General features: G+C 39.5%; 1 long non-coding RNA gene across 1 annotated transcript; it reads left to right on the top strand.

Annotated features, from left to right (window-relative positions):
• The first annotated feature begins 33,818 nt into the window (after positions 1–33,818).
• Positions 33,819–42,877, top strand: LOC310896892. The gene is made up of 3 exons (XR_014581903.1): positions 33,819–33,957; positions 40,924–41,050; positions 42,643–42,877. It is a non-coding gene; the product is annotated as an uncharacterized lncRNA (long non-coding RNA).
• Positions 42,878–72,089: the final 29,212 nt, after the last annotated feature.

Genomic DNA, 72,089 nt, shown 5'->3' with positions numbered 1-72,089 from the left:
AAGAGGAGACTTCAGCATCAATCTTTTTTTAAAGACTGCTTATGCCTAGATTTATTTATTTATTTTTTTTCCCCTCTGGTGGCTCAGGCACCTTCCATGACTTCAGCATGTAGTATCCATCTTTAGCCAACAAGGGCAACAGGATCTGATTGAGCAAGCATGTTATCATAATTCAGAAAGACAAGGTTTTCCTTTGTTTCCCTATCTGGTTAGGTGTGTGCTGCTACTGACTTTATTTAGAAGTGTTGACTGCTGTGAGAGCTTTAGAAATAAATAAACCTCTTGCCACAAAATAGTCTCAAAATACTTAGAGATGTGTGTATTCTCCACTATCATCATATGGCTTCAGCTATATATAAAGTTTGGCTCTTTGTATTTTCATCAGGAAAGTGAAAATGTCAGATTTGCTTACATGCATTTCTCCTTGAGATGTATTTTTACATCATGTTCTCAAATCTTTCTTTCTTTGACTGTTTTCTGAAGCTGAGGTCCACCAGCTGGTAAAAGGACACAGACAGCCAAACTCAGTCTATTATGGGACTTGAAGCGTACTGCTAACCAGCTAAGGGTCTGAAGCTGAAGACCAAGTCTGACCAAGTGCAGTTTCCATGGCAGTAGCAGTGCCATAACATAGAAACTACCTCTCTAGTGCGCACCTAAAATAAATTTCAAAATACTTTTTCCTGAAGATTGGTGAAAACTATGGCTACGTGTAAGATAGCAGATGGTATGTAAATAATACCTGCTGTATTTCTGCAAGTTAAGGCGGTTCCCTGTACTATTGCTTTTATAAGATCTAAGGGTCACCTTAGCTACTCAAAGTTTGCTGTGCCATCCAGAGTTCTTGAATAATGCAAATGATTCCTAATAACCTGAGTATTTTAGCTTCAGTGTTCTTTTCTGGCCAAATAATGAGGTCATGGAAGCTTTGTCCTTAGTGGACAGATTTGTTATGCCTCATTTATGCTTTGAGGTAGATCAACCTAAAATGGAGCATGAATGCTCTGACTGTCCTTCTTTCATTTGTTTGTAATTGATCTTTAGTTCTTTTGAGAGGTTTGTGTATATCCTTCCAAATTGTTTGAAGAGGGGTTGAAACACTTGCTGTTTATCTAATACGTCAGATCATGTCATTGCTGTTAACTGGGTATATTTACATTTGTATGTATTCATATAAATAAATAGCACTTTTAAAAATCTTCTCCTCTATTTTTTTGATCAACCACCTAAGAGCAATATATCTTGAGGGTTGTTTTCTTTTCTTTTAATATTTTCTTTTTAAATTGATATTTAACGGATCACAACATATTTTTTTTTCAGACTTTGACACAACCCAAGCTATTGTCATAAAAATACATTTCTGCATTTTCTGATTGAATGGTGATAAATCCAATATACGTTTTGTTTCATTCAATTCATTTCAAATCGTTGTGTCTACATTAGTACATATTTGTTCTTATCCTAGAAAAAATAAAGTGTAGCTCATGAATTCAAGTCTTGATCTTCAAGAGGAAGGAATTTGCCTTCTGATGACTGAAAAAGTTACAGTGGCTCATGTTCTCAGTTTTACTTTATGATACTTGACAAAATCCAAATTAACCAAAGCAAAATTAATTTTTAATTCTTTAGTGAGCCTTTTAACCTTATCAAAGTGTAAAAAATGAAAGAATAAAAAAGGTACCATTTGCAGACTGACAAATATATAATATTACTTGGACTACTCTATCTATTTTTATTGTTTGTGAATCTCTTATTTTCTCTCTTCATCCTGACCAGTTGGAAGAACCTGTTTTTGTATCATTCAAAGCTGTTTGTTTCCTCAGCTGCCAACATTAAAGTTCAAAAACTCATCATGGTCCTTAGTCTTGAAATGAACTAACATAACCTGACTATAAAGTGGTGGTGTTCTCACTATCAGCTGGACTGTAATATGCTGTGGCAACTTTCTTTACAGACAAACATGGAAAAGAGACATGGCTTTGTAAATAGAATGGAAAGGTTTTGATTCCTTTGTCAGATGAACTGTATGCAGTGAAAGCCCTGTGGGTAAGAAAGAGTCTGGGGTGCCAAAACCAGGAAAAGAGGAGTTGGCTCTACAGTGTGTCACAGGTTCCAGGTACACAAGGTTCATAATGCCTACCTCAAAGGTCCTACCTAAAAGCTGTAAAATGGGAGAGGTCATCTGCAGGGAAAGGAAATTTACCTATGAAAAAAAATGAAACAAAACTAAAAACAACAACAGCAACAAAAACACACACACAAAAAAAAAAACACCACCACCACCAACAACAAAAGCTCAACTCTGGTTCATTAATTGCATGTGCAGGGGACACACTGAAGAGAATAAATATATCCTGTCATACCTGAAATAGAAAGATGGAGGAGGTGGTGTTGGAACAGAATAGACAAAATGATACATAGGGCACGACATGAAAGCAAAAGACAAATAAAGTGAAAGACCAGAATAAGAAAGAACGGTGACACATAGTCACAGCACAATCTTAACAAGCCAAAGTCAGGACACAGGATCATGGATGTTTTCAAGCTGTCTGCAATTTCCTTCAATAAATTGGCTTTAAAGGCTTGATAGCATTTCCCGCAGGAAGGTGTGCAGCCCTGTTAAGATGTTTTGTATTGGCTAGTCACAGGTTCCAAGTCCCACTCCACTATAATGTGCTTTTCAGTTCAGAGTAAAGGATTTCTTCTACTAGAAATTATCATTAATAACAAGAAGCCTGTCAGTTGACCTTTCTCAGCAAAAATATCACTGGTAAAATCTTTCTAAAAATCTGACATATGTCTCAAATACATCACTTGAATCCTTCATTTGGGGCCAAAATCTCATCTTCAGCTACACGTGCATAATACTCATTAACATCAGCAGGAGCTTAGCTTTAAATTCAAGGTCAAAATTTGTCCTCTATTCCTGAGAAGACTCTGAAGTTTTTTGCAAAAGTTCAGGGTTTTATACATCAAAGAACTGTGGAAATGTTGGTTAAAAATGACCTCTGGAAATGTCTAGTCCAACATTCGACCCAGTGTAGGAATATTGCCACCACTGGATCAGATTGTACATTGGCTTTGTCTAAGTAAGTCTTGAAAACCTCCAAGGACTGAGACAACACAAACTCTCTAGAAAAACTCTTCCAGTGTTGTACTGCCCTTCCAGTGAAGAAAAGTATTATATTGTTATTATTATTGGCAATGACTATGGGGAAACAAGATGTAAAATATCTGGTCTTAAACAGTTGATGTATTTGGCTTCTGACTTCACAAAACAAATTAGCATTGACTTAACCTTAAGCAGATTCTTCTGCATATTGAAATGGATGAAAATTACGTAATAGAATTCTAAGTATGTATTTTAATATCCAAGGTAGTTGGCTGAAACTTTGTAGAGTTAAGAAGGAGCTTAAAATTTAAGTATGTATTTGCTTAGTATGGCAGAGTAATTTTGCTTTGTTAGTAATATGATGAAGAGTTCATTTTGGAAAACCTAAGTTTTAACTGAGCTGAGCTGTTGGTACAATGAATGCTGATGAAAATATAAAATAAAGTCCTTAAAGTGTGCTCTATAAAGTGATCGAAAGGCTTGATTTGTAGTTTTAGTGTAGATCTCAAAGGTGGAACTCTCTTTGAGATACAAGATTTGAATTTAGATGTCAACAGGCAAGTGTTTATATTAGGAATGAGAATTGCCTGATGCTCTGTGCCATTTCTGGTGCCATAGATTATCCAAGACATCTTCACATATTACACAGCTCTAGGGAAGATCTAAACCCTCCTGGAGAGCTTGCTGGTGGCCAAATGGTGGCAGATACCTGTGCTGATATCTGAAACAGAGCATCACTATCTACTTAGCATACTGGAAGGAACCTATAGAGTGATTCAGCCCCATCTAAAGTAAAGATCAGGTGTACACATATAGATGCCTATAAGTACAACAGCTGCCTTAACTCCAACTGTATTCAATAGAACATTTAGGGATCAAATTCAGTTGTAGGCACACATTTGCTGAGAGCATTTGAGATGCCCAAGGGACACTTGAGCTGTCTACATGGGGCTGGAAGACATGGTAAAGTATTTATAGGATACTCATATCCTTGTGAACTGGCAGATGGAGAGCAGGTGGAATATCCAAGAGCACCTAATATAAGGAGAAACCTGCTGGTTTTGGCACGGTGTGAGAAATGAGAAGAAAGATGTGGGTGTTAGACGTGCTGAAATCCTGTCAGCAGCCAGCTCTTGTTGCTGTCTCTATATCATAGAAACAGTTGACAGCACATACTGACACTTTGCAGCATAAAAATTCTCACGGTGTCAATGTTGCCCAACAGTTTGAAGTGTTAACACCCTAAATGATGCACCTCGAAGAGACAGAGAGAGAGAGAGAAAAAAAAAAAAAAAAAGATGCTGTGAAGGAAGGGGAAGACACAATTTATAAAGGAAGGAGAATTTTTGCTCACAGTCTTCAACGGTTAGGGGAGTGGAAAGTACCTAGAGCAGAATGAACTTTGTGCTGTGAAGGTGATGGCTCTGGTGGTCGGCAGGATGGATGGTGTGTGAGGACCTCGAGGAAAAGACATATAGTGAATGGTGTGAGGATAAAGTTTGGAGGGGAGGGGTCTGCACAGGGTATGCCTCTAATAATAAGCAGCACCACAGCCTGTTCACTGCCCCCAAAGCCAGCTGGCACTTTTTGGCCACAGCCTTGCTTCTAAACACTCTCTGCCTCCAGATGAGGATAGAGGTTTCCAGGATTCTTATTGGGAAGGTTTCTGGACATGGATAATGCCTGTGTCTAGGGATGGCTAGAGTACTGCTAGTTGACCAGTAAAAACACCAAGAGGGACTGTTTTAAGAACAGCTGTGTGCCAGGGCTGGGACCTGTGTCCTGGTCCAATCTGATTTAGTAACTGATGTTCACAGTATCCATTCCCCAACAGCCTTTCCCAATAGCCCTGTCTTGGGTGTCAACTGATTCTATCTACACAAATAAAAGCTGCTTTGTGCTGGTTGCCCATGGGGCTACAGAACAATCCTTGTCCCACTGTATTTGCTAGTGTAAGAGTCTGCCTAAAATGCACAGGCGTAGAAGAAAGAGAAATGAGATATATTGATAAAGAGAAAATTTGATGATAGGAAATCTCTTGGTCCCTGGGAAAATGATGGAAAACAGCATGAGGGACAACAATTCCAGAATTTCTGGGAGTATGGGAAGGCAGATAGTCCTTGATACTGCAGGAAGTGCCTCCCAAACAAGGGAATGAGAAAACACAGGATCCTTCATCTAAAGCATCTGGATGTGATTCTCAGATACCTTCTTACTCCCTTGTGCATGAACAACAGAATATATTCTTGGAGGAAGCACTGTCCAGATTTTAGGTCTTCATAGGATTCTTTCAAGGGCACTAAATTTTATTCTAAAGAATATTTTAACATATATATACATAAATAAATAAAAAATGCTATATATATATACACATATATATATATTTAATTATTCAAAACAAACTTCCAGAATCAGAAAAGCCTGATTCCATGAAACTGTCTCAGATCTTTGGACCTAAAAAGATCTGTCTTTTTTAAGATCATTTAGTATCCACAATTGGAGACAATTTATCAGTGAGTTGACCCTGAAAGTTTGCTCTGTGACAGCACTGGAGAAATGACTTGGCAGGAAGACAAACAAGTTGTCATCAGAGCATCACCAGATTTCCAGAGCAACATTGTCTGAGCTGAACAGTCCCTAGAAAATGATTTGATTGTGATCAAGTGGCAAATGAAGAATGATTTTGAGTATTTCTGAGTAGCTCTGCTCCTGAATAGTAAATCCACTTATGTACTATCCAGGTTTATCGTTTTGCTCCTGCCATTTCTTGGACAGAGACAGCAAAGTACCCCCTTCACACCACTTTATTTTACTTCTTGCCTTCCCAAATTCTTTTGCCTCTGACTGTTTTCTGAATGAATTTTTAACCTCTTAATGTATCCACAAATCTAGTCACCTGAATTCTTCAGTTACCCAGGAAGAACTCATAGTGAAATCTAAATTCCTTTAAGAAAATTTAAGGGTATATGGTTTATCAGCATAAAGAAGTCATCTGTGTCATATGGAATAGGGTTCTTGGTCCTGTAATTGATTTATTTATTTTTTTTGTTACCCTCAGAAGTAAGAACAACAGCATGAGGAAATCTTCCACGAGTAGGGCTGTTACTAGCACACGACCTCATCAACTAAAAAACGTATCCCAAACAGTTCAGTAGTGTACTGGTTATTGAATTAGAGTAATTTGTTAGTCCTCTTGGAGTTATGGTTAGTGGTACCAACTGCATTCAAAGATGCCATAGGCTAGGTATAATGATGAACACAGAACAAACTGATGGTAAAGCTCCAGGCTAGGGAAGTGTAGAGCCTAAGATAGCACGTAGGTATGACAAACTGTCTGCAGTAAACCCAGTTGAGTCAGATCAGGGATTTACAGTCTCCCATTTGACTGAGATTTACCTTTTTTTTTTTCCTTCCTTTTTTTTTTTTTTCTGAAGACAAATAGACAAATTCCCTATAAACAACAACCTAAGAGATGATAGAGACACTTATGAAGGTGTGTCATGTGTAAAAGCAAGGCCAAATTTTCTTTTCCTGTCTTTAGTTACCTGAGTACATAAAATACATTTTGGAAAACCATGGACTATGGGTGGTATGGCTTTTTCTGAAGCTGGCTTTGCAGTGTCTTGCTTTATTTCAGATTTGAAGAAAGTTTTAAGCAACTGCAAGCGTCTCCTATCAGTTAATCAAATAGAAAATCCAATCTCTCACTCCCGTTCTTACTTCTCCTGTTCTCACTAATAAATATTGTCTAGAATAGTTGTTAAAAAAAAATAAAAATCAGTGCCTTTTATCTTTTATTAGTTCAGAATTAATGTGTGTGACCATATAGTCTGCCATAATTTCCTCTGGAGTTGCACTTCAGTTCTTTTACACTTGTTATCCTCTTATGTGCTGCTTTTTCTGATAGATTGCAAACCAGTAGTATAAAATTGTAGTTTCCAAGTCTCAACCAAAGGGCTGCTTACTGGTTGCCATGCAATAACTGCGTTTCAGGGAGGCACAGCAAGAAGCATTACCAAAAGGAGAATGTGGATTGGTGCTACAAAGCACGTAATGCTCGGAGGGTAAATAGGCTAATGAACAACCTGAATCTCAGTTGCTTAGACTTGACTTAATAAACTAAAGAAGTTCAGTTCAGTTTGAGAAGATCAAAATGTTTTATTCTGAAAAAGCAGATACAAATGAAGCGATTCAGTATCTTGCATTTCCCAGAACTTTCAGTTGGATGGAAATGACGGTATTGTGTCTGAATCAGAACAATCAAAATGCGATGTGGGAAGGGATTTGGGCACAATCAAATTTCGAAGTGTTTTGACTAATGTATACTCATGCAGCTCACTTTTCTCCGCTGTAATGTTCTCTTATGAAAACCAATAATAGTTGTTCTTTGGTAGTCTTCCCCAGGTCTTTATGTATCCGCAAATGTTTGCTACGTTTCTGCAGCAAAACTAAGGCACTGCAAGCATTTCATGTGTACATGAGAGCTCATTGCTGAGGTAAGCATCCTGTAGTTGCAGGAACAACAACTTTTATTGCCCAAGCAATAAATTCACAGCCCATCATTTATGATGAATGAGGGGTTGACATTGCTTTTCCTGTGTGCTCAGTACTCCCTGGATCAAACACAGCTCAAGCCCCCACACTCCCATTTTGCTTCACTGACTTCAGAGGGCCATGAAGCAAACCTTGGGAAAATGTTCAGATTTCACTAGTAACATATTTTTATTAGCTTTTCTTTTTTTTTTTCTTTTTTTTTCTTTTTTTTAATGCATAAAACCTTGAAGAATAGCTAATTAGATCAGATCACTAATTCCTCTGAGCTAAGAAAATGTATTACTTTATCCTGTATTTTCTAATTTGAGCTCCTTGTGGCCTACATAAATGTTTTGCTTTTTTTTTTTTCTCTTTTTTTGTAGTCAAGAAGGTCAGAAATAACTGCAGCCAATAAACAAAGAAGCAAACAATAACACTCTTAATAGTTAGAAAGATTTATGCTTGTGCCTGAATGCTTAGTGCTTCCGGGAAAATTAGTTTTCCTGAAAACATTAATTATTCCTTTTCCTAGGTCCAATATAGGTTGAGTAAGTGCTCTGCTAAACCACCTTGAAGGTTACAGTGGTTGATGCAGCTCCCTGCTAAGTTTCTGGGTCTCTCAGACTTTCAGCAAATTGCAAAGCCCTCAAGTCTACCTCAGGTGAGGCCGTTGCAGCTCCTGAGATCTTCACAGGATGCTGCTCGTCTCCTGTGCTCCCCATTCCTCCAGAAAAGGGTGGATTTCTCTCACCTGAAGTTGGGTCACTACCATGTAGCTGCCTAAAGCTGAGCAGCAGTCCTTGGGCACTCCGCACAGAGGTGAAGGAGGAGTGGGTGCCTTTGGCATGACGTTCATCTGACCTACCTCAGCAGGAGTGAATTCACCAACGAGTGCGTTTCCCAGATCTCCCCTGCTTGCAAAGAGGGTCAGTGGTGACTACCTACATTCAGCCAGGGGAATTTTGCCACTGTATAAGACCAGAAGCGTGGTCAGCACAGTCACAGGCTGTACAGGGTCAAGACGTATTGCCAGCTCATTAATTCTGCTGAGGACAGAAGTGCAGCTTTCGACCATTGTAACTCCATGATATACCGCTCTGATCTGGCGAGTCTGCACACTGCTGCACCACATGTGAACCGACTGGTCCTGGTTTAAACACCTCCTCACTGTCCTCTAGTTTGCCCAGTGTCTGTTTTGGCAGGATGAATATGCCGTTGGCAACAATCTTGCTCTGTGCAAGCAGTCTCCTGTCTCGCAAGTACTGTCAGCTTTCATGATTTTATGACATAATTCCTAGTATTTACTTTTTTCCTTTTATTTTTGCTAAATGTCTCAGTTCTCTAAGACCATGCTGCATAAATGACTGAACTTAACAGTTTGAAAGAAATTAAAGCATTCTGACGTGGAGAAATGTTTAAGAAGTCAGTTTTGCAGAGCAGCAAAGTAAAAACAAAACAATCAAACAAAATATTTCAAATAATAAATAGTAATTATTATTTTTAGGGGGAGCTAGATCATGATACTGTTTTTCCCTCAGCAGTCATGGATTTGACTGTGATTTGTTGTTCTTTCGATCTTTTTTTCCTCTAGCAATTACAGGAAAAAGGAAAAAAAATGCCACTTGCTTCCTTCTACAGCTGACCCCAAATCCTGGTGTAGCATTCCTTTCCAAGGTTAAATTCAACAGTTCTTCTCTCTGTGATTTTCCTTGCATGGAGTCAAGGGCGTGATTTCCCAGAGATGGACCTGGCTGGGCTGCGCTGTCCTGCACTGCTCTTCTTCATGGTGTTTGCTTTATTCAGCCCCTATTCCCTGCCATACTCTGGTGGTCCCAAGAGATGTTTCTGGCAGGTGCAGAGGGTTTGATGCCCTGAACTGTATGGGGAAAGAATGAAAAAAAGACCATCTTTGGTCATTTAAGTAATGGCAAGCATCCACCCCTCCTGGCTAATCCCCACATGAAAGTGTGGGAGCTAGAAACCATGGGGGGTGCTGCTTTTCCCACCATTAGGTACTGAACGTCAGATCAGATACCAGGGCATAGGGTAATTATTTCCTGCAAATCGTAATATCTTACATGAATCTTTACTCAGAACCACTGATTCTACTTTTAATCCCTTCCATCAAGGCAAGCAAGGGAGATGACTACTTAGCAGCTGTTCTGTTCAATCTCCATGCAGATTTTGATTGTAACTAACCAAGTTTGCCCTGTCAAAATGCATTTGAGCACAGAAATTGCTGCTGCCAGTCTTTTTGTGGCAGCATCTAAACCTCATCCTTCCTATCGGGGAGCTCTGCCATGGCAGATTCTCACCAAAGGGACCTCCAGTTGGCAGAAGAACTTTGATGTTTTCTTTCTCTCTCTCTCTCTCTCTCTTTTTCTCTCTTTCTCTCTCTTCTCTTTCTTTCCTTTTTTTTCTTTTTTTTCTTTTTTTTTTTAACCTTCAGTGATATTATTCTTTTTTCTTGCTTCCTTGATTTCCTTTCTTCCTTCCACTTAGATAAACCTGTGATGTGCATTGAAGAAGTTAATATATCCCATAAAACACGAATCTGCCTGTTTTAAACAAGCAGCATGACAATTAGCAATTTCACCCAGGTATCATGTCTCTTCCCGCTGTCATGTCCCAGTTTTAAAGAACTCTAAAACTGCTGGAAAATACCAAGGCTTCATTCCATGTGATGCCCTTTGAAATGTTAATTTGAAGGGGACAAAAAACTTAATTAGAAACAGTGCCATGCCCTCTGGGTATGATCCCCTTATTTAAGTTTGCTCTGATGACATTGTTCTGCATCTTTTGTGACTGGATCTGATACTGCAAGGTTTGGGATAGGGTGGAGTTTCTGATGAACAGGGCAGAACTGAAATTATCTCCTTCCTCCATTTGCAATTTAAATAGATCTCAACAGAGTTAATTGCTTGTGGTACAAATACTTTGCTTCTAAGTCATAACTGGATTCATCATGGCTGATTCTTTTCTATGTTGCACACTTGCTCCAGTGAGTCTCTCTCCAGAAAATTTATTTGCAAAACTCCCAGTTTGTACCAATCCGAATGAGAAAAATAGGTCTTCTATTTAATATTCTTTTAACTCCCGTCTTTGGAAACTTTGAAAACTTTCTTTATACATTTTAGTGTTCCCTCACCTGTTGCATGGAATCCCTATGAGGGGTTAAAGGCTTCTCACTGGAGCCCTTTTAAGTGATGGTTTAGCAAAGAGAGAAAAATATTGGGTAAGCAAATGTCCCATTAGTGACTAGTCTAGGTCAGCAGCTTCAACAGTTTAATCTCATTGTTAAAAGAAATAGTAGTCATGTTGTAGTATGAATAATTGATAGGTGCTTTAGTGCACATCAGAGAATATTAACTGGAAGAATATCAATAGAAGGAGAACTGGGTTGTCAGAATTACGAGCCAACTGGAACCAAAACTAACTCAAGCAAAGACTAAAGATCTATAGCTTTTTACAACAATAACAGTCCCAACTTTTTTTTTTTTAATTTTTATTTTATTTTTTCTTTTTTTCAGATGGGCACTAAATTTTCTTACATGTCTGCATGAAGAAAGGAAATCAAGGAAGCAAGAAAAAAGAGTAATACCACTGAAGGTTAAAGGCCCTTCTTGCCAGCCTGCGTGGCTTGCTCTAGGCTGCTGTCAGGCAGAGAGGTTCCTCTTCCATTTTAATTGATGCTGGCTGGAGACGCAACCAGCCTTATCCCAGGGGCTCCTCAACCATGAAGTTACTTCACCTTCCTAACTGACAGCTCAGCAGCTTGTGATCATGCTCACTAACCTGATTTGAACAAAACAAGCCAGGTTAGCTGAAATAGTTTGGGATTTATTCATAAAAACAGTGCACATGCTGACTGCTGAACAGGAACTGATAATTGTCAGGAAAATGACAGGGTTGAATACCTGAGGATGTGCTGGAGTTGGTGACTGCAGCCAGGGCAGTGGTAAGGAGCAATGAGCAAGATGTTTGCTTCTCAAAATGCCACTTGGATCACATTTTGAACTGCAGTTGGGAGGGAACATTTGGGAACATGGGAAAAGAGGTACCCCTTTACAGATTCTCTGCTGTCCACTCCCTCCTCTACTTCTCTCAGCTCCCCTGTGGACCTCAACATATGCCTACAACTATTAATGCCAGTCTTTTGAAGGAGCCCTCCTCCAGCTCTGCCTCACTGACTTACACCTGCTCATCAAATATCCACTGTATCTGTTCTCCCTTGTCTAAAAGACCTAATTGTTTCTTTCCTCTCAATGATAGTTTATCTCCAAAACTCTGTTAAGTAAATGTTTGCCCTTTTGAGATGCAGTTCTTAGGGATGCCACATAGCATAAAGCTTTGTAGTAGGTTTGCAGTTGGAAAAAGTAAACAGATGGTAAAAAAATATATTCGTAAATGTATTAAAATTATAAAAATATTTTATTTATAAATATATATATATTATTTTAAAAATTTATTAAATTTATTAAATTTATGTTTCAGCAGAATTCCAACTGCATTTCTGTGGAGCAAGTGCAATCTTTTTCACCCTGTAGAAGCTGGCAAGAAGAGAACATAAAATAGAGATGTTTTCTGTGTATGCAGTTATGTTTGCACTCCACTTCCAATTGAGTTTTGTGAGAGCTTCTGCAACAGATAGAAGAAGAAAGAGAAGCCTGTATCAAACAGAGTTTTCTACCATTCATCATCCAAATGGGAAATGGACAAACCATTTATGACCTTTTCCAAATTGCAGGAATGCAATGAGGAACATATCTATGCTAGATACTATTTGTGTGCATAAATGAGTTGACATAACTTGTTCTCCCACAACCATTTCACAGCAGGGTCAGTCACTCAAGATATATTTGGTTGGGCCAAGGGACCAACTTAATTGCTGATTTAAGTGCTTCATGTACTCAAAAGTTATCTACAATTATCACAGTGTTTTAGTCAAAGTTTCATTGATCCCTCCACATGCTTGGTGCATGCTCAGGCCATCTAAAGATACCAGAGCAAGCCCATTTTTTTCTCTCTCAGCATTCCCTGAGGGTATCTCAGATCCATGTCTGCAAAGCTTGCATCTCTGCAGCTGGGCATGAGGTGAGTTGTGACCTTGATTGTGGGCTGTTATCCAGACATAAAATGGGCTGCAGACACATTGTGTGGGTTTCTCTTCACCAGATGTAGACATCTACATTTTTGTCTGAGATGATCACCACGGGCTTCCTTTGTACTGAGACATTTTTAGAGCAATATCCATACCACTCTAAAGTAAAACAAGCCAGATTAACTGTCTTCTAAAAGTGCTTTTTCTATTTCTTTGTTTTGACTAGAAGAAGGGATCGTGTTGACTGACTCCAATTAGCATGTCCACTCTATAGACCTTCAGCCTTATGCATCCTACCCATAGTACTTTTTTGGGAAACAAGTGACAGCCTACTCTACTACGCTGTCTTACTTCTCAGAGAAAATAACATTACAGGGAATACAAATAAATACCAGGAGGAGAGGGGAACATATGTTCTACAAAGCTATTAAAATGAAAGTTTAGAAGTATCTAGGAGACTCATGGATTGGACGTCCTGAACTCAGTATAAAAGCAGTTACATCTTCACTGCAAAAGCTTATTTTGCCTAGCACAGCAAGAGTAGTATTTGCCTCAGTCCTACATGGGATGCTGGACTATGAATTCTGGATCCTGGCTTTCATTTCTGAGAGGTAATGAGGAAAAGAAGATGCAAAGAGATTTTATAAAAAGAGGCTAGAAGCCTGTGTGGCCTAATTCATATTTTAATACAGGGCATGCACGGTATTGTAGGACTCCTGATTAATTACATGTTTGTATCTAACTAGTAACAAAAGCTTCATGCTGGGGTGAAAAATAGGATCAACAATCTCATCAGTAAAGCTGTGGACAAATTTAGCACATGCAGTTAAAGTCAGATCTGCAATCCATTGAGTGCAGTGGAAAAAAAAATATCCAAATCTCAAAGAGTTGAGTAGGACCTAGTTTTGTCACCCTCTGCTTAATTATGTTACTATCTGCTTAATTATATGCTGGTAGTATCGTAATGCTTAGAAATCTCTTCAGCATCCAGATGAGACTGCACATATTGGATTGGGCTTTTTTATGTCTTCCTCCGATGTAATTCTGAATCAGGACATAAAAACTGCAGCCACAGATTCTCCTGGAGGATTTGACAGAACACTGCAAAAGAGCATTTGATTTTGTCTTTATTGCAGCACACATGAGTGCCTCCATCTCGTTAATGTAGGAAATGTGTTATCTGAGGGAGAGGAACCTGGAAGCTTGGAACATCAGCGATATGTTTTAGAGCCTCTGTTTTTTCATTGTATCTATTAGATGGCATGGCAAATTAAATGTCTCATCACGATGAAATAGCAGCTTTTTCAAATGTGTCCATTTGGCAAGAAAACCGTGTATTTTTGTCAGTGCACTAGCCTCAGTCCCACAAGGGGACCGACCATCTTCCAAGCTGTAATAAAGGAAATGACAAGCTGGGTTAGTTGTTGCTGGGCTCTTCTTTTTGTGCTGAAAGCGTTTATTTGTTTGCTTTCGCAGGGGATTCTTCCCCGCAAATTTTTTTGTCTAGAGCTCTTCTTCACTCGCAGATGTTAGCTGTGGAAAGGAGCTAAGGATTGTCTTCATTGCTTCCTGCCCCTTTTCCAAAACGGGTCCTGTCTTTAGTCTGTGCTTTCCTCTCCTCATGGCCTTCCTTCTCTTTGCAGACTCCCTCACAGTTGAACATATTGCAGTTGCTGATCAATGATTTTATAACACTAATTGCTAATGGCCATGCCAATACTTCATTACTTTATGAACTCGTAGGTCTGATAAGTTGCAAAACCCCAGAATGAACCTATAATTCCACCATGCATATACTCCTTTGATCTTTCTCTTTCCTCTGATGTCATAAATTTAATTCCCTTACATTACGTTTCTTCCTAACCCAGAAGATCTTTACAAGGACAATCCAATGAGGAAGTAGGATGTGGAACTGCAGGAGGGATGTGCCATCGTCTGGGGTCTGAATATGTTGCACATGTGCCGTGATCAGCCCCTACTCTGCTGAGCAGGACGTAAAGTCATTAGTAAAGGTTGAGTGGGCCCAAAACTGTATAAGGAGTACACTGGGAATGGACTGAGTGGATGTGAAGGAAGATGGAGGAAGCATGAGCCTTAGTGCAGCCAAACCCACTGATATAGTGTGATGGGAACATGAATTTTCAAGGCCGATATGCAGCCCTTGCATAGCTGCTGAGACAGGCTGTGCACCACAGCCTGTTTAGGGATGACTTTATCTCTGCCAGTGTCATGGTAAGTTCTTTTCTCAGCCAAGGATATCTTTTTCATGAGGTCCGCAAGCTGAGAAACTGAAATCAAAGTCATTACTTTGTCCTTTACTCTCTCTTCTCCACAGAGCTTTTAATAGCACCTGTGTTACATCTTGACTGGACAACTTCAGCAGGCTGTGCCTACCCCCCTGTAACCCCTAAGAAACCCCATCTAGATCAGGATGATGCAGCAGCAGTGAGCATAACTCCAGGTTTAACAGACCTTAAACTTGCTGCTCTGTCCCACAGTGACTAGTATATCAAATTCGAACATCTTGCTCTTTATCATTGAGATAATTAGGACATGCCTGCCCTCTGGATATAAAGAAACTTGAACCAGCTCTGCAGCTAACTCTGGAGATAGAAATGCCGTACATTGACTTAATGCTTACATCTTCAACAGCTTTGGCACCTCTGCACCTTTTTCCAAGGCATGGTGTAAATCAGCTCTTAATGAGAAAGAACGAAAAGTTTTTAAAAGGTTTTAAAGTATTCTTACAATTTTTTCTTCTGCCCTGCTTCCCTGGTATAGGGACCTTGGCACCCCTGGTATGTCTCAGGGATCAGTATAACTTTGGATTTAGTAAAGATCCAAAACACGTTAGCTCTGGCTAGCTTCATGCTAGATGCAGGTGTTTTTTTTTGTTTTTTGTTTTTTGTTTTTTTTTTTTGATGTGGCATTAACAAAAGCAAAACATATCCATTCTTTCTCTAAGAATGGCAACTCAAGCTCATATTTCCTCCTGCCTTGGGAGAGGAAAGTAATGCACTCAGGCTCTGACTGGTCAAGCCTTTCACTGTAACGTAGAAATCTCGAATTGGAAGGACAGGATTGTCCAGCTTGAAGAAGGATGTCACACAGCAATGCACCCTGAAAAGGAAGAAGAAGTCAAGGTGAGCTTTGAGCTTTGGTAAAGGAAGAAGTAAAATCTTCTAACACACCCTTTTTCATCCTGTATACTTTTCCCTCCCTAAAATGCATCAGAAGATTATCTGGTAGAAAAACAAACCCAGGAATAAATGACATCCTTATCCATAGCACCCCTGTGCAATGTCAAGTTCATCTACACATTGCATTTTTTGAAAGGTATTTTTTCTGTTTTCCTGGATAGATCCAATCCTGGCTTTCCTTACAAATTTCAAAAGAACCTAACAATTTTATATTCAAATGAGCACAATTTTTTATATTTTTATTTTCAATTCCAGTATATCTAGTGATGTAGAAGGCAAGAGAGAAAATCCAGTGAGAAGAATGAGTGATGGAAGTAGGTCAAAAGTATCATTAGGTGAAGAGTTACCTGCATTGTGAGGTACTTGGATAGACAAGGGTATAGCTAGAAAGGGTATACATGCCTACTTAATACCTACTTTTTGCATTATGAAGAGCTGAACTCTCTTTTCCAGCTTATTTAGAATCAGTATGCATAAAATTTAGAGTAGAGGTTGAAATGATCCTATTCTTTGCAAGAAATACAAGGGCTATGGCCTTTCTAACCCCCAAAGTTATTAGACTCAGTGTCACTTCTATGAGCTTGTCAAAGCAACTTTTGTTGTTAGCTTTTTCTTAGATAACATCCAGTTTCATTTGATATGTATCAAATTTATAGCTATAAATTTAGCTAGATTCTTTCCTCCAAAACATTTGCTAAGACTTTAATTTAGGTTAATTTGTTTCAACAGAAATTATAACTATCAGCCTGTATGGAACGTGATGCTTCAATTTGCCTACAGGCAAGGAAAGAATGCCCATCACTTGGAAACACTTATTGTAGATGTCAGAAAACACTTGAAAATATGTTTTAGAATATTATATTTCATTAAGAACAGGACAGCCTCTGACTATTTAAACCAGACCATCTCTGTTTCCTATTACTCCATTGGATTTTATACCATCTAAATTAAATTGGTCCTATAATATATACATAAAATGTTTTTGGTTTTGTTTTTGTTTTTTAATTACATAAATATTTAGAGACAAAAAGTCTGTGGTTGAATCAAGTTAAATATTCAAGTTGCTTTTACTAAATGAAATGATAGTCCTTGCTTTTTTGTCCTTTAAAGGAGGAGTAAAGTCATTGGAGCATCAATGCATGTGAAGTTTTTACCAGTTTATGATGTACTTCATTGTGATGGCAACTTTTTTAATTTTGAAAGAATTATAATATTTTATTATACTATTGACCATCAGTTTTTAAGACTTGGCCATATAAATCCTGGTGAAGTTTTTATATAAATCTATTTAGAAAATTTAATGACATATAAATGAAATATAAAACTTCAGTAGTGAAAGAAATATTCAGTACATTTAATATTACTAAATACAAGGATACAACCATTAATCCATTCTCTTGAGCTGTCTTCTGTAGCAGTTTTTTGAAAGAGGTGGAATAAAGTTATTTCTTTAAAAAGATGATATTGACAGCCAGAATGAATCACAGTTATAGTCATGTGTGATACTTCTAGCAACCCTCCTTTTCCTCCCAATGCTATAATCTTTCAATTTACCTTGACTTACAGGCAGTTTGACATGGAGTCATCTGCTTTTCAGAGTTAAATAGCTCATACCAATTTAAAAACATTCCCAACCTACATTTTGAAAATGACAATACTAAAACTTAGTTTTATATATATATATACATTTTTTCCTAGATACATCTTTACTGGGCATTGACTTTACTGAAACATTGGTCCAACAGTAGTTTGAATATTCTATTTGTTCTGATTTAATTAATTGCCAGACAACTATTTTCACTAGTAAGGAAGCAAGATAACTTATATTCTGAAATTGACTGAAAGGTGGAAAATGTGTCCAAAATTTATTTAGTTAAAAAGTGGGGTGTTTTTTAGAATGAGATGAAAAACAATATTCTAAGAAAAAGAACTATTTTTAAAAAATGAGGAACACTAGGGCAAGCAATAGCCTTTGTCATGTCAAGAGCCAAGCACACACCCTTCATCTGCAGGATTTCAATTCCATGCTGAAGACCAGAAAATAAATCTGCAGGAGCCATTAAAAAAAAAAAAACTATTCCCCATAAGCCAGATTCTGTTCCTTTTCTTCTGCAGAGTACTGCATCATTCCCTGTCCAACACTACTGAATTTTTTTTCCACACAGTTTTATTTTTCATAAGAACGTGGCTCTGCAGAGCCACTTAATGAGCATGCCTAGAAGATGTTAAAAAACAAGAAATGTAACTTTTTTAACTTGTTCAGAACAGACTTATTTGTTATTTTCAAAATGCACCTTTGCAATCTGGAATCACAAGTCCCACTGGGTGTTAATGGAACATGTTTTTCCAGTTAATGGGGCCTGATCCCCCCATATGAATCTCTACAGCAGATTTTGAGAAGTTGGAGTATATTTCAAGAATTTGTGTGAAGCATTGAGGTCTCTGGTATGTAGGAGACAGCAGAAAAGAGGGTATGGGGGAGGTCATTGAAGGGGCTGAAGCAAACATGTTAATCTTGCTTTTTCTGTGTGTTTCCTACATTATCGTCCTCTAGGATTCTATTTATTTATTTATTTATTCATTCATTTATTCATTTATTTATTTATTATTTTACTTCTCTCCATCTCCAGTACAGCATCCCATGTAACAATCTCTCCTCACCCCATTGTGAGCAGGGTCTTTTACTGTATAGCATAACTGATTTTTTCTCTTGTTCTCCCTTTCTCAGCAGTCCCTGGGAGGCAGACTTTCTTCAACTTTCTCTAGCTCCTGGCATACGTATGAAATAGGAAATGAGGAAGGGGTGAGAAGGTACCAGGCTGGCCTAGGTCTGGAATTTCTCCAAAAAGAGGGAAAGGAAAAAGGGCTTAATCCCCTGGCTACTGGTGGTGAGGGTAGGTGAGGAGCAGGAAAAGCTGTGAACTAGAAAAAATTCCCCCTAGCTTCATCAGAGGGTCCATGAGCACCATGACATAGTCTGACATCTCTACCTCTGTGAATCTGCCCCCAGAAGTCCTGGAGATATAATCTGCTTTTCTAACCAGAAGCCCCTGGGACCATTTATGAAGTTCAAAGACCTGACTAAGCCCTTGATATTTTTTAGTAATCATCATTTATTTGGTATTTTCCCCCAAATCCTTGGGTTTGATCTATGAAAGTGTTGCTTTTTTTTTTTTTTAAAAAAAAAAAAAAGAGGCTTTTTGATTTCTGATGGCTAAACCTTGTAGCTCAGGAATCACTAATCAAGACTTATTGTGGTAAAATATTCATATTCCAACTAAATGGGCATTTTTTTTCTGGGACATTCTTTTCCAGCACAGATCATTGTGAGTTCTAATTAATAAGTAAAGAGCACGTACTTCCTAGTTATCCTGGACCTTCTGGTAAAAGGAATGTAGCAGAAGGTATTTTCTAATCTAAAACTTATGTTGCCACATTGACTATGTTTAAGCTTTGAAATATTGATTGAAGGGAGTTTGGAGTTAAAGAGCAAGAAGTATATAATAGTATGTTAAAGGAAAGACAGGTTTAACAAGCACTTTTCGAGTAAGACTTTCTACTGTGAAAGCATTATGAGGTATTTAAATAATGAGACTGGAGTAAGAATTACAAGTTTATTTTCACACTTTCTTCCCATATCCCAAGGCAATGCAGATGTCACATTTTCACTGTTTCCCTGCTCCCTAAAATTACATCAACATTAAAAGGCAAATGTCTACTTAATATTTATACAAAGGAAGACATTGACTGGTAACATCTTATCTGAAGTGCTTTCTTGTTAGAGAAATCACATTAGGCACATAATGCCTTGCATGCCTATCTAGGCCAGAAGTCTAATCAAATTAACACCACTTCAGTGCTAATGAGGACTGGTAGTCATTCACCTTAATTAGTCATTCTGAATAAATATATATTTAACACCATAACATTTAGGTAGCTCAGATCTATGATCCCTTCCAACTTCTCCCGACCTTAGCAATGAAGTTACAGAAGCAGAAGGAATGTCAGCAGAAGCCTTGATGCTCCCCTTCCCCTCCTAACAAAAAACAGGTCATGTCCTCGGTGAATGCATTCCCAATATAAAATGCAGATGATCACGGTAAAATGTTACTATATTTGAAACTTTTAATATGATTTGAAAAATGGGGTCTGAATGATCCCAGTGGGGCTTTTCTTATGACTACTGGGAGCTGCTAATTGTAATGTACAACAGCAGCCAGAGAGACGGCCTGGGAGTGTGCGCAGGGACTAGACTGACCTATTCATCTCCTATTCATTTTGCATTTGCCTTCAGAATGGGGAAGTTTGCTGCATGTTAGCCTGCTGTCAATGCACACTTTCTATAAAAAATAAATATTGTGTGCACATGTGGCCGTTTATTCTACTTTAAGAGTGGTCAAGGCGGCTTGTTAAAAATAAACACGGAAAAAAGCCTCTGGACCATTGTCTTGTGAAGAATGTTTGAAAGTTCATGATATTTTAGTCTTAATGATAGTTTGCTTTTGTTTGATGATATTAATTATGTTTGGATTTTTTCCTAACTTTCGAACTGATAATAGAGACTCTCAGGTCTTTTAACTCTAGAGACTAAAAGATCTAGAGATCTTTAGCTCTAAAGGAGCCAGCTCAGGCTCCTTTAACATAAAGAATTCAGTCCATACAATTTAGATGAAATGAGGTGTTCGGTACTCTCTTGGATTCAAATGCAAATAAATCTCTTTAGCTTTATTAAGATCTGGACGGGTGTTACATGGAGAAAATAGGCGAGGAACAATCTGGGAAAGGTTTGTTTCACTTCCATGTTTTTTCCTTAATCAGCTCATAATTTTTGAGATAGGAACAGGGAGACAGATTGGGAATCTGCTTTACATATGTGTTCCAGAGGGAAATCCTTTCAAATTACTGTCATTTAAAGAATATGACAGTAACTTGACAGACAATGACAGATCCCAGACAGGGATCTCCTGGAAAGAGTCCAGCGGAGGGCCAAAAGATGATATGGGGCCTGGAGCATCTTCCCCATGAAGAAAGGCTGAGAGACCTGGGTCTGTTCAGCCTGGAGAAAAGAAGACTGAGAGGGGATCTCGTCAATGTGTATAAATACCTGAAGTGTGGGAGACAGAGGGATTTGGCCAACCTCTTTTCAGTTTTGTGGGGATAGGACAAGGGGTAATGGCCACAAGATAGAGCACAGGAAGTTCTACACCAACTTGCGAAAGAACTTCACAGTGAGGGTGACGGAGCACTGGAACAGGCTGCCCAGGGAGGTTGTGGAGTCTCCTTCTCTGGAGATATTCAAGGCCCGTCTGGACGCCTACCTGGGCAACCTGCTCTAAGGAACCTGTTTTGGCAGGGGGGCTGGACCCGATGATCTTTCAAGGTCTCTTCCAACCCCTTCAATTCTGTGATTCTGTGATTCTGTGAAAATATGTGGATTTATTTTAATTTTTTTTTTTTTTTAAGATAGGGATTTTGTGTTATTATCAGTTAAAGTCATAAACAGTATCCCATTTCCCTCTTTTTACTGGGATTAGTCATTATTTTAGATGAAAGGTCTTTCACTGTTTGTAACCCAAAGGCTGATTCTATAAATCTTTTAATCACTGTTTTCTGTATGTCGTCCTGTGGACATGTAGTGGTTAACTTTAAGATCAAATAGATAAGATTTGCTAAAGTAAAATAAAAATATGATTATTTAATGATTTATATTAGGAAAAAGAAATAATTCTCCTTTATAAATTTTCTTTAGCTGTAAAGCAAATTATGGTTTTCCTTACCACAACAAATCTTCCCATAGCAGTCTTTGACAGCAACTGCAAGATATATGGATTCAGATTGCAAGTCAAGCATGAATTTAGATACTAAAAGTGTACTCATAAGGAAAAATAAAGAGCCAAGAAGTCGGTTGGTAGAGAGTTGGCACTGTCATTTCTGTGCAGAATTTCAGAATTTTTGACAACAACAATATCTTTATTTTCTCCAGAGATGTCAAGCAGCAGTCCAAATGAAGGAAGCTCTCCTGTCAGGCTGGCTGTGAAATTAGTGAGAAATAAATCATTGCTTTGTGGCATTTTCACTGGTCAATGTTCAGGCAATCCTTGCTCTGATACTGACTCATTCACTGCCTCTGACATCTCAGAATTATTCTAATCCTTGAGACATCTCCATGTTTAAAGTTTGCAGATACCCAATTTTCAGAGTTACTGATAATAGTAGAGCTACTAGAGCTACTGCCTGGAAAATAAGTCACTTTACATGTTACTGTTTCCTGCCTCCAAAAATTGTGGTCTTCAGCCATCATTTTCATATTTGCCCCATGGCTTTTGCTTCCCACACATTTCAGAATTGCCACACTGAAACATGGATGACACTGTTTCACAAGCGTGATAAAAGTGTGTGTCATTGTGGGAGTCTATGACAAACCACCTGGCCAGGACGACAACGCCGATGATTTATTCTTTGCAGAACTAAGAGATGCCTCAAGATCAACTCCCCTTGTCCTAATGGGGGATTTCTACTTGCTAGATGTCAACTGGGATCACCACATGGCTGACACGAGCAAGTCCAGGAGGTTCATAAAGCACCTAGATGATAACTTCTTGGTGCAGGTGCTAAGAGAGCCAACTAGGAAAGGTGCCTCCTAGATCTGTTGCTGGAGAACAGAGAGGGTCTTGTGGGAGACGTGGCAATTGGCAGCCGTCTTGGTCATAGTGACCATGAAGTGGTTGAGTTTAGAATTTATGGTGAAAGAAGGAAAACTGCCACCAAAACTTCAGCCCTGGATATGGGGAAAGCAGACTTCAGGCTGCTCAGGGAACTAGTCAGCAAGGTCCCCTGGAAAACTGCTTTTGAAGGCATTGGCGTCCATCAGTGCTGGTCAGTCTTTAAGCACTGCCTCCTAAAAGCACAAGATCAGGCGATTACAAAATATCGGAAGTCATGCAAGCGGGGCAGAAGGCCGGCCTGGCTGACCAAGGAACTTCTACTGGAGCTTAGGCAAAAAAAGAAAGTGTACGGCTGCTGGAAGGAGGGTCAGGTGACGAGGAAGGAATACAGGGATGCTGTTCATGTTTGTAGGGAGAAAATTTGTGTGGCCAAAGCCCAACTAGAGTTGAAGCTGGCCGTGTCTGTGGGAGACAATAAAAAAGGTTTTTTTAGATATGTGAACAGAAAAAGGAGAACCAAAGAAAACATAGGTCCGCTACTGGCTGGGGAAGGTCTCCTCACAGACAATGACATAGGCAAAGCAGAGACATTTAATGCCTTCTTTGCCTCTGTCTTCAACGCTGATGATGGGCTTCGGGACCCAGGGTGCCCTGAGCTGGAGGACCATGACGGTGGGAATGACAAACTCCCAACCGACCCTGAATGTGTGCGGGATTTGCTGCTCCACCTGGATCCATACAAGTCCATGGGTCCGGATGGAATTCATCCCATGGGAGATAAAGAGCTGGCTGATGTCATCACGGGACCTCTCTCAATTATTTTTCAATGATCTTGGGAATCTGGAGAGGTCCCATTGGAATGGAAGCTGGCAAATGTTCTGACAATTTTCAAGAAGGGTAAGAAAGAAGACCCTAGCAATTACAGGCCTGTCAGTCTCACGTCAGTGCCTGGTAAAATTATGGAGAGGATGATCCTTGAAATTATTAAAGTGCACCTGGGGGACAATGCAGTCATTGGTCCCAGCCAACATAGGTTCATGAGGGGTAGGTCCTGCCTAACAAATTTGATTTCTTTTTATGATGAGATCACCCATCTAGTCGATCAAGGGAAACCAGCTGATGTGATCTTTTTGGACTTCAGCAAAGATTTTGACACAGTTTCCCGTAGAATCCTACTGGACAAAATATCCAGCATACAGCTAAACAAAAACATCATACGATGGGTGAGCAATTGGCTGATGGGCAGGGCTCAAAGGGTTGTGGTAAATGGGGCCACATCTGGCTGGCAGATGGTCACTAGTGGGGTCCCTCAAGGCTCCATTTTAAGGCCAGTCCTCTTCAATGTTTTCATAAATGATTTGGATGTAGGACTAGAAGGTGTTTTGAGCAAATTTGCCGACGACACCAAACTTGGAGGAGTTGTGGACTCGGATGAGGGTGGAAAGGCCTTGCAGAGAGATCTGGATAGATTGGAGAGCTGGGCGATCACCAACCACATGAAGTTTAACAAAGGCAAGTGCCAGGTCCTGCACCTGGGACGGGGCAACCCTGGCTATACGTACAGACTGGGCGACGAGACGCTGGAGAGCAGCCCCGCAGAGAGGGATCTGGGGGTTGTGGTTGACAGCAAGTTGAATATGAGCCAGCAGTGTGCCCTGGCAGCCAGGAGGGCCAACCGTATCCTGGGATGCATCAAGCACGGCATTGCTAGTCGGTCGAGGGAGGTGATTGTCCCGCTCTACTCTGCGCTGGTGCGGCCTCACCTCGAGTACTGTGTGCAGTTCTGGGCACCACAGTACAAAAAGGGCATTAAACTGTTGGAGAGTGTCCAGAAGAGGGTGACGAAGATGGTGAAGGGCCTAGAGGGGAAGACATATGAGGAGCAGCTGAGGTCACTTGGCCTGTTCAGCCTGGAGAAGAGGAGGCTGAGGAGGGACCTCATCGCAGTCTACAACTTCCTCGTGAGGGGGAGTGGAGAGGCAGGTGACCTATTCTCCATTATCTCCAGTGACAGGACCCGTGGGAACGGTGTCAAGCTGAGGCAGGGGAAGTTTAGGCTGGACATCAGGAAGAGGTTCTTCACCGAGAGGGTGGTTGCACACTGGAACAGGCTCCCCAGTGAAGTAGTCACTGCACCAAGCCTGTCTGAATTTAAGAAGCGATTGGACTGTGCACTTAGTCACATGGTCTAAACTTTTGGGCAGACCTGTGTGGTGCCAGGAGTTGGACTTGATGATCCTTATGGGTCCCTTCCAACTCAGGATATTCTATGATTCTATGAAAAATGTACTGAAAAAGTCTTCTATCACCCTGTTTTTCCTCTTGGCCTTCTTGCTGCGTTGTCTTCCATCGTGTGTGAGTACAGAAAGGTAGAAAATTCCAGGTAAAACATATATCCTCTTCCCCATGTGTCTTTCTGTTTCTTTAGTAAAGCAGTGTTTGGTTTCTTTACTTTTACAATTATGCAGTTCTGAAGAGGAAGCTTCATACATTTTTTTAGTCCTTATAAGGAGCACAGAGCTGAAAATCAGGCAGTGTCTGGTGGAAATGAATTATTATACATTTCTAGTTCAAAGATAGACAAAATTTACAAAGAGATGAAATACCATTTTTTAGAATTCATATTGGCAACTGGAAAAGTACACAAGGCTTTTCGATTCACTGGCCTTTGGTGCTGAAGCAGAATCAGAGAGCTTCAAGCTCAGCAGAGTTTGGAAACTGCTCCAAATTTAACTTAATTATGTTATCTGATTAGACAATTTCAAAGGAAAAGATGGTTTGTATCTGAGCAGAGAGGGATTCTTAATCAGAATAGAAGTAATAACATTTGTAGCCCCTGTGGTTTATAGAGATAGAAAGACAGGTAGTTATAGCACAAAAGCTAGTGGCAAGCTGGAATGAGATATGGGGAAAATTACTATGTTTCTGATCTCTGTGTCTCTATTGATACTATTATTTTTTACATCCAATACAGTATGATGTCTTTCTAGGCACGTTTCTGAAGATCATTTGTAAGTCTGTCGTAAACAGGACTGAGAGATTATATACAGAGTTACTGTATATATAAGAAAAGAAAGAATATAGAGGTAAAGGGTTTTTTTTTTTTTTTTTTTTTTTTTTAGTATACTACAGAAGGAAGGAATGGCATCCAAAGGGACCTGGACAGGCTGGAGAAGTGGGTCCATGTGAACCATGTGAACCTAATGTGGTTCAACAAGTCCAAGTGCAAGGTGTTGCACCTGGGTCGGGGCAATTCTGGACATGAGTACAGACTGGGAGAAAAACTCATTGAGAGGAACCCCACAGAGAAGGATTTGGGGGTTCTGGTGGATGAAAAGCTTGTCAGGTGCCAGCAGCGTGTGTTCTTGCAGCCCAGAAGGCCAACTGCATCCTGGGATGCATCAACAGAGGGGTGGCCAGCAGGAGGTGATTGTCCCCCTCTGCTCTGCCCTTATGAGGCCCCAGGTGAGTTCTGGTAACTTCATATAAATGTGGATAGCACAAAAATACAGACAATCTGCATTTTATAAGTTTTCCTGTGATTAGTGAAACTAATGAAGCCTAATTTCCTGAGACTTTGTGCCTTGTGGTTAGATTTTCTGCTGCTTAATAAGATGCAAGTGTGTTCTGAATCTTTTCTGTCCTTTTGATTTGCAAGAATCATCTTGCAAGGCCTTTGCAACTAAACTGCATAAAAAATTAAGATTGTACTGGAGTCTTCCCTATGAAGTGGCACTGACAGTCTTGCTAATAGTGCTGCCTATTTTCATGAAAATTCCAGAAGAATGATATACCTGAAACTTTTACTCCTCTGCCAAATTTGGATGAAACTGATCCTGAAGATCAATTAAGTTTAAAAAGATGGGAGAAGCAGACACATACATTGACAGCATGACTGTATTAACCTCCTCCCTCTAAGAAAGCAAGCTAACAATCAAGCCAAAAACTTTTACCTCAGCTGCAGACAAGATGCCTCAAGCTACGGGGAAGAGCAGGACATTAGTTACCAGTGCTGGCAACCGAAGGAAGACTTGCTCCAATTCCCACTGACACACTGTGATAGATCGTAAAACAGTACTGTCAATAACAAAAATGCTTGAGTGGATTTGCTGTAGGACTTGCTGAGTTTGCTTCCTAATTCAGTGTCCCTTGAGTAGATGAGTAGAAATGGTTCGGCCAAAGCAATGATGCCCTCCAGGTTTGTCGGGCGGCTAGGTGGTTGAACACCTACAGAAACATTTGGTCCTAGATGTGATAAAAGAAACCAAACTTTCTGAAAGTTAAAGCCTACATAATTCAGGAAGTTACAGGGTTATCCCAGCTGTAAGGTACTGGCCTTGAGATGAAGATACAAAGAAAAAGGACTGTCAGATACTCCCTAGAAAAAGAGCTGAGCAACGAACTTAACCATGAGAGCCCTGAGATGATAGTTAAGGGGTATTATCAGGTCAGGATTAAGCAGTGTTTGGTAGGTCACAACAGGTAAGCATCATTGTGAAACTTCTAGTTATGTTCTTGAGTCCATCCACATTTTGCAAATGTGGAAAATGAAGTAGAACCAAACACCAGCTATTACTTATGTTACTGTATCATGCAGGCATCCCATTTGGGGTCTTTTGCTGAGCTGTACTTTACATGCTTGGAACAACCCCCTGCCTTTTCTTACCCTGAGAGTTTGCAGCTGAAGCAGAAGGCAGCAAACACACAGGGCACAGATAATTGCAGAAAGTAGAAATAAAACAGTACTGGTCTGTAGATAGAAACGAAATAAACAGGAGACATGAGTGGCCAGATATGTGAAGTCTTATGGGTCTTATGATGAAAGAAAGTAAGGAGATCAATGCAGCTATGTGAATATTTACAGACAATACCTCCTGAGAGGAGTAAGTTGTAAGAAATCCCAAAGGTGCTTTATTTACAAATGGATAACACCGTTTTGTTTTGCTGTCCATCAGAGAACAGTCAGGTGGAAAGTGTTAGTTATGGAAATATTAGGCTCTTTGTTCATATTTGAAAAGAATATTATTACAGGCTCCAGGGAGCCTAAGTGACAGATACTCAGATTTATGTGTTTGTATGAATACAAAAATACTGAAATGGCAAAGTGGTTTTGAAATCTTACAGAAGAACAAGCGTGAAGAGCAAAGGAACACCAACAGATGCAGGAAGGGCACCAAGAAATGCATTTCCTTATGTCTAAATTCTTCTTAGGCCTCGGCATACTGCCTAAGATGTTTTTACAGGATTATCAGTAGTCTCTGTGTACATTAAATGTTTCAGTGCTCCTTTAAAGCTAGTTTTATCAAGGAGTGGCAATGATATATGGAATGAAGGATAATGAAGTAATTATTTATAATCTCACTTCTGCATCAAATTACCCTGTTTTATTATCCCTTCAGTGCAGAGATCACTTGTCTTTGTTTGCATGCACAGCACTGGTAGGACTGGTGGGAGACCTATGTTGCAGTGATGTGCTACTCTTGGACACTCATGTTCCAGCCAGGAGGAGAAAGCTTATAATATATACCCTTAAACTTCTCTCCCCTCAAATTGTTTGGGTATTGACATCTCAAAGTAGAGAAACAATTCACATTTGATAGATGGAGGTCACCTCTCTTAAAATGTTTTACAGACAAACTGCTCAAATTTTCCAGAAAAGTTGGGTAATCCATGGATTTATGAAGTATTTTAGAGGTTTCCCCTCAGGTTCTGACCCCTTAGTATAACAAGTGGGCTGTACCAAATGGTACAGAAAGGAGAAGTTAGTGCAGAAAACCCACAAGTGTACTTCAACCTTTGTTTGAATTTGGCCAAGAACCTTTGCAATTGTTTGCAATTGTTTCCCTTCTACCACTTTTGTGAAAAGGGAAAGTAGTATATACTTCAAAGACTTGCACTTGCATGGGTGTTATCAGAAATTTTTGTGCAGCCATCTCTAAAATTCAGGCAAGGGTTGTGAATGCTTCCACTGAGAAGTTAAAGCTATGTCGTTTTGGAATAAGGAACCAGCAGCACATTATATAGACTGAATGTTTAAAACAATAGATGAGTCAAATAATTTTCAAGTAATCCCTGGAGTGAAAAATATTGTCACAAGGCACTCCCTGAGTAATGATTAAGGTATGAAAATCAGTCTGCATAACTTATGAAGAAGAAAGGGACTTAGTTCATTAAGTAGTTTACTGGAAAAGACTTGTGCACCCCTTTGTCCTTCTATTTTTAAATCAATAAATGTGCAGTCCTGCTCTCCTGGAAGGAGCTGGAAGTTTTGAACTCAGGATATGTAATGAAGTGAGAAGATCACCGAAGAAAGTATTTTTGCTCTCTCCAACCCTCTTTCCAATACAAATCCCTGTTGCACTCATTTCTTATTTCCAGCTGCAGGCTCTCATCTGGTGTCAGGTCCTGAATGCATCCCTGCCTCTCTGGGGGTTTGGCTCCTGAGGCTCAGGGCTACAAGAGCAGAGCTGGTGGATGTGGGGAGATCTCCTCCAAAGAGATCTGGTCTGGCTAGGGGGGTCTCCTGTCCTGATGTCCATGTTACTATGTTCAGCTCCTAGTGGAGAAGGCAAGAGGGAAGGGATTTGCTCTTTTTAGTAGCAGCTGGAAAATAACCACAGCCTTTTACACAAGGAAGAATGCCAAAGTCATTCCGCTCAACTGATCTACCTGTATTAGTGAGTATAGGTAATGTCTGTAGGCACATCAGTTTTAAATCCCCCTGTGTTAGATGCTAGCCCAGCGCTGTCTCTGCTTCAGACTACCTTAAGCCTTCCTGAAACTGGTTAGCTGTAAAATAATTGCGTTTCATTGTACAGAGCAAAGTTGTGATTAAACAACCTTTGGGACTGTAGCATCTTAGAAGAAGGCTCACCAGTCACTCTGCGGCCTGAGATAATAGTCTCATTTTGAATTTGCATGTAAAGCCTGCAAAATCACCTATGCACATGTATGTAAATAGAGCTGGATGCAGAGAATATGTGGTGGATTTGGATATGTGACTGGTTTGACAGGTGCCTAGTCAGCTGTGACAACGTAGCTAGAAGAGCAGTTATTACAGCAGGCAATTCTAATATTCACCTTAAAAAAAATAAAATAAAATTGATAAATTCTTCAGTAGCTGCTATCAAGGGACTGAGTACAAATGAGGGAGAAACAATTGAATTTAAGTGGAAATAACAATGGACTTAGTTGGGACTTGAGTTCAGTAGCTGAAATAAGTTATCTTCAGATTCCAAAAAACATAAAAGCTGTCTGAAAGACAAGATATCACAAAAAAATACAGCTTGATCTTTTTTTTTCTTTCTTTTTTTTTTTTTTAAATTTATTTATTTATTTACTTCCTCCTGAGTCACATAGCCTGTGTTTCCTCCCTGGATCCAGGATCCCCAGCTGCAATTTCTCTACTGGAGGCCAGGTTCATGATGTGCTCTGAGCAGCCTGACACCCAGACCAGTTGCAGCTTAGCATTGCAGCCTAACCTTCACCTCCTGACTGATGTGAGATCCAGTACATGATCTGTTGGGATACTGTCCTTTTCTCAACCACTTGGGAAAGAGTCTTCCCAGGAGGCCTGGAGATGCCTCCCATGACAGTTGGAGCATTTATGTATAAGACTGATCCTGCTGTTACAGTTCTAATGCTTTTAATATGTATATATGCAGCACTAGCTTTTGCAAGCAAGGCCAGCATCATGATGCCCATAGTTCACTAAAAAGAGATGGAAATGATACCTAACCACAGGAATCTAAGCAGCTGATTAAGGTACATGAGACATACAGGCCTAACAATTAAACAAGTAGGTTACACCTTTTCCAGTAATTTAAGCAGTGCTAGGGCATGGGCACACACAGACTCTACAGCTCAATTATCCATCACATTCAGTTGTCAAAGCAGCCCCTGCCAGTGTTTTGGCTGAAGAAACCAGAATTTTTTCAGACAATTCATGAGACTTGGAACAGGCCAGGGTCTATTTCAGATAGCCCAGCATGGTGGTATTTTGGACACTAAGAAGGTTTAGCTGTATGGATGTAGCCAGAACATGTGGTTCTTTGTACAGATAATCAAGTCCTGTTTCACCTTTTAAATGATTACTTATAGCCTTACATAAGTCACACATGGCAGGTATGACACACAACCCACAAAGGATCTGGAAATACAACTGGGGTCACCATAAAGCCTTGCTTCAGTGGACACTCTAGGTGTAAGATTTTGGATAAATTGAATCACCCTTCAAGCTGCGCTAACTAGATTATATCAGTTTATACTGACTAGGTACCAATTGACTGATGGGACCTGAATTGCACATTTCACATATGGACTTCTCCATGTAGACACACAATATTATGTATCTTCATCTGAAGATGAATCCCATCCTCAGTGGATGAAAAAATACTGCCACTTGGGCATGTAATTACACTGCACTGTGGGAGCATTCAGAATGATTTACAGGACAATCAAATTCTTCCCCCCTTCTTGCGTGCAGTTTTTTACTAGCATGTAGCCCTCACTTCTGAATGCAAGTGGATCAGGACATGGAGCTGAGGAAAGGTGTGTTTGCCTTTTGGTGGTGGAAGGTTTTGGCTATCTCTTCTCATGGGGATTATTTTTTACTGATGATAGGCACAGGATTGGTACCAACTGGTTCTGGGAACCAAGGCCCCTTAAGAGTTTTTGGAAGCAATGATTTTCTGGTTCAATTTTGCTAACCTTACTAGCAGAAGGCAGTATTTAGGGTCAAACTTCATTGCAAAATCCCAACATAAATTTGTATGGGATATTTTCATAAAGATGTGAACAGATTGGATTACTATATAAGCACATTTATTTTAATGACTATGAATATTCATCGACCTGAGTGTTAAGTATCACCTGAGGAAATCCAAGGTCATTATTTATTTAGTGGTGCAATCAGTCTTCACATTCTTGGAGGGGAGTGAGTCAATGTACCCTATGTCAGCTCACACATTCATTGTTAAAATCACGACTAATCCCAACCAATGACATAAATTGCTAGTAAAATTTTCATTTTTGAATTCATACTTGAAAGGAGAAATTACATTAGTGGCCTCTGGGGTTGTAAGGATGGAAAAACTGAGAGGAGAAAAAGAACTCTTATTCACTGAACTAGAGTCAGGATTTGTTTATCTCCAACTACTGGTTTTGCTGAACTCTGAGAATAGAACCTCTCTGGGTCAAAAAACAGTGAGGCTTAAATTAAAATGTAAATTAAGTGTATACAAATGTTAATTCTATGTGTATAAATTTATGTACTGAGTTTTGTGAGTGTTCTCTTGCACTGTACAAGAATTGGAAGTTGCAGGGAAACAGTCGAAGGAACTAGGCTGAAATGGGAAAGGCCTGAGGTCTACGCCTGGTCTGGCACTGTTCATTTATGTACCTGTTCATAAATGCCTCCATATTCCTATTTCTCTTTTCTATTTCTACCTGTCATATATATATGGTAGGTTAATTGGAGATTCATCTCACCTATCTTGATGCCTATAATGTTGACATTTATATCTGAGCTAAACCCTCAGGCTTCCTCTCTAATCAATGGAGAGAGATGGGCTCTTTTAGTCTGCATTTCATTTGAGCTATTTTAGACATCTGCTAAAGCTGATGAGATAAATTCTCTCATAAATATGCCTGTTTCTCCCTGTTGACTATGAAGGAATCCTGGGGTGACTGTTGTGGGTGGAAGTGGCTATGTTTAACAGAATAAAATGAATCCTGAATGCCTTTGGATCCATGGATCTCATCTCCCTGAATTTGTATCTGAATCCTCAGAGCAGACACTGCACAGGATGTATCAAAGAAAAAAAGACTGTCCCTAGCAAAGGACAAAAACAGAGTACTATGAGGGACAGATTAGTTTTGTTTGCAGCATATACAAGGGACAGCAAAAGAGAGGGCACATTCATTTTGTGTAGGACTGCTTTAAACAGTCATGCGGAAACCAATGGCAGCAGAACTGATTGCAGAAACATTGAATCAGACCGTAAAACTGGACCTATCTGAATAACCAACCAAGGTCTAGTCACAGGAGTCATTCCTAGTGGCTTTGCTGAAATCTTCCCAATATAGGATCTGTTGCAGATCATCAGGGTTTGTTCTTGTGTGAGATTATTCATGTTCAAACAGATGTGTGGAGGTGGCATCCTCTATAAAGCTTTACTGTAAAGTTGTTTCTTTCTTTTTGGTGTTTTTTGTTTGTTTGTTTTTGTTTATTTTTAAGTCAGTTATTGACGCACAAAATTAATAAAGTCAAGCAAGACATGTAAGAAGTGTAATGGAGGAGGGACGACCCTCAGTGAGGCACTGGATGTGGTGCACATTGCTCCTTGCCTAGAAGCACAGGGAGGAGACTGCTGTAAGCACGAGCCTCTGAAGTCTCCTTGAAATCACATCCACTTGACATTGGTTTTGAACACAGATTTTCCTGTGTTGTGCCATCAGCTGTAGTCCTGATGTTCTCATTTCTTTGGCAATGCTTTTAAAGATGCTGTGCAAGAGGAAATAAATAAAACTAAGTGCGAGTGGCATAAATTTACATCAGATGTATTTTTCATGTATCAAGGCAGTGGTGAGTTCCTACAAAGCTATGCATTGCAGCACACAAAATGAAAGGAAGGAACTAGACCACAGGGTGCTGTAGGCTATATGGTTCAGCCTGGGTTTTGCTCTCCTTCCCTATGTCCTTTGCCTTCTCTCAAGTGAAATTGAGAAGGTAGACTGAGAGCACAGCTAGCTGGAGGATTCGATTCGAGATACATAAAGAGATTTACGTGGCTGTATGTGGTGATAATCTACATTCCCAGGCTGCATCTTCCACCTGTGCTCCACAGTCATTAAGCAGATTGGAGAGGCAGTCATAATAGCTAAAAAATTGGGTAAGGGACGTGCTCTGTCTTCACGATATTATTCATTTTGTTTGCCTGTGTAAATTGAAGCTACGTGTACTAAGATAGTTTTGCTAATCTAAGAGTAAGCAGCTTAAAGCAGTCTGTACTGGGGTAGAGAGAAAAGCGATTCTGAGCCCTTAGATCTGAGCGAGAAAGCTGGATGCACCTCATCTTTCCTATTAAGATAGCACCAAATGTCCTTCCATTTAAACCCAAATTGTCATTAATGAAAAGGAATAGACTACACAGGAGATACAGCCTGTCCAGACCCCATGCCTCATACCTGCTCTGCTGATACCCACAGGCCAAATTAGCACAACTGTAAGGAGTGAAGATGAAAGTGTGAGAAGAGCAGGGTGGTTGAGTTACTCATCAAGGAAGGAATTGGGAATTGCCATGTTTTTATTTTCTGCATCAAAGAAAATATCCCCAGTGAATTCAGGTATGTTGCGTGAATATTTTTATTTCTAAGGTTTTATTTTCTCTGCACAGAAGAAGCCACCTGACACCACAGGTGTCCTGTGATTCGGACTGGTAAAAGATAATTTTTTCAGATACTCAGGATTTTTATGCATTGGTTTCCCTGCTCTGTTTTTTTTAGTACATCATGATTTTGTTTATGTCTGGTCTAGTGAACAGAAAGGCCTTGGAAAATAGCGGAGAACAGTTAAAGATTAAGTCCCCTTAGAAATGGGGACATGATTCATTTTATTTTATTTTATTTTATTTTATTTTATTTTATTTTATTTTATTTTATTTTATTTTATTTTATTTTATTTTATTTATTTATGAGGAAAAGGGAGATGTTTCTATTGTTTTGGGAAGGAAGTAGGGAAGTCTTTTTAAAAATTATGGGAGAGACAACATCCCATTCTAGGTAATGGAGATGAGTGCAGTTCATTAAAAGATAAGGTCTGAGAGATTCCAGGGTTCTAGTAATAATTTTACCACTAATATCTAAAATAATTAATTAATTTTACTATTAAGATATTTGGTGATAAACAACACTATTGGTGTCTTATTTTTATAATTTTAAAAGGAGTATTATGAAACTTTCTGTATAGAGACAACTTAATTAATTGACATTTGTAGAGCACTTTCAGATCCGTGGAGGAAAAGGGCTGGAGAAGAGCTAAATCTTATGGCTACAAGTAGCTTGGAAAACTCAAGCTGGTTTCCAAATAAATCTAGCGCTAGTGGGGACAAAAAAGGCCCCAGTGAAGAAGTGTGGTCATTATCATATTTTTCTCTCATTCCGTTCTCTGCCCTTTAATGCTATACATAGTAAGATAGACAAAAGATTAAAGTGAAGCTGGAGGGGCTATGGAGTATTGTGTCAGGGAAAGATTCACAAGGTCAAAGGAGTAGATTTAGAACAAGAAGGTAAAAATCAATTAAAGAAAGAAGAAAATGAAATAAATAAGTTGTGAACTGAATTTAATAGCCTTCTGGTATGCCTAATCTCTTCACTTCACCAAACGAATAATAGCAAATATGTATATCGTTACCAATCAAAGTATAGATTCCTAAACACAGGGAAGAACAGCAGGGGGAGAGAAGCTAAAACTGTCTCAGTACTTCTCCAATATCATGTGCCTGTCTATTTTATCACAAGGAGAGACTTCTGAGAAGACAGATTTAAAAGCAAGTTGAACTGTTTTCCCTCATTCTGTGAATTATTGATTCATTCTTCCCCCACAGTCGGGATGTTCCAGGAGTTTTAGGTAAGAACAAGGGGAAGAGGTCGGAGTGACAGTGAAGGTGAAGCGTTCACCATCTCACCAGCCTCTCGGTTGCCTGACTTTATTTAGATGGACCTTTTCTGTCCTTGGCTGAGGTGCAAAAACACAGTTTCCTCTTTACCAAATGAGCTGTGACACCAAGTGCAGCTGGTCAGCATAGCAAGGAATTTGCTAAATGGCTGATCTGGTGCCTAATCAGGATTGCAGGACTGTGCAGGAAAAGCAGGTAAAAGACAGCTTTTGCTGTAGTATAACATGAAGTAGGATCAAATTCTGCAAAACTTTCTCTCCGTTCATAAATTGCCAGAGTGGTCTTAGAGCAGTAAAGAAGCAGCTCTCTGCTCCCTGCAGGACACCTGAAAAGCGATACCCAGCTCTAGCAGCAGCCCCCTTCCTTCAGAGTGCTCATCAAGGTCTGCACTGCCAGCAGACCAGGTTTCTTTCCTGGAGCTGCCAGATCCTCATGAGGCTTCACTGAGATGTGCAGGAGTTCAGAATATTGAATGTAGATACCTTCCATCCTCAAAATATGCTCATCTGGTATAGGAAAGACAGATCTGATGGACTGTTTCCCCTAAAAGCCTTCTCTAAGCACACTGTAGGGAAAAATAGACAGAACTGGACAAGAATAACATTTTAAATTGACAGGAAAGGTGCGAATCATGGTCTCCTGCCTCTGCAGGAACAACTGTTGTTGCTCAGTGCTGCAGAGCAATCCTTTTCCTCCCACTCTCTTGGAAGGCAGGATCTGGAAGAATGAGCATGCTTTGTGTCTCTGCCAGGGAAAAAGAAACCAAATAGATATAGATTCTGCTTATCGGCCTTCTGGGGTTAAAGAGAGCCTCAGGGGATATGGGACATGTCTACTTTGCCTCTCAAAGCTTCAGTGGTCCCACTGGTTTAAGGGTTAAAGATAACAGCAGCACTTCCTTGCCCTATGACAGTATGGGCTGTTGTGATACCTACTTGTAACTCCTGGTCCTCCCTTCCCTATCAGCTGTGAAATCCAGGCCCCTTTCTCAAATGGTCTTTTCACTTTAGTCTACCTTCACCCCAGTCTCTCTGACCATTTCTTTATTCCTGTAGTCGAGCTGCTCTCTCTATTGCCATGCCCCTGCCTGGGTTTTGTTCTCCCTGTAAAACTCCAACCATTTCTACTGGCAGAATATCATGTCATCGACTTGTATATGTTCGTATTGTTCCCTTTCTCATCTTTCTATTTCCTTCTCTAATATTAGGATCAGATGTTCCTTGCAGCAAGAACTATCTGTTCATCTTTGCTTAGTACAGTAGGGCTGTATCCCTGTTCATCCTTCATTTTTTTGTAATAAAAGCCATTCATTCTTCAGTGATGTTCAACAATTGAAGCCTGCAGTACAGAGAATGATCTTGTATATATGGATGTTTTCAGGATCTGATTACAGGCTTGGGATTGAGTTTGTTCTTTAAATTGCCTCAAACAGTTTAAATGCAGCACATTCACATGACAGTCTTCATCCCAAAGAGATTTGTAGAATTTATGCAGAGGCCTGTCTTTTTTATTCTAGTATAGTCTGTATATTCTGAAATATTCCTACTAAAATCGGGAAACTTAAAATGGGACAAAACCAGAGCAAGGACTTTTTGTGCAAAAATACCACAACTTTGTAGTTGGATCTTTACAGTTCTTTGGAAAACTCAACCCAATACTTGGCAACAGTCAAAAAATAAAAAAAATAATAATAAAAAAATCATAGGATGCATTAGAAAAGGAATGAAGAATTGGAACATATCATTATGGCATTGTATAAATCTATGGCTTGCCCACATCCTGAATATCAATGATCTCTTCTTTGAAAGGAGATGTTTAGACCCTGAAACAGTAGAAAAAGGGGTCATGAGGATGCTTAGAAACACCAAAAAATGCTATGCGAGGAAAATGAAAAAGTGTAAAAATGCTTGAGCATCAGAGATGGCTGAAGGGAAAACATGATAGAGTAGCCTGCAATCATGAGTGCTGTGAAGAAGCTGAATTGAAAAAAGATTTTTTTTTATTTGTTTGTTTATTCTATTTCAGAAGAATGTAAAGAAGCTTAACACAGTAATTTTTTAATTCTAATGCCTAATAGGCATACCATAGGTTTTATTATTGAAGAATGATTGAGATGCCAAATATAGATTTAAATGTGTTAAAAACGTTTGGGTACAGGAAAAAGGGCCTCTGAAGACTATTACATGTGGTAATGGGAATGCTTTTTCCAGCTCAGAAAGTCTCTAAAAAAACATCCAGCTGGAAGCTAGGAGTGCAGGATCAACAACACTGCCTCGGTTATTTTACATGGTCACAAGGCATCTACTATTAAGCATTATGAGAAACACAATAATGTTCTAGATGAACTTTGGTCTTACCAAACAGTGCTATTCTTATGTTTCTATGGCCTTATTTTTGCAACTATGAAGAGAAATTTGTATTTAAAGCAGCAAGAAAAGGAGACTGAAAGTTTCCTGACTGAAATAGAGGCAAGCTTTAGAATATTAACTTCAGCTTCAAAATAAGTCTCAAATCTTTCACTTTAATGTTTAAAATATAAAGCTGCAGACAAGTAAATGCATTTTTTTTGGTGGAATGTGGCTAAGGTATATATTATTTCAATATTAATATGTAACTTTTTATGCTAGATGGAAAAAAATCCAGAGTATTTCCAAAATTTTGAGTATCTAATAGATTTGCTTCTTACATATGCATCTATGTATCCATCCACTTATCCATAGATAGATTTATCTTCTGCCTTTCTCCTTCTTCCTCCAGCCCATACCATGCAGACTGAAAGGATTTGAGAGGGCTCAGTCAGATGTGGCACTCAAACCCCTCCACATCAAGAGGCAGAGAGAATCCCCTACAGCTGAGAGGGAGCTGGGAAAAAACTAAATTACTTTGCAGATGAATGCAGCAAGAGAAGACTGGATTGCAGTGGAGTATGTTTTGTTACAAGAAGAAAGCTCTTCCAGAGCAGCTGTTCTGTCCTTATACAACCTTCTGCCCTGTCGATGTCTGGGTGATTTCCACCAGAGCACTGAGACCAACATGTGTCTCTTGAGGTTTGTTCACTCATTTATCCTCCGCCAGGGATAAATCTGTGTGCACGATGCCGTGTTTTGATAGAAAGAAATTAACTTGGGATTTTCTATAGGCACTAGGATTATTTTTTGTTTAGATGACTTCACATGGCATCGAAGATAAAGCTGGACACCTGTGATGTTCAGAGAAGCAATGAACGATCCAGACCACTTACCTTACTCAGTAGAGCTGTCAGACCCATACACTTGCATCAGGTGGATAAAAATTTTTGTTTAAACCATTTCAAAGCCTTCATCTATCCCTCCCTTAATTCTACACAGAAACTGAGAATGTACTTTAGCAGGACTATTTGACAAGGTCATGCAAATATAAATGCAAAACATTGGAATAGGTTAGGTGAACTAGGTGCCATTCTGTCCCTGGCACAAAGATAAGCTGAAGGTGTTCAGTTTAGGTTTTGTAACTAGCTTAAGGCTGCTTGTTTTCAGACATTTTGCATCTTTCAGATGCAATATCCAGGTGATAATGGGAAAATTCCTCACCTCTGTCTTTAATCAGGCAATAGAAAATCTTAGAGCCAAGGGAAAGGGAGATGAGTGGAAGATCTGACATAATGTAGTAAAGGCAGTGGGTGGTGTTTGATTTTCTTTTCTTAGTGTCTATTTTAAAGATAAATCAGTAGCTAATCTGCTAAAATTAATTTCTGAGGGGGACTCTGAATTTCAGGGCTTTCATTAGTGCATTGATTCAGACCTAAACCAGGCTGTGGGTGTTTCTTTCCTATTTTAAGTCACCAAATTCCTCAGGGTGTTCCCTGTTCTGCTTTAAAATACATAAATAAATAAGTCCGATCACTTCTTAGCTGTATACAGCTCAGTGGAATTTACCAACTTCAGAGCCTTGCAGATCTTCAGGAAGTTTTGACTATTTTTTTTTTTCTGTAGATTTTTGCTTTGGGTCCAAAATAATGCTACTTTTTCTGTAGTGCTGTCCAGCTCACCCTTTCCCTTTAAAGAGAAGATGGGATGCTCCTAGCCAGGAAGGCTGTTTGTGCTATCTGTTTTCCATGTAGCATCTGTCTCTGAACTACTTGAGTAGCTGGCCACAGAATGTACGAGATAAGAGATTATGTTTATGCACATTGGGTAGTGAAGAGGAAAAGAGACTGTCCAGCCTGCCTGGCTTTTGCTGATGAAAATAAGTATTGAAGTCACTCCTCTGAGACAGACAATGTGGTGCTATGACAGTGGTCATACCTCTGCTCCCGTTCTTTGAAGAGCTGTCTCATTACCAAAACATGGTTGAAGAAAGATGATTACTGCAGCATATGCCAGTAAGTGTGTAGATGCCTTCTGATTTCTCTCCTGAAAAGAGGATGCCTGTTATTATCAATGTTGTAAACTGCAATGGGCTCGTCGAAGTCTGTTGCTGGAGCACATTTGACAAAATCCTACGCAGTTTATGAATTGGTAGCAGGACCATCTATTGCATCAATAGAGCTGCTGTTCATGCTCATTAAGTCTATATCCTAAGCACCTTCATGAATGGATAGCAGCAGCTATTGTTACCACGCTGTGGTCTATTTACAAGAGTAAATGACTTGATTGGTTTACATCTTTTATTTCTGTCATCAAAAGCAATGGCCCATAGTACAGAATAATGGTCGTTATCCTTTCAGCTTGAAAATATATCCATATTCGAATAATAGGAGTGAAATCTCTTTTTTTTTGCTTTGTTTTGTTTTGTTTTTGTGTTTGGTAAAAATTAAACACAGCTGAAGTTGGAAAGGGGGGACTGGTCTTCCCAATCTACATTTATTTGGGATAGATGCACCACGGGACCTGCACCTGTATTGGGCTTATGTAGTAAGGTTTTGGCAGCAGGGAGACTGCCCATGTGGAAGCAGTTCTTGAAGAGCTGCTGCCTATGGGCAGCCCCTGGAGGCTCAGTTTGGGAAGGACGGCATCCCGTGGGAGGGATCCCATGTGGAGCAGGGGCAGAGAGGGACTGTGAAGGAGCGGTGGAGACAAAGCATCAGGGACTGACTGCAGCCCCATTGCCCGTTCCCCTGTGCCACTCAGGGGGAGGAGGTGGAATAGGGTGGTTGTGGGGAAGGTGGTTTTAATTAGCTTGAGGTAACTGAGTTGCCTGAGATAGTTTTCTAAAATTAACACTGGTGGTTTTAGGTGTTGCTGAGCAGTGCTTACACAGAATAAAGGACCTTTCAGCTCCTCGTGCTGCCCTGTCAACGGGGAGGCTGGGGGTGCACCAGGAGCTGGGAAGGGACACAGCCAGGACAGCTGGCCCAGGCTGGCCAAAGGGATGTCCCATGCCGTATGGTGTCATGCTCAGCAATAAAAGATTTGGGAAAGAAGGAGGAAGTGGGGGTATGTTCTGAATGATGGTGTTTGTCTTCCCAAGAAGCTGTTACACGTGGTGAGCCCTGCTCTCCTGGAAGTTGTTGAGCACCTGCCTGCTGATGGGAAGTAGCCAGTGAATTCCTGGTTTTGCTTTGCTTGCACGTGTGGCTTTTGCTTTACTTAGTGAATGCTTTTATCTTAGCCCATCAGTTCTCACACTGTTACCTTTCTGATTCTCTCCCACCTAGGGAGAGTGAATGAGTGGCTGTGTGGGGCTCAGCTGCCTGTTGGGCTAAACCACAACACTGCTCTAGTCTGCTATCAACTACATTAATCTCCATTATGCTGAATCTGTTTTGCCTGTGACAGTAACTGGTGAGTGATCTCCCTGTTCTTATTTCAGCCCGTGAGCTTTTCTTGTTTTCATCATACTTCCTCCCCCTATCCTGTTGAGGAGGGGAAGTGAGAGAGTGGTGGAGCTGAGCTTTGTGAGACCACCACAGCACTTCTTCCTCAGCCCTTGTACTCTCTAGAGAAGACCAACTTAAGCATTTTGCAAGGTGCTCTGGTACCTGGCAGCTGCAAGGAGCATATATGCAAAGCCAGTTTGGCTCTGAAGAGATGTAATCCCACCCTTCAACTTAGTTTCGATCTAGTTGCCTACCATATTACAAGGCACAGAGAATACTGTTATTGAAACAACATGTGACAACCCGAGCTGTCTTCTAACAAGCCACAGCTGTGGGACAGATCTGCAGTGCACCAAAAACTCCTTTCTTAAAGGGGGGACACTGTTTTCCTCACATATGTGGCATCCTTCCTGGTGCTTTTGATGTCTGCAGTGTGATGATACAACCACCGTCTGCATTCAAGCCTACTTGCTCCTCCTTGATACCCTACGGTGAGAGGGGAGATGCCTTTTCTCTCTCTACCCTTGCCATCCTTATGGATACAAGAGATGGGTAAAAAGCCTGTTCACTGTGTAGTAACTTCTCCTCTTTCTTTTTCTATTTATGTCTTGACCCTGACCCATTTTTAAGATTGGTAGTAGATATCTCCCTTTGAGGGAACCTTTCCAGACTGACATGCTTTGCGAGCAGAGCCCTTCTAATTACATTTCTCGCAGGATAACCATCCTGAAGGAATTGCATAATCCTCCCTTGCACTGTCCTGCTGATGAGCTGCAAATTGACAATATGTAAAAATAGTTGAAGCTTGGCCTCCTTTCTTCATCTGAAACAGTTACAGAGAGCCTTTCTTCCGAGCTTTCCTTACTGATATAGTTATTTGTACGTGGTGTTACTGCACTTACTACCTTTAAACAGTACTTCTTTCTCTTTTTCTCTTTGCATGTCTGTAGTATTATCTCTGGTCTTTACTGTCTTTAGTATATAGAAAATTCTGCTTGGCCTTTGAAGAGGAAATTGTCTCCTAATTACTGCAGTTTTACCTTTTTTTTTTTTTTTTCAACAAACAAAGAACCTGTCCAAGGTCTGGGTCAAGAAATGAGGATTTGGCTTAATCATAGCCTTAACTGTACCTTAAATGTTGTTCAGGATTGTGATGGAGTCAAAGAATAAGGATGTATTTGCCTTCTTAAATCTGAGCCTAAATAAGGGTCTAGGATGTTCAGTGGGCTAAAGAGGAAGAAAAACTTATATTTAAGATGGTAGATTTTGAGGAATTGTAGAAGAAGGGAAAACTTGACTAGTATGTAGCCTTTTCACTGTGGTCTAGACTTAGTGGAATCAGTATTCAGAGTCAATGTCGAAAAATATCCTGAAAACTGATCAGTTTCTAACAGGAAATCTGTTTGGTCATGACTGACAATAATGAAAACATGAATTATATTATAATTTCATGTCCCCTTTTTTTTTTCTTACACAATCTAAATAAGCTTTTGTTTGTTTGTTTGTTTTTCTATTCCTTTTGCATGCTCACACTTTTAATAATTATGAGGACCACAGAAGTGACTGGATAAATAGACATCTGCACCTGAGATCAGAAATTCATTGTGAAAGATTCTGTACATGAACAGAGGAAGAAAATGAAAGTCTTTGTCCTGATACAGATCTTTAAATAAATGGAGAAGGTAAAGAAAGAAGTGGAGAAGAGGTAAATACAACTTTTACTGCTTACAAATCCTGAATTGAAAAAAAGACAATTGACTCAGATAGAGAGGTGAGCCACAGTAGCCTAACAAATCCCCTTACATCAGCTGAGCCACAGTAATTTATTCCTGTGTTCATTGCAGAAGATACTAAGTCTGCAGATTTGCCATTGGTTAGCCATATGCATAAGGACAGTGAACATAGCTCAGCAAAAAAGTCTGCTGATAAGGCCCTAAGAACAATGTTGAGATTATGTCTGGCAAGGAAGAGATCAGAAGAGAATGAACCAAACCCGATCAGCTGAAACTGGTAAACAATGAGAACATCTGCTTTTCTGCCTTGCATTCCCTCCAGAGGGGTTAATTTGACATTGAGATTGTATGAATGAAATACATATGGAAAGACACTTTATTTCCCAATATACCAGGATAGTGTGAGGTGTCGTCAGGCTTGTGTTGTTGTGGAAGGAACTATTAATAGACCAAAACAGGGAGAATGATTTCGTTTTTATTACATCTCCCCAGCCTGAGATATGCCATGGTCACTTGCATTGTGAGATCTGTGCTCTTCTTTTTATCTTTTTGTCCTTTCCCTTACTTCCCTTTATTTCTTATTTTCTTTGCAATTACTGACTGTGTTTTATAGGAACCCGTAACTTAAAAGCCAATAGTGTGCAGTGAACTACACCATCAGATAGGTACAAATTTGATAATTTTAGAGAAGCAGCAGACCTATTCTGTTGGCCAGTGTTGTACTGAAATAATCGCTGACTATGAGAATGTGCTTACAGCATGGAATGAAACATGGTGGGGCTGCCCTCCTCTGCAATAGAGTAGGTTGGAGAGAAAATGTTTTTTTGTTGTTGTTGTTGTTTTTTCTTTTTCTTCATCTGTGTGATTTTTCCCTATTTTGCTTTCGGGGAAGCAGGATGACTCTGACATCAGGTAAACACAAAGGCTCCAGCCTGTCTCAACTAATTTTTTTCCTTTCTTTTCCTTAACAGCCATCTTGGGTCATCTCATGTCAGTCAGAGAAGAAAAGCAGTATTGGTTTAAAAACCATGCTCAAGGTTTTAAGTTTCAGAAACTTGTCTTGTGTTTCCCCTGTCTCTGTTCTTAGTAAAGGATGAGATATTTTTAATATTAACTATTTATTGATGGATTAAGCAGGTTTGTGTGTATAATCAGAACTACAGGCCATGTCTGGTTACTCTATCTTCAATGGCAGTGTCCTACCACAACCTTTCACTTGTCAGATTTGCTTAATCAACATTACATGTAGCAAAGATGATGACTAGTATTCTGAATGGAAGTTTCAAAGGACTCTTCAGACTCTTTCAACTGCAGTTGTGTGCTTCTGTCGAGTATAAGGGAATATAAAAATGCAGGCATATTTGAGCTAACCCTCAGTTTCATGGGTAGTAGTCTGTCTTATATACAGCTGGTTATGTGGGTGAGGGTACTCTGTCCATGCACAAATAACGAACGTCTTTTGCTGTTTGCCATTAATCTTTCTGAAGATTGTATATCTTCTTTGAACTTTCATGAATCGTTTCTCTATCTTTCAGAAAGAAGTATTTCTTTAATCAAACATATGATCCTTCAAGTAGTCCCTTCAGTGTTGAGAACAGAAAATAAGGGATTTATTTCTGTTCTAAAGGAAAATTTTGAGTGCTGTATCTCTATGCTTCTTAAAGTAGTAGCCATAAGAGAGCTACCAGAATACACAGATGCCCACCTTCCCTTTTTTTTTTTTTTTTTGTGATCATCTGAAGAGTAAGGGAGGTTTATTGATGGGAAAGCAATTTGAAGGGAGAGATAAGAACAAGACTGATCTGATATGAGTAGTGCTACAGAAACCTTAGCAGAATAGCAGGAACTTAAAAATCACATTTCACAGTTCTTTATTGCCTTCTGCTCTCTGTTCTATATGTATGGGGGAAGGAAAAATAGAAAAACTGCAAGTACGATGATAAATACTTCTCTGTGGTGCAAACGACTTCATAAAAACTCAACTTTCACTTGTGTTTTATCATCCTTTCACCAGGCACCCTTGATGTGCTATTTATAGCTGTGTAATTCACAGTAGCCTGTCAATTATCTTATAGAGTATTTTCTGGCCGTTGGTTGGAGGAGGATATATCCCAGCTGAATGACAACATTTTTTGTAACCTTATGGCACACTTGCAAATGTGATTTCACTTCAGGCTGTGATGTAAAATGTTAAGATAAGTGGGCACCAACAGCTTTTCTGCCTTCCTGCTTTTGCCAAAAGACGGGTGAGATCAGTGGAGGCAAAAAAATATCAACTCTTCCTTTATCGATATTTGCTTCAATCGCACCCTTGCTATTAATTTTTATTTTTTATTTTTTCTTCTGGGAATGCAAGAATGTGAACCTAGACAGGGTACAACACTGAGGGATTATGAAGTGTTCCATTTTTCAGGGCTTTGCTGGCTCTGTTCTAGTCAGCTTAGGTCACAGATGAAGGTGTGTTTTCTTCTGTACTTCTCAGTGTATATATGGCATTTTTAAGATTTATTTTTTAAAATCCACTGACATAAGGACTAGTTATATTAAAAAAAAAAAAGTGTGTGTATGGGGGTGTCCCATTGCATTAATGCAAAATAGATTTAGGCCTGAGAAGTGGAGGGGATCTTTTGGTTACTTGGTTTAATATTCAGTGGACCACTGACTATTACTAAGCTATGCCTGTATAGAGCTCCAAATCTTAGTTTTCCTTTACTTTTTGCTTCATAGAACCTTCAAGATTCCTTCTTCATCTAGTGAAACACAGAATAAGAAAATCCACTATTTGCTAAGAGCCCAGTCTCCAGCTGAATGCTCACTGCTAGGTATTCACACCAAATTTCTGATTTGTTTTTCATATGGCCTCATATCAGTTAGCTTTCTTTGTTTTTGAAGGCTAGTCCTCATAGTGTTTTGATTCCCCTCAACCTTATCATCTGTATTTCACTATTTCTTATAGCATGTGGAAATCAAAACTGCTCTCTAACACTCCAGTCTTCATTTTACCAATGACATAAGTACATTTAAATTCTCATTCCTAAACTTTCTTATTAATCCATGTTCATCCAGAACATCTACATTCTTCTGAGGCTTCACAGGACCAAGTCTATGTACCGGTTCTGCAGCCCTTGATCATGGAGATAATTTGGAATAGTCTAAAGGAGAAGGGAAGGGAAGAAAAAAAAAAAGTGATCTACATCCTTCTTTTTGCCTGGCCTGCAGTGATGATTTACCAATTTTCCTGTTCTTACTGAACTTAGCAGCAGCATATTTATACTACCTCAATAAATGTGTAGTTCCAATCTCATTTTAACCAAAAAAAAAAAAGAAAAAAAACAACTAATCTCATTCAATGATTTCACATTAACAGCTTTTTGAGATTGGTTTGTTGTCTTAATCTTTTTAAACTTGTATTTATCAATATTGTACAGTTTTAAAAATTTCATCAGATTGTTCTACTGTCTTAAGTCAAATGTCTGGCAGAAATCTAAGCATATTATCTCTCTACTAACTCCTTTATCAGCTGAACTTGTAATGTCCTGAAGGATGTAATCAGGCTTATGTGACATGATATATTTTTCAAGAGACACTGTTGAGAGGCAGTACTTATATTCTTGTTCCTTATTTCTCCCTCAGATAAATGAATGCTCAGTCAGGTTTTTCATTAATATATGCAGGGTTACAGCAGGTTTTTTGTTACCCAGGTTATCCCTCCTGACTTTCTGAATAGTAGGATGCTAACATTTTTCCATCCTTCCAGACCATGCTGTTCCCAGATAGGGCATTTTGGCCAGATGCTATTTTCAATCTAAGCCAACTCTTTCTACTTCCGGTGTAAGCTTTTTGGATTTGCTAAAAATAAATGTTTCTTTCATATGGTTATTGTGTAATATCTTGCTGAGTTACTTATGGACTGGAAAATACTTTATCATGCTCAAGTGATAAGTGTAGATCATGCTGCTTCTTTCAATACAGATCATAGAATAAGTTTTTGAATACATCTTGCTTTTCTGCATCACTGATTATTTTACTGCCTCTCTATTCTTGATAGTGTTTCTTTCCTTCATAGTGTATTTGAGTATTTTTTCAGCCTTGCAAATTTTTTTTCTTCTTTTCTTTTTCTTTTTTTTCCTTTTTTTTTTAATTCTTTTTGATTGTCTTCATTTGGGAAACAAGACAAAGTTGCCTGTTTATGTGTCAAATGGACAGATAGAAAGCTTGTAATACTAGTATTTGTTTCTATTTCCATCTAACTTATTTGCAGTAATAAATCTAACTGTTCTCTTTACTGTGCTCTAAAGCCACAATTGGCCACAAGTTTTTTTCAGAATTGTGTTATCTGTCCCTTTTGGCTACCAGAACCCACCTTTTAAGTGGCTCCTGATTTTTCATTCATGTTTTCTTCCGAGTTGTATATATCCTAAATGATGATTTCATAGAATCATCATAGAAACAGAATGGTTTGGGTTGGAAGAGACCTTAAAGATCACCTAATTCCACTCCCCCTGCCATGAGCAGGGACACCTTCCATTAGAAACTTCCAAAAGTTTGCAAGCCATTTTAACAGTGTTCCATATTTTTTAGCAATAAAGCTGGAAGATGGCTTCCTGTTTTGTTATTAGCTCCTTGCTTGCTTTTTAGGCACCTTTTGCCCAACTCTAATGTTGATTATTATTTTTTATTTTTTATTTTTTTTATGTCACTGGTTTACTGCAATGTGAAAGCAAATGGATTTGCATCAGCTCCTACCAGATGTGGTGTTCCTGCTCAGCTCCAGAATCCTGGTGCTGGTATGGATGTGGCTGAAATTACCTTAATATCCTTTGGTGCTTTTCTCCAATTCATTTCTGAATGGGATCTGACTGTTTAAAACTTTTCTGTTGTTTTAAATGGACACTGCCTTCCTGCCTGCACTAGTCAATTGTCAACCAACTCTGAGATTCAGACCCTTAGTTGCCCTTCTCTTGTTATGAGAATATGATTAAGTATTTCACAAAAAAATGCGTTGCCATTTACTGCAGTTCATTGCTTTACGTACATTATCTCCTGCTGCCATTAATTTTCAAAACAAGGGGAACTCCAAAGCTATCATCTGAATTTCCACTGAGAAGACCCTGGAAGCCTTCTGTATCCCTGGAGTTCCTTGAGATACCATGACCCCATCTTATATCAGATCTTCCTTTGTAAAGTAAAACCTCTCAGCAGCACAGAAAGGGCCTCTTCCAGGTCACTGATAAAGATGTTTGATTCCCAGGTGCCCAGACATCCTGCTGTGGTGCCCCACTTGTCACTGGCCTATAGTTGGAGCGTGACCCATTAACCACTGCTCTGTGAACCCAACCTGTGTTGAGGCAAATTACATTCACTGTTCTTCCCTTGTCCACAAAACCAGTCATTTTATCACAGGAGACACACAGATTGATTGGTCAGGCATGATTTACATTTGGGAAATCTGTGCTCATGGTTCCTAGACTCCTCCATTGTGCACCCATATGTGTTTCAAGAGTGCTCACTCTATGGTTTTCCCAGGAACTGAATTCCGGCCCAAGAACCTCCTGTGTGCTTTCAGCTATTCCTCTCCATCGTCTGCTATAATTTTCCCAGCAGCATTTGTTTTTTCCCTCCACCTTCATGTTAAATAACTCAGTTAAGTCAAATAAAAGCTTCCCCAGAATATTTTAGATTAGACATTTGAGTCTGTCTCTTCCAGCCTTTAATACACTCAGCTGTACATCTCGGAGGAATATATTCAGTGTTGGCTGATACTAGACTTCAAAGTTAAATGTGTAAAAAGCAACAAGAGTTAACTGCAGATAAATCTAAAGAAGTAAACTTAAACAAACTAACAAATAGATACAAACTCACTTTAGACAGGGCAAAAACAGTTGCAAAGCTATGCCCAGGGCACAGCAGAAATGTGGTACTTGGTCTATCTGGCAACTTCATCTTGAAATGTGTTTTTTTTTTTTTTTTTAAATAAATTGTGCTTCAAACTTATTTTCTGCTTCTGCTTATTTTCATTTTTTATTTATTTCTATCTCTTTCACAACATATTTTTTGCCTCTAAAGCCTTAACTGAAATTTCTGATTATTTTTTTTATCCTTAAACTGTGACTAGAGTTCTTCATCTTCCAGTGAAGTTAAGTTTTATTAGTTCTTTTCTATGCTCACTACTTTGGCATGTTATAATTGCATCCCAAATTCTCTATTTCTCTGTGTCCATTAGTCTTTCAGGATTGCCTAGTTGTGTACAGCAGCCAGAGCACCGCAAATACTTTCCAGATGGGGGACAGTAGATACTACAGCTTCTTTAAATTAAAAAGCTTCACGTTCAGTCTGTAGATAGCGCTTAGTTTCCATATCCAAAACTTGGAGGCAGATATTTGCCTTCTCTCGGTTTCTGTGCTGACATTTCTGTGTAAATGAAAGGAGAGTTGATTACAGAAGCTCCCTGCCAGTAAGAGATTTTTCATTAATGTTTAAAAAGCATAACTTAATTGCTTTAGTAGCAAGAATTTTCTAGAAGTGGGCCCTGAAATCTGTTTCTGTGAATAAAAGAAACTTTTCCCTTTTAAATATGGAAGAATTAAATGCAAATTTTAATTAAAGAGAAAAATTTTACGCACAAAATACAGGAAGCAGCACTCCAAATCACCTGAAAATAGAAAGCTGTTAGTAAAGTGTAGTCAATTAAATATTCTCTTGGGTCTTTATGTGCCACACACTTGATATTGCTTGTTAAATGGGAAATCTCATAGTTGCAGGAAGCGTTTCCTTTGTGTCTTGTGTCTGTGCACATTAAGTTTAAAATTATAAGTAAGGATACACTGAATATGTTAGATATGATTGCAATCAAATCTTAGTTTTGGACTTTGATGCTTTTAGTTTGTGATGCCTGAGCTGAAGTCACTGCTCTTGAATTTTCTTTCTGTCCTCTGTCCGCCTCTTTTCTGATTCAGCTGAAATGTGGAGACCTGGTGTCACTCTTTCTTCCAAGTTTCATAAATATAGCTGGAGGTGCCCCTTTTACTCTGAGAATGCCTCTCCTATGAATTTAAATAACAAATACTACAGGCAGATTGTACAAAGGCACATTCACCTTGGACCACTCCCATCCCACAGAGGAGTAGGCATCTGTTGTGGCTGAAATTGGATGGAAATGATCCAGAACTTCAGGTTACCCAAAAAAGAGGCATACACAAATAACAATAACAATCCAGCTACTTGAGTTGTGTCAGTGTGTATTGAGATAATTTCATCAGAGGAACAGCATGTTGGGACCTTCATGGCTTTACAGTGCTCTGAAATTATATTTGGTGGTGCTATCCTGCTCCTCAAACTTTAACATCATCTATTCCATACTTAGAGAGGCTGCTCTTGCACTCCTTCATGCCAAGGCAAGTCTCCATTTATTTAGCATAGCAGTAAAGCTGGCCTTGGTTGCTGAGATAAGAATAAGTCTATGACATCCTGATCTCCAAATTGGAGAGATTATAGAATCGTAGAATGGCTCAGGTTGGAAGGAATCTTAAAGATCATCTCGTTCCACCCCCTGCCATGGGCAGGGATGCCACCTGCTAGATCAGGTTGCCCAGGGCCTCATCCAGCCTGGCCCTGAACACCTCCAGGGATCGGGCATCCACAGCTTCTCTGAGCAACCTGTGCCAGTGTCTCACCATCCTCTGAGCGAAGAATTGACTTCCAGCCTCTAATCTAAATCTCCTTTCTTTCAATTTAAAACCATTCCTCCTTGTTCTGTCATTATCTGCTTGAGAAAAAACCTTCCCTATCTTTCATATAAGCCCCCTTTAAGTACTGAAAGGCTGCAATGAGGTCACCCCAGAGTCTTTTCTTCTTTAGGCTCAACATCCCCAGCTCTCTCATCCTGTCATCATAGAAGAGATGCTCCAGCCCTCTGATCAACTTTGTGGCCCTCTTCTGCACTCACTCTAACAGTTCCACCTCCTTCTTGTACTGGGGGCCCCAGACCTGGATGCAGTACTCCAAGTAGGACCTCAGAAGGGCAAAGCAGAGGAAGACAGTCACCTCCCTCGACCTGCTGACCACTCCTCTGCTGCTGCTGCCCAGGATGCAGTTGGCTTTATTGTATTGGGATATAAAATACGAAAGGTGCATGCATATACGTGCAAGCCGGAGACATGGGAGAGTGAAGGAGCAATGGGAAGGAAGAAATGCAAAATATGAGAATACCAGTCTCAGAGCTGATGAGCCCATGGTGTCTGTCATTCATTTGTATTTTGAGGGCAATAACTGCAGAAGCATACTGTATAGCTATGAAGGGTCAACCAAAGCAAGGGAAGGAGCCAGTGAAAAGGCAAAGCCAAAAAAGTGAAATGCAGATAAAAGCATTTTGGTGATGTTATGCAAGCAATTGAGTGGCAAGATGAGGGCTCAGCACATACGTGCTTTGGAGAAGTTTGTGCATTGAAGCTATTTCTGAAGAGACAGTAGAATCTAACTTGTTTGAACTCTACCATCTGTGGTGTAATTGCCTTATTGCCAGTTGGATTTATATGAGTAAATGAACACTAGAAAGAGGAAGAATACTAATAGTAGGGTTTTATTTTATATAGGACTGTCTCTGCTCATCTGTCTAAACTATATAAAAATAAGTCAATTGATACCTGGTTTATATAAGATTATCTATTTTCATCGATAAAATTATATTAAAAGTAGGTCAATTACCACAAAACTTTTGCGAAGGAGGAAATAAACTCACTGTCATGAAAAGATTCTGATTGCTCTCTAATTACAAAGAATAAAAAAATCAGTAACATCAATTCTAAAATGCATCTTCAACATAAGAACAAAAATAAAACTGGAAGCTGACATCTTTCTTTTACAAGTAGTTCCTCTAAAAGCTGCTAGTTTGACAAGCTTCCAAACTGAAATCTTCTATTTATACATAAAGGCATTGCATTTTTTCCCAGCTGATATTTGGTAACAAGGCCTTTAGCAGATGGTATGCTGAGTTGGATAAGTTCTTTTTTGATATTGAAATACGTTTTTTAAATTTCTTTCCCATTAAAAACTATGGGTCATGTTGTATAAGGACTATCACTGTGGTTACATAGACATTCCTTCATGTTCACAAACTGTGCCAACTAATAAATCAGGCAGCAGATAGGCAAAGTGAATTTAATGGTATAGATAATATTTTAACATTTTGACATCAATTCAAACCATTAGAATATGCATGTATATGGTACTTTTTTGAAGACAGATTGATATCCTAACAGACTTCACCTACATGTAATGTCTAGTAAATGTTGTCCCATATCTGGCCTTCAATATAGCAGGAGAGTAAGCAGTGTTGAAATTATAGGTCCCCTTTTTAAAACAATCCTACTGCTATAATTAGAACTGATAAAACTAGATCAAGGTTTTGGAGTTGAAATACTTTGTCAAATTCAACTGTGTATTAGCCAGTGTCCTACTTTTCTTCTTCAACTTCATTCCACTTTCTGCATTTGATCTGGTCACTAGAATGTGGCAAGATGTTCATGCTGTTATGGGATATATTGGGTAACTTAGTGGTTTTGGAGTTGGTTAAGACTACATGAAATTTCTTGAGGATGTTGTGATGCAGTGGAAAATGAGGGGTGGCAGCGTTTTGCATCCTCATGCTAAGAAGATACAAAGATGAACTGAGCTGTGCCTAGCAGTGCTTCATAGGAAAGGCTATACACAGAGTAATTCCTAATTTACAATGTTATTACATTGTATAATCAATGATTGTCATTCATGTGAATGATCCATCCTGATAGAATGTTTCACAGATTATTTATTTATTTATTTATTTATTTTATCTCAAAATAGATGAAATACAGAATGTTAAATATCTGCAGATTAAACAGATAACAAAAAAGGAGAGGCAAAGACATATAAAGATGAGATGCTTGTGGGGACCATGGGTTAACAGCTTGTCTTTGACAATTATTGTTTATTTCACAAGGGAATGAATGTTACTGTGTCTGCTCACATGACTGTGACAAATAAATGTGGCTTGATTCATTTGCTATCTTGTAGGTAGATAGTACCAATGGAGTCTCTAGCCATTCACATAGGGCTAGTAGAGCTTCCGGGAGACATGTATGCCTCTGGACATGTCAGAGGCAGGAGATCAGGATTAATAACTTAGGGTAGCTCAAATCACTTTAAATTCATCCTAATGTCTGTGGTCTCAATGCAGTTTCTTAATATACTGAGATCAAATTAGATTTTTTAGAGCACTCTACTCCTGCAGTATCTAAGTACTAGCATATTAGACAATGATTTAAAACCAAATCCACTGCCATCAAGTCAAAGTATAAATTCCCATCCTAACTAACTCATGTCCCTTCAAGACAGGTTAATTCAAACTGACTGGTACTCATTAACATTCAGTCCTTAATGTGGCAAGCATTATCAGGATCCAGTGTCATAAATCTGTCTTAATCAAAGTCTTCCTTGAAAATAGACAATGGGCTCTGATGAGTAATATCCAGGCTGCAAACAATTCCATGGGATATTTAGTACTGCACTGAATGCAGATCCCTGTGGGCTGCCATTAAAAAAAAAATCTAATGTAGTAACAGCCTCATTGCATCATGCTTGGACCAACACTTAATACTAATCTTGGTATGATATCTCTGAGATTTTTGGGTGAAGACGTAAGACCTATGGTGGAGGAAACTTTGTCCAGAAGGCTGACTATTCCCTATACAAATTTAAAGCATAGTAAAGGTAGTTTGTGTTGACCAAATAGTAGATATAAGAAGATCAGCAGATCTCATTGACACTTACCATGTATCCTCCAGCAATAAATACAGTAGTACATTTTGGAATGGAAATAGCCTGGTACATTGTTGAGCACATATACTCAGTTTCTGTGTCTACTATCTTAAAAACTGAGTTTTACCACTTTTTGGTTTCTGCTAAGTCTTGCATTTGGAAAAAATATATATAAAATAGAGGTGGCTCCATTGTCTCATTTCTGTTGCATAACCCTGATGCAATGCTTTTCAGAACAACAGGAAGCCTTTTGTTGCCATGAGTATTGGCTCAGATGGTTAGAAACCTCTTAACACAATGAAGGTAGCTAGTTTCAGCCCAAGTAAATTTTGGACAGACTGCAGAATAAGCTGTAGCATGGCAATGACTGCGTGGTTCTGTCCAGACATGTCTTGCATCAGGTCTTCTTCCATTTTTGTGTCTTCTTGCTGTAAAAGGTCAGTGATCAAGAGCTAGAAATCGTCTTTGTCTCTACATACTCGCAAATTCAGTACTCCTCATTACAGAACTCTTGTTTGGTTTTTATCCCTATTGGCCAGCCATTTGGCAGTGTCAGGAGTGATTTCCAGTTCATTAGCAGACAAAGACTAGATGAAGACGAAAGCCTGTGAATAACTAAGGCAAAGCACATTGTGGACTAGAAGTATAAAGCAAATTCAATTGCTACGTGTGTTAAAGATGAATTTGCCCTTCAGTTCTGTATTTACAAATAATAGGAGGGAGTGAATATTAACCCTAAATATTAAACTCTCCATCATATGAGTTGTCTGTCAGTCCAGCAGTCATTCTAGGAAGGACATAAGAAACTTGAAATTTTAAAATGTAGACATCTATCTTTTTACACAGTCTTAGCGATTTTGGTGAACATGCTTTTTGTACAGACAAACTGGTACAAAATCTGTTTGAAAGGACAGGACTTGCCATCTAATTATCACCAATATTTCTAGTGAAATTCAGACTGTGAAGCTGCTTGCAGTTGTTCAAGTGAAACATTCCTCTGTGAAGAATTGTGAAGCTTCATTTCCTTTAAAATTTTCCAGGGACAGCATGTCAGTCTAAGCACAATGCCCTTAGGGAGATTCCAAATAATACATTTAAAAAGGCATGTCATTATAGCTGCATCTTTAAATTTTTTACAGAAATAATTATTTCTTGGGAAACTTTCTTTTTGCAAACATGGTTGATGCTTTGACGATTTTTTCTTCTGTTTCAGGATGAGGAAAAAGTACTAAAACATTTCCAACCAAATGCATTTATTTATTTATTTATTTATTTTTCTTGAGAAATACCTCACTATCTGTATAATACTGAGGTGCAGTTCTTGATTGTATGCCATGGAGTGGATTTCAGAAACAGAATAATATTTTGACTATAGTGAATGGCCATATCTTACTGCTAAAGACAACTATTTGTTGTTGTCTTACATGTTTAAGTGGAAATGGTGAATATACCAACTGGGATGACTGACAAGCATGAAAAGTGTATGTATTTGTATTTTGTAAAGTGAATTCACTTTGATTCTCTATTTCATCTTCTGAAACCTCAAATTCTCATCTGTTATGGTAGGGTTCATACTCCAGTGATAATGAAGAAATAGGCCCTTTTGCCATGCTTAGTGCAGCTATTTGGAGAAGACCTCCAGATATCCCTCCCAACCTATAGTGCTCTGTAGTTCTCTGGATGACTATGGCTGACAACTGAGATCTGGAAAATCTGGTTTAATTACTAATCTATCCCAAGATTTGAGAACCAGGGCAAAACATTTAGGTAGGGATTCACCCCACCTCACGTTAGCATCTACCTAAAATGCCTATGTTGGCAGACCAGCTATTCCGTGTCATCACTACAGTCAACAGTGAGAGACAGAGAGAATTCAGAAGGTGGCTCAACCCAACTAAAATATCTCTCTTTGTGTTGCCTACAGAGAGACCTTCACTGCTATTCAGTTAAGCAGGGCAAATCTAGCCCTTCATAACTTGATTTTCCAATTGCAGAATGAAAAAATTTACTTTCTTTGATGGGTTATGAAAGTATAGACTGTTTTCCCATTTTTTGTAAGTCAACGTTTCTGCCTCTGAACTTAGGCAGAAAATGGCATTATGAAAATACTTGGAAACAAGAAAAATCATATATATGTGTGTAATATTAACGTTTAAGTGATGTCATTAGAATTCTTAAGAGAGGTCTCAAAAATGTCTAAATGGAACTATTTCTTTCTGTCCCCACTTGCTGCCTAAGGCAAAGCCAACACTTTCCATTATATAAATGTCTGAAAAGCAAAGCCGTTGCATTTATTTACAAGTCCATGTTAAACTGATTGCCCTTCCTCTGTGAAGCTTGGGAATTATACACATCATCTGATCCTGATGGTAGATCGGTACACTGCCAGGAATGACATCGCTTACTTCAATGTTTCTATTAATGATAAATTTAGTGAGCTAAAAGGATGAAGCATGTGCCCTCAGGTTGACGCTAAATTGAAATTACCACTTAGCCTGCAATGAATTGCCTACGTTTTGATTAATAGACTAAATTCCAGAGCTGACCTTTTCAAAATTACTGAATTACTAAATCCTGAGACAGACAACAGAGTTCCTCTTACAAGGAGAAGTGTATTATGCAAACATGTAGGGTCACCTAGAGAAGAAGCTGGCTCTTGGTACGTTGTAACCCATACACGCAGGTATTAGCCAAGGTGTCATGTCAATCCATATCTGTGGTTTATAATGGCAGGATCGTGCTTCTCCACTGCTCCATCACTTATCCATACCACAGCCACACAGAAGATGGTCTGGAAGGTGTAATTTGTGGTTTTGTGATGTCTTTTGTAGTTTCAACACCTAAATTAACATTACCTTCCATCTCTAGAACAGCACATCCCAATCTTTGCTCTTTTACACTTAGAATGTAATGATACCCATGCTAATTGAAGTATCTGAACAGTGCTGCAGAGCAGATACATCCTCAGTCAGTTTAGAGGTCTCTGCCTGTTGCCACTGAATTTCAAAGACACAATTCAGATGGGAAGGTTCCAGCCAACAACAAGCAGATTAAAACATTTACTGCATTGAATGCCTACTGTATAGAATTCACAGAATCACAGAATGGTTGAGGTTGTAAAACACCTCTGGAGGTCCAAACCAATGCTCAGAGCAGGGTCAGCTTGAATATATTGCTAACGGTCATCCGTGTTCAGTGAGTTTTTGAGCTTCTTCGAGGATGGAGATGCCACAGGATCCCTGGGTACCCTGTTCCAGTGTTTCTGATCACCTTCAATTTAAAGATATTTTCTTACTATTCAGGGGAAAATGGGGAATTATTTTAACATTTCCATTTAAGAGAAGAAACCCTAAACACAGCTCCCTGTGCTGATGTGTTTCTGCAGAGATGCTGCTTTCAAGGCCTGTATATTTTTTTATCCAATAAGAGAATGAGAGAACTAAGTGAAAGAACTGGTAGATGAATGTATATATCATAAGCCACTGGAACTAGCCAATGGGGACAATATGCACTGTAGAATCGGGTTATTCAGGTAAAAAGAACTAAATTCTGCTCTGGCACTGGTATACTCTGGAATTGAGATGGTGTAAATGACGAAACAACAGAGAACGATAGATTCTCTGCTAAAAATAAATATCCCACATGGCTTCTTGCATGTGTCTAGTTTTGGCCACAAAGAATTCTGGAAATAGCTATTGGGTGACTATTTGCAATATTGGCCAAGTCTGAGGGAAACTCAGTGTTCATGATAAAATTGTACAGTTAGATAAAGGTAAATGCTTGTAAACCTTCCAATAAGGACAGAAACAAAAAAAAAAAAACAACAAAAAAAAATTGTTTCCTAAAAAGGATGAAAGACCCAGGAGACAGAAAGTTCCATAGGCCTTGGTGTAAAGAAGGGGCTTTGATGGAAAGATCAGTGAACAGATATCAATTTTATTTTTTTATTTTTTTAATCAAAATTTAAAAAAAAATCAAAATCTTTCAGAATAAGCATTGACCCATTTATCAAATTTAGCAAAATGGAGGTATTTTTGATAAGGAAAAGAAAAATTTATGCCCTAAGTTAAAGTAAAATCTATATCTGCAATAAAGTAAGAAAGTCTGGTGTCCCCAGCTATAGCTAAACATGCTGCAGTGAATTGTCTGCATGATGTAATGTAATCTCTTGTGGCCTTGTGATGTGAAAATTTTAGATAAAGTACATTAAAATTATATGAGAAGTTTCTTTTGGGTAACAAAGGTATGTTGCCTTTCAGTGTGATGTGGTGTTCTGTTTGCAGAGTAGAAGAAGCTTGCTGTGGTTTAATCTGGTAGGCTGTTCGCTCACTCCCACCCACACACAGTGGGATGGCGGAGAGAATTAGAAAAAGGTAAAACTTGTGGGTTGAGATAAAGACAGTTTAATAGGACAGAAAGAGAAGTGGAAAATAATAGCAATAAATATAAAAAAAAATAAATAAATATAAATATAAATAAAAATAAAAATAAAAATAAATATACAACACAAATTATGCACCGTGCAATTGCTCACCACCCACTGATCTATGTCCATCCCAACCCTGAGCAGCAGTCGCCCTCTACCCCAGCCAACTCCCCCAGTTTTATTGTTCAGCATGATGCCATATGGTATGGAATATCCCTTTGAATCAGCTGTCCTGGTTCTGTCCTCTCCTAGCTCCTTGTGCACCCCCAGCCTCCTCTGTCAGGGCAGTATGAGAAGCTGAAAATTCCTTGACACTGTAAGCATTGCTCTGCAACAGCTAAAACATCAGTGTTTTATCAGCGTTGTTCTAATCCTAAACCCAAAACACAGCACCATGCTAGATACTAGGAAGAAAATTAACGTTATCCCAAACAAAACCAAAGCTACTAAGGAAGAATGGGGGGAAAACAGAGGAGTTAGCAAGATGGCAGATGAAGGAGGAGGGCTGGTGAAGAGGAATGAAGAAATGCACTGTCATGCAACAAAGTCAGCTGCAGCACCGAGGATGCTGTGTATCCCACAGGGATACTGGATATTAACTGCGAACCTGAGAGCATCCTTGTGTCATTGTGGTCTGGGGGTATCTGGTGTGTCTGGGGTTGGGAAAACTCTACCTGTCTCTGTAGTTTCTCCGTCAAGAAAGAACATAGGAGGAACGTGCTATGGCATTGCTGTATGGAAAGGAAAGGGTAGTTGGTTATTTTATATTATCCTTGTTATTTCCCTGTCTTCATCTTCTCTGTTCCCTCAGGATGATACTGTTCTCTTAAGTAATTTGAGAGTCTGAAGGAAGGAAATATTACTCACTGAATGTGCAGAGACTTGAATTTTTCCATCTTTCTATGTGGAAGCTCAGGCTGGTGTCTAATATCAGCTTTTAGAAAATGAGCACAGCTCTGGTTGCTGCCATCAGTGCCCGGCACAGTGGCTACACCCCACCAAACATTATTTCTCTCAAATCATTCTTTAAAATAGGTATGTCATTTAGGGTTAAAACTGTAGGACAGTTTTTCACTAAAAGCTTTTTTTTTTTCTTTTCTAATTGTCAAAACACATGAAGTGAGACTGACCAAAATAACTCAACTAATTTGACTTTAATTCAGCCTAAAATTGTTCCAAAAAGAAAGTTTTTCCTGAAATCTGAGTAGAACCATAGCATCATAGAAGAGCTCAGGTTGGAAGAGACCTTAAAGAGGCCTTAAAGTCCCAACTCACCTGCCATGGGAAGGGATGCCACCAACGAGATCCAAACTGGCCTTGAACACCTCCAGGGATGGGACATCCACAGCTTCTTTAGGCAACTCGTTCCAGTGCCTCACCACCCTCTGAGTGAAGAATTTCCTCCTAGCCTCTAATCTAAATCTCCCCTCTTTTAATTTAAAACCATTCCCCCTCGTTCTATCATTTCCTGCAAAAAAGTTGCTCTCCTTCTTTTTTATAAACCACTTTTAAGTACTGAAAAGCTGCAATGAGGTCACCCTGGAGCCTTCACTTCTTCAGGCTGAATGTCCCCAGCTCTCTCAGTCTTTCTTCATAGGAAAAATATTTCATTTCAACATTTTCGGAATTAAGACCTTAGAAGAGTGAAAACACCATAAAACTGCTACCTCATGAATTAAAATAACAAAAAGCAAAAGTTTTGCTTCACGCAATGTTATTCCAAGCCTCTGCTTCAGCAAGTGAAGCAGGATGAGATCAATCATTTCCATTACACTGCACTAGGCTGACATCACTGGTGATGCCGTGCCAAACAATACCAAGTTGAATTTTCATCAGCAATTCACTGTGATTCACTGGTCACTGCCTTTAGACAGTGCCTATTGTTGCTCAAATTTGTTTTAGAAAAGTGATAGCCGTTTTTGAAAAGGTGACTTTAATTTTGGTTGGAAAAGAGCTCACCAAAAAAAAAGTTAGATTTTGCCATAATTTGTGTAGCCATGATTCTAGCTTCCAATATGTGAAGACAAGTCATGATGGGTGTCCAGGAGAATGCTTCTGGGTTTAGTCTGAAATCAGGATGGAAATAGGCTGAGGCAAACTAAGGCTGTCCTGTTTTAAGACACATCCTCCTGCTTAGGAAATCTCCCTACTTACTTTAGCAATTGCCTGAGCCCCCACACCTTCACCTGTCTTACCTGCCCTTGCACACAATTGATATGTCTAAATCAACAAACAGTGCAGACGAGGACATGCAGATTTTTAAGGGGAGATAACTGATATTGTTTCTACATCAAGAAGAAATGCAACAACCTCCACATACACATTGTTGAGTGTTTTGCTTTGGTCTAGATCCAGCCTGGTCCAAGGGACTGCAAGTGGTTGGATCACGTGAGCAGTATTTTGGGATTGAATTTTCTGGTTCAGTTTCAGATAGAAAAATCCCCATTCAGGTGCTCTCATACCCCTTTGCAGTGCAGGAATACCAAAATGCTAGTGTAGATGCCTCCCGAAAAACCTCCCCAGCACGCCTCCTTCCTAAGAGTCAAGACAAAAACCAACCTTTGTTCCTCTATTATGGTTGGAATTTTTGAGTAGACCTGTGTGGAGCCAGAAGCTGGACTCGATGATCCTTATGGGTCCCTTCCAACTCGGGATATTGTATCATTCTATGATTCTATGCCAACATTGCAGTATTCAGGCTATTTTTTAACTAGCAGGAAGCAAAACTTGACAGTTTATCCCTTGGTAAGGAGAAACCTGAGCGTGCTGTACTGAAGCTGTATTTGCTATTGAAAGTCCTGTAGTTGTCATAAGGCTCTTATTCTCATTAAGATAGGAGCTGCAGCTTATTGGAAAAAGCTCTTGATACATGCACTCCAGACAGGGCTGTTCCCAATTCAAACGATATTTGTCATGGGAACAGTTGTGCAAAGAATCACAGTGAGGGGGAAAAAAGTACATCAGGAGATAAATTAGAAAGTCACCTTTCAAGGGCAAATAATTAGGCAGAATTGTGAAGTTTGGTCTTATGCAAGAGTTGTTCTCTAGTCTTTGCTCTTATTACAAATCAGAGATCTCTGGGGAAAAAAAAATAAGGAATTTAGTAAGCAGCTTTTGGTGTTTCTGACACATTTACACAAAATTTGGCATAATATAGAATATACTGTTCCTTTCATATTTTCAGATAGCATGCAAATTTTAATGAGGAATATGGTCCTGTGCTGAGAGTGAGAAATAGATACCCCTTATTTTGTTGCAAGCTGGTGAGATTTATTTTATTTTATTTTTTTCTGTGATCATATGCTGTGCTTAGAGAAAGAGGTACACCTTACGCAGATGTGCAGGGAAATCTTGCTCATCAAAGTAAATGAAGCACAAGGTACATGGGATAGTGGCTATGAAGCCTAACTTGTCTGGCTGTGCTCCTCATCCTTGCAAAAGCCCTGTTAACCAGTGGCCTTCCCAGAACCCACTGGCAGAAGGCAATAACAACACAAAACCCCCAGCTCCATCCTATTCCTTTGTCTGGGACAGGTCTTTAGTATCGGGGGGAAGGGGGACAGGGGGGAGGCTTCAATATGTGATTTCTCTCATTCAAAGAAGTCAAGGTAAAGAAATCAGGAGAAGGGTAAAACTCCTATTTACAACAAATGCCCCACATTTAGAGAGGTAATGTTAGCACAGATTCCCCCCACTCCCAGAAGCGATGGGGATTGATGCACTTCACAAAACCACAAGAATCATCTAGTGCTTGACTTTGGTGCTAATTTGTGAAGCCTCTTTTTTTGTGCGGTTTGTTTGTTTGATGAGGCTCATTAAAGGCTGGTTTAAGGCTGCCAGCTTCTTCCGCACAGACTGCTGAGCAGGCTCTCAGCTGTGCTGGAGAGGCTAGATTTCAGCCAGCCTGCTACACACAAACCAAGACCGGATGTTTACTTCCTTTCATGATGGCTTTGCTTTGTCTACTTGATTGTGGACTTGATTTTTACAAGTGCTATTAAAAAAAAAAAAAAAAACATACTTGATCTCAGCTGGATTCTTGCAGCTGCTGGGAAGGGAGGAGGCAGGGAAGCAAAGACTCCATGTTTTCAAGAGCATAAAGCTCCTACTCCATAATTTGTGCTGATTGCTGTCTGATACTTAAAGAAGGAGTTAATTAAGGTTGCAACTCCATTTGTTTCCTTTCACACTACAGCACAGCTATTTTTATTTTGCTCTCAACCTGTTTAGTGTCCCATTTGTGCTTGCAGTAAAAGCACACCTCGTTGTGCTTCCCAGGAGGAGGCCAAGGTCTCTCTCATTTATACTGAAAAAAATTGTTTAAGATTTAAGGATATAATGTCAAGTGCTCAAAGAGTAAGGAATATATGGATCCTGGTTGCCCAGTCTCATTTGTAGGGGAAATAGGTGCATGAACATGTGCATAATGCACAACCGTTCCACTATGGAGGTGAAACAAACACACATATTAACAAATGTCCCCACTAAACTTCTCCCAGTGATTTCCTGGAAAGCAAAAAAGATGTCAAAATTTGGCACTAGTTCTGAATTTTGGAGGACAGGTTGTTTCCCTGGTGAGAAACTTTTCCCTCCATTCTGTGTTAGTGCTTGACTGTCTTCTCCACGCTCCCTCCCCGTCAGCTTGCCAGCTGCAGGAAGCCCTAAAAGCACAGGAGATACAGGTTCGTCTTCTCACTTCTGGAGCCCATCATGTGAAAAGCCCCAGCAGGAGAAATAACCGCCAGGAAAACCCATGCTTTGCTGCAAGATGCTCAGTACAGAGCAGGTTCAAACACCAAACTGGGACAAACCCTTGGCAGCACACTCTTACTTTCAGCATTAAACTCAAGCTTAGTAGAGAAGACCTTAGAGTAAATATTAAATAACTCTGGAAGTTTAAAACATGGTTTATCTTGCTTCATTTGACATGGGAAGGGTAAAATCCATGTTCATGTTATTAAATAGACAAGCACAGCAATGACTGAACCAGAACTGGCTTCAGCATGCAGCAATCCAACACAACACATCACCTCTCCTGCCCTGAAGGACTGTTGTGACAGGAGGAACCCGAAGTCATGGACTAAACAAACTCAACGGACATTTTAGAAGGATAGCCCATAGACTAAGGGGGTGATATCTGTGTGTATATAGCAAAAGACAGAAAAGGTGGTGGTGATTAATTGGGATGTACTGGAAAGTATGAGACCTGGGCATGACATAGATTGCACAGAATAAGGGGTGGGTATGGTCCCGGTTTTGTCTGGGATAGAGTTAATTTTCTTCCTAGAAGCTTGCATGGTTTTGTGTTTTGGATTTAGGATGAAAATAATGCTGATAACACTCTGATGTTTTAGTTTTTGCAGAGCAGTGAAACTAAGTCAAGGACTTTCCAGCTCCTCATGCTGCCCTGCCAGAGGGGACTGGGGTGCACCAGGAGCTGGGAGGGGACACAGCCAAGACAGCTGGCCCAGACTGGCCAAAGGGATGTCCCACACCATCTGGTGTCACCCGGCACAATAAAACTGGGGGAGTTGGCCAGGGGAACGCTGCTGTTCGGGGATGGAACGGGCATCAGTTAGTGGGTGGTAAGCAATTGCTTTGTGCACCACTTGTTTTGTTTATACTTTTATTGGTATTATTTTTATTATTTTTATTGTTTTCCCTTCCTTTTCTGTCCTAATAAGCTGTCTTTATCTCAACCCACAAGTTTTACATTTTTTTCCAATTTTCTCCCACATCTCACTGGGTGGGAAAGGGGGAAATTATAGAATCACAGAAAGTCTTGGGTTGGAAGGGACCTTAAAGACCATTTAGATCCAACCTCCCTTCCACAGACTGGGATGCCCAGGGCCTTGTCCAACATGACCTTGAACACCTCCAGGGATGGGGCATCCACAGCTTCTCTGGGCAACCTGTTTCAGTGCCTCACTACCCTTACAATGAAGAATTGCCTCCTAACCTTTAATCTAAATCTCCCCTTTTTCAGTTTAAAACCATTCCCCCTTGTCCTGCCATTATCTGCCTGAGCAAAGTGTTCTCCAACTTTTTAATAGGCCCCTTTTTTTGGTACTGAAAGGCTGCAATGAGGTCACCCCAGAGTCTTTTCTTCTTCAGGCTGAACATCCTCAGCTCTTTCAGCCTTTCTCCATAGCAGAGGTGCTCCAGCCCTCTGATCAACTTCATGGCCCTCCTCTGGATCTGTTCTAACAGACCTGAATCCTTCTTGTGCTGGGGCACTGGACTTGGATCACTGCCTGGATGCTCCAAGTCCAGTACTCCAGTACAGCCGCATGGTGCTGAGCTGTCTGCTGGGTTAAACCACAACAAAATATAATAAAGAAAGAATGCAACATAAATAGAAAGCATGAAAATAGAAATCTTAAGGCATTGAAAATGCCAGAACATTAGATTTTCAATTTAATCAAAGTCGTGGGTCATTTGGTGCAATTTGAAGAAAAAAAAATGGTAAATGAAATCACAACAGTTTCTTCTGCTGCGCTTTGTCTAAAGGACTCAGGTTATATTGACTCTCTCTAGACATCTGCTCAGGTTAAACAGGAAAACCGGGCTTGTATAGTTGTTGTATCTAGTGCTAGACAGGCATGTGGCATTGCTTGGTTGCTCTTAAAAATCCAATTCATGTGCTTACAGCAATGTATGGAACCTGAAGAAGTGCATGGCTCTCAAAAAAAAAGTTAAAAAAAAAAAATCCTTTGGCATGGCCTAAACCCCATTAAGCTCAGTACATCAATTTCAGTAGTTGTGTGTTTGGGTATTAATGATTTAACCTCGGAGCATTATAATGTCAAATGTTTGACCCAGGAGTTAAGGCACTCTTGAGACACCTGGGATCAGAAATGTGCTCCCCTCCTCTGATTTCAACCTCATTACACCTTGTTGCCAGATCTTCTATGCAAAACTGCTCAGTAGCTTGAAATAATATTTTTATGCTTTGGTAGGAAACAAGGGAAAATGAAAGCTTCCCATAAGAGCTAACCTTAATTCATGAATGAAAACTGAACAAAGTTGGCAGTTCTTTTGAGTTCAGATCAGTAAACTGTAACACAAACATATTTGTATTCTAAGTTTTGAAGGACGTAAAAAAGACTCCTCCTGCCCCATGAAGACTTCTTTACATTGTTAGTTGCAAAAGAAAATGAAGGGTATTTTTGTAGTTGTTTTCCCCAGTAACTGCGTTCAAACACCTTTCCTATGAGCCTTCCCTCCTTATTTATTTCATGTCTGACTGGGGCAAGCCATACTTAGACATTGCCTCCAACTGCCTCTAAAAGTTTTCATTCCAGGTGCCAGAAAACTTACAGTGGGCTCCATTTGTTTACCACTTAAATGGAAAACTCTAATATCTGTTCACTGCACCTTGAAGCCAAAACCAAAATGTGTTTGATTCTGCCTGCTATCATCAGGACAACTATTATGACTTTGAAAGTGTCGCATCAGAAATCACCCATCCACACTGCCAATACTTTATGATGACGAGGAGAAAAATATACTTGGATAAGTTTTCTTTCTCACATGTTCAACTTAACAATAGGTTTGCTATTTACAAGCAATCAATGAAACATAGATGATAGAAAAGGATAGATAAGTCCTTTTTGTTTTGCTTTGTTTTATTTATTTATTTTTTTTCTTTTTTTTTTTTTCTTTTTTTTTTTTTTTCTCCAAGCCTGGCTTCACACTGTCAATGGCAGTCAGTGCTAGACTTTGATGGTTCTGTCTTCCACCATATAATTTAAAACCTGCTTTCATCCTTGGCAAATCTCTCAATTAAAAATTCCAGTCACCATTTTTCTTGGGCCTCTGCATGTCACTTACTAGATAGACCCAAGGAGAGAGACATAGCTTTCTTTAAAAAAAAAAAAACAAGCAATGGTTCAGCTCTATGCATATTAGTCACCCAGCAAAAAAAATACATTAAAACAAACTAGTCCTCCTTAGAGAGAGGAAATTCACCTCTTGGAAAGATTCTATGCAATATTTCATGTTCATCTGTAGAAAGTTACTAGACATATAACAATAACCTTTCTTCCAATTTGTACCAAGATCACTTTATATAACTAAATAATTACAATGTGTTCATTTTCAAGACTTAAATGAGATGATATATGAATGACATGCAACAGGAGTACTCATATTCTACAATGTTTTAGGGAGATATGGTGTCCCTGCCCATGGCAGGGGGGTTGGAGTTGGATATCTTTAAGGTCCTTCCAAGCCAAACCATTCTACGAATTTATGATTCAGTGGTTCTGATTTATCACTGTGCTTACATTTAGATGCTTTCCACATAGTGAAGGAATTAGATTTCACTTATATGAAATATATTAGATTTCACTCATATTCCAGCCAAGATGTTTATTTCATTCTGTAGCCTCTATTAAACTGGGGCTTTAACATTTCTATATTGTCTACCACATTAAAACATAGACTGTGGTCAAGAACAGCTAATACCCCCATAAGCAATATTGCTGATCTTGAGTTCTGACCAGAATCAGAAGATTAGCTGAAAATTACAAGTTTAAAAAAAAAAAAGTTGTTTTCATGTGTCCTATTTTCTCAGGCACTCATAATTTCAAGCTTTTCTATGCATCAGTAAGAGCTAGAAACAGACCTTCTCATGCATTCAAAAAGAGAAGCTGAATTTCCCATGTTGCAGGAGGTAGGACTGTAAGAAGGACAACAGAATAAAATCTGGAAATTGGCAATGCCCTGTAATCAAAATAATCAGTTACAGTTGGAGTAGCCTCACGTTCCTCTGACTGCGTAACTTTGATATTGAAGTGATTTTGCTACATTCACTTGCTCTGAAAACAAAACCTCACACAATTGGAAAACAATAATCTAAAATCATAATAGAGTTTTGTCTTGGCCATTAGCCTGCATCTCCAGTGGAGATAAATTTCTATTATTAGTTCAATCCATCACAAGATCTTGCAGTATTTAGGAAAATCCCTTGGGTCATCATTGCACACACCTCCTATAGTAAATCTTAAATTGTGACAAATATGGGCTTTTTTTTTTTTTTTCCAGGATTCCCACTTTCTTCCATATCTGCTTGTCTTCTGAAATGCAGCAAATATTTTTATGCAGCAGAGAAAATGGTGTTTAATGAATGGGAGAAAAGCATCATTTATCCTATTAAAGGAAGTCTTTGTTTTCTGTTTCAGTGTTTTTTAGACCTCGTTGATGCAGAAACAGCATGATAAATATTTTATGAGTGGGATCCAGCAAACACACAGCGGTAGGATGCTGCAGTGATTAAAGGGAGTCTTTAAATTTAGAGATAGATCCTGAGTCCAGCTACCATGAAGCAGTGCTTACTCATGGTGGAACAGGATGTCCGCAAGTCCTGGATAGCCCTAGCATGTACACTCTTATTCTTTCCTCATTCTCACTCCCCCTCAAAAGGTCTGTTAGATGCTCTTCTGTTTCTTCTTACAGCTAAGCTATACTGTGCACTCACACACACCATTGGCAGCAGAAAGACCCAGACTGCTTCAGCTGAAGACCCCAACCTACACCCAGCTAGCAACAGCAGTAAATCTGCCAGAAGGCTGTAATAATCACTCCTGTAATTCCACCTGCATACAAATCTTCCCAGTTAGAGAAGAAATGTAACACCCTCATCCCTGTTTCCTTCAAGATCTTCCCAACAGGTCCAGCAAAGACTTTACGACACCTGGCACTGGCAGGGCTGGCTTCCTCCTCCTTGCCCAGCCAACCCTTCCTGGCAGCCAGTCATCCTTCAGAAAATGATGCTCACTGCAGCAAAGAGCTGCCAGCACAGAGTCTCACCACTAAATGAACATCCCTGAGCACTGCAATCCCATCACCTAGCAGCAAAAGCCACCTCTCCTTCCTGGCGCCGCCAGCTGACAAAATGGAATAAGGATAGGCAAGCCAAGCTCTGTGTCTAATGCAGTTTCGCCAAAGCAAATCTATTCCCTAGTGAAGAGGTTCTGGGAAGAGAATTCTGGTATTGGTGCACAGGAGGATACCTACTTTGAAAAACATGGTGGCTGCTCCAGTATCAGGATATATTCAACATCACGAAAATTCAAGGAAGCATAAGCAAACAACGGCAAATAGCTATATGGCCAAGGCCAGGATAACTATGAGTTGCTGAAAAAGCTGGATCAGTGGGTGAAGGTAGTACATTCATTGACCCTGAATGTACTGCTGTCAGAGTGCCTGCTCTGTAGACTAAGCTTGCTGGGTTAAAAAGAAGCTCGCATGTTCCCTCGTACTGTGAGAAATTCTTTTAATGCACTTGAACTTTATGTAAGAGTGAAGGCAAGCTGCAAACTAGTGGAAGGAAAATCCATTTTGCTGTGAATCAGTCACTGGGAGAAGGCCCAGAGTCACCCAGAGGTTAGAGATGGACTTGACTTTTTAAACTGCTTAGCCTAAAATTGCACAAGTGGAGCAAGAGTGATTAATTTTGCATTTTGCTCTCTGCAGTGCTGGTTGCACTGCAGGCTCTCTCCTCTTCCTCACTCTCTCCCATGCCCAACCTGCTCAGCACTTTCCCCTGATCATGTTCAGCAGCTCCTAAGGAAAGACACAACTTCGTTTGTCTTTTCCCCATGGTTTTACAGTTTATTTGGTGTGCAACAGCATGGAAAAGGCCAAGGGGTAACCTTCCTTCTTGACGCTTACTTATAACACACACGAAATAGCATCAGCACAATAGCAAGGCTTTGAAACACAACCCCATGTTGCTATTTCATTCCTCTGTGTGAGTTGCATATAAGTTTGTGTCTGCATAGCCCACAAAAGCTCCTGGAGCAACCTCTGTGACCAGGACCGAACGCAACGTTGGAGTGCTGATATAGCTGCTTCTGCTCAGCAGCCTTCCTGCACTCTCCCTTTCCGATGCTGGCTCTGAAGCCCTCATTGCAGAGGCTCTGACTGATGAGTGAATATAGAAAAAGTCAAAGAATCCTGTTTTGATGGTGCTGTCAAGCACTGAAAACCTCATTGACCGTACTGCTGCTCTCGGTTGGATGTTTTTTTTGTCTCACCAAAAGGCTTACGCTAGTCTGTGTTTTTTTTTTCAGTGATCATACGACTTTTATATGGCTCAATTTTCTGCAACAGTACCTTAATTTGTTCAATTTAAACATTAACTTCTAGACAGGGCTGAATTATTTGCAATTGAAATAGCACATAAATAGCGTTAACTTTTCAGAATATGGTGTGGGTCCTAAATGGTACTTTTGTTTTAACAGGAAAGTCAAGTGTTCATTAAAAAGCTGAATACCCAGTGATGAAACTTAGGAAAATCTTAGGAAAACACTGTTAGTGGTTTCTCAATTGTTTTCTCTAGCACACAAAGTATGAAGTACAGCCATATCATGACGTCAGACCACTGATATCGTCTCCCCTTGGAAAGAGCCTGAGTGGACACAAAGACAATCAATGGTGCCACAATGCCACATGTCAAAGTGGAAAACTATGGTTTAAAGTGTTTCTTCAATGAAATATGAGACATCAGGACACTCTTGGACTAGAAAAGGCAGAAAGACAGAGTGGAAATAGAAGTAAAGTGAGAAAAGGTTGGAAAGAGATTTTTATGTATTTTGAGAGAAAAAAAAAAATGAAGGCCAGAAAATGCAAAGTAAACTGAACATTTTGTGTCAGGGCTACGTTGCTCATTTCTGGTAACTGACCTTATTGTCTGTTATCACACTGGTCTGGGGAGAGGCAAGATTCCCACTCTACACAATTAAATCAATCCTTTTTTTCAATTTTTCTTTGTTTCCTTAGCTCCACAATGCCATGAATTGGTATCAACCCAAAGTACTGGTGTCAACTTGTTCATTTGTAAGGGGCATGAGCTTTCTGTCCAGTTCCCCTCCATGCACTGTCCTGGAGCAGTTATCTTACAAGCATGCCCATAAATTTATTCTCTGCTAATGTCTGGTTTTTGAAATACACTTGGATGTGTGTGCTGTGTCAATGTTTGCTGAATTTCATCAAAAAACACAAAGATGAAATTATTACTGGAATCATTAGGCTTATATATTTAGTTGTTCTAACCCGTGATTCCTTTTAAAAAATACTTGCTCACTACGCAGAGGTGATTTAACATGGTTGGCAGGACCACAGGGAACAAGGGGAATCTGCCTGTGGGCCCCAATCCAACATCCATGTTGGGTGAAATGAGTCGGCCTCTCCCTTCTCCCCATGTGCCTATGCCTCACTGGATCCAAAAAGGGTTTGGGGGATATATGACTTTGGATCTTCAGCAAGTTTCTCTGTCTCTGTGGTTCCTCTCCTCCTTCTGATATAGTTCAGGAATTTTGCACAGGTTTATATGTTGTGTGGGTGGTGTCAATGGTCATTAGACATCAGTGCTGGCAAAAATATTACTTAAGATAGTTGAAGATGGAAGTATAAACCACATCCACCCACACAGGTTGAGGGCCAGGGAAATGTCATGTAGTGCACCAGAACATGTGTGTCCCAGAAGAGGCTGGACTTTGTGATTGCTTTAGGACCCATCTCAGACCTTTTGCCTTCCACAGAGGTAAGAAAACCTGTTAGAGGTGGGGTGGAAAGAAAATGACTCAGAGCTGTTGACACTGAAAGGAACACGGGCAGGAGACTTTGTAACTCCAAGATGGAGCTGAAATTGGCTCCCCAAATTTACAACTTTTATTTGCTTCAGCAATTCAGTTCAGCCTGATCCAAATCCATCATGCCTGTGGCATTTACAAACAGCTATCTCCACTCATATCTAACCTTCTTATCTGACAAATCTATAGTTCTCAGTTCAGACCTTGTTATCCTTTAAGAAACCCTTTTTTTAATTTGTCTTTCAATAGGGTAAAGCTCAGCCAGGCAAAGATAATGCTCAAGCTACTTAAAATCTTGGAAGTGGTTTATGTGGCTTAAATACTCAGAGCCTTTTATATACTTCAGCCTTCTTTATGTTTAGAGTAATTTAAACAACCTATAGGTTCACACAGCTCAAAGCAGCACATCCACTACACGTGGTATTAGCTCAAGGTCAAGGGAAACATTCATTTATCCTTTGTGTCCACATATTCTGTCTCACATCTCTTGTCCAATGCTCACCCCAGAGTGAAACAATTAAAAGAACATGAGTGGAAACATGATTCATACTGATTAAAACTCTCAAGTTCTGTAGTATGTAACTTAGGACAAGTATATTGGAAGTGCTTAAAAAACAAATCAGATCAGTAAAAGAACGGTGTCACTTAAGTGCCTGCATCTTATGATTCCTTACATTTAATGGAAACTAAAAAAAGACATCATCAAAAGACATCAACAACTGAGGTGGTGCTTTTCCCCGGGCCTTGGCACCATTTAATTTGTTAATGCATATAAGGCTATGATGTCCAGCTTTGACAATGATGATAATTACAGCTGACTACAGTTAATAGTTACCCATAACCTGCATGCACAGAGTGATGCTTACACATATAACAATATCGTTATCATTCATACCCTGGTGGTCCTCTGTGTACTCAGCCATAAAAACCTAACTGCCAGCAACGAGAGCCCTCCCAGCCCCCTAAGGCTCCTCCTTTCCCCATCTCCAACTACCACAAGCAAAAAGCTATTTCATAAATGGCAAAATGGCAGTGATTGCAGTTGCACTTTATCTGTGCTACTTCAAATGTGTCACTTGCTTGGCTTACCAAGTGAGCATCTCACGTGGCTTGAGAGAAGTCATCCAAACCTGCCTGCTTCATATCAATAAATAGAGTAAAGCCAGAACAAGGTCTTCTTTTTCTCTCTTATTCCCTCTCCTGGGAATTCTTGAAGAATACTTTAAGAAGCACTTGAGCATGAAATAACTCAAGTTCCACTGAGTTGCAACTTCTTGCCTCATGTGATATCTTAGTGCTTCAGCACCTTCTTCCCAGGTGGTGCTTCCACCATGGGTGGAAAGGTCTCACCACATGATGGGACAGCTCTGCATGGGGACAGCCAGGGCTCTGGTCTGCCCCTCCAGAGCCCTCAGCAGAGAAACTCGAGCAAGCCAGAGCCCCAGCTAGGCTTTG

The sequence above is a fragment of the Anser anser genome, assembly GCF_964211835.1.
Source record: "Anser anser genome assembly, chromosome: 3".
In the NCBI taxonomy this organism is placed as follows: Eukaryota; Metazoa; Chordata; class Aves; order Anseriformes; family Anatidae; genus Anser; species Anser anser.
The sequence above is the reverse complement of the archived record's forward strand: the minus strand, read 5'-3'. Positions and strand labels throughout refer to the sequence as shown.